Here is a 59,802-nt window from a genome sequence, read left to right as displayed (position 1 = left end):
CCTACAGAAAATCCGATTGAAATTTTAACATAATCACGTCAACATCATTTTCAAACTATCTAGATTTTTTGAGTGTGCATAGTTTACCACACACGTAGTAGTAGTAGTACTAAAATTGTCTTGTTTAAATTTGATAAAGTTGGTTTTTTTTGGTAATATCATGTTCTTCGTTATTCATTAGTACTAGCATTACAAATATTTACAACTCTATTACTAAGAGCATTAGCAATGGGGCGCCGTAAGGCGCGCCACGTCAGCAGTTTTATCCTCCTACCTCCCCACCTGCAGTGGGGCGCCCTATGGCGCGCCACATCATCATTTTATTGTTTTGTTTAATTAATTTAACTGTTTTCAAATAACAAGTAACGAGTAAATAAAAAACGGTCTAAATAACAAACGGCGAAGTTTTAGTAAAAAAAAGTTACATCATTGAACTAATAATAAAAAAAAACTAAGTCGGACCAATTCCCAACTTCCGACGCAGCTCATCGAGTAACGCCCCAAGATATTCGGCTTCGTCGGGGTCGGTACACATCTTGAGGGCCCTGTGCGTCTGCAACATCGTCCTTGCCATCGACGTTGTTGCTAACGACTCAAACGCAGTGGCCGTCTGGGTCGGGAGCTCTACCGGGACCGGAGCTTGGGTTGCAGCGGTTGACGATGAGGTCGCGGTCGCCTTCCCCTTGGCCTTCGCGGCCTTGACGCCGGGAGGACGCCGGAAGGACACCGGTGTGCCGGAACTCCCTTCATCCACGTACGTCCGGTTGAGGTCAACCGGGTGGTTGCCGCTGCCGCGGCTCGTGTAATCACCAGCTTCAGTGGTCTTCGTCCTCTTCGGCGCACCAGTGTGCAGAATTCCACCTTGGAACTTCTGCTTGTCCCTCAAGAGCGCCCAGATGGCCTCGTGCTTGAAGTCGCCGTACATCGACCGGTACGACAACAGCGCTTTAGCGCGCACGTCGCTCGCGCTCTCGCCGCTCCCCTGTGACCGCGTGAGTCTTCTCGAACTCTGCCGCGTACAAGTTCACTTGCTTCTTGACTTGATCCCAGTGCTTGCGGAGTTGCTCAAGCTTGCGCTTGTACGCGGTCGGCGGCTTCACCGAATTGTAGAGGTCCGCGATGCGTTCCCAGTACGCGATCTGTCACTGGTTGTTCGCGAATATCGGATCTTCCGATATATCTACCCAACACCGGGCCAAGGTGAGAGTTTCGTCGTCGTTGTAGTTCGTACGGCCGGGGGCGTACTCATCGCAATCACCGGGAGGCGGCAACTTCTGCGCCCGCTGCCGGTTCCGCTTCTTTCTGGCTGGGGCGGAAGCGGTCGCGGCGGGGTCGGGATCGACCGCTGCGGTTGGGCGGTGCGGAGACGGCTCCATGTCAGACAACCTATACGATTCCGTACTGAAATCGGGATCGTAATGGGCGTTGGTGTCGAACGAACGATAATCGTCGGGTTCTATACCCGGCCAATGCGCCCCTGCGCTAAACGTAGGACTATTGGAGCTTGAATCCATTTCGTAGTAATTATGTAATTGTAAGTTTCGAAAATGAAATCGAGTGAAATGAAATGTTACAAATGAACGGTATTTATAAAAAAACGAAACCGCGTGCCATCGTCCGCGGTTGATCGTCCGCGACCTCCACAATGGGGCGGACGATGGCGCGAACGATGGCCATCGTCCGCGACAACCGCAATGGGGCGGACGATGGCCATCGTCCGCGCTATCCTCCGCGACCGAAGTATAGGGCGCGACTATCGTCCGCGCCCTATGGCGCGCACCCGCAATGGGTGCGGACGATGCGCGCCATCGGGCGTGCCATCGTCCGCCCATTGTGGATGCCCTAACTCGTCAATTCACTCACATATTCACAACTCTGAGTGAGATTTCACAGAGGTACGTCAGCCAGTTGCTAGTTAACATTTCATGGAACGCATTGATGCATGATTTCAGCGTCGGGTTCTCAACAAAAGGAGGGGACAAAGTTAGCAGGAACCAGGTTCTTCTTGCAAGTTCATGGCAACACTAATGTACTGAAGCCCAGTATTCTTGCCATATTTAAGGTTATAGACTTATAGGAGTATATGTTTTAAAGTTTTTTTCGCGAGATTAACAAACCAAAGAAAGTAAGCAGACCAGTTCTAGTCTACCATCATCTAATTTTTACTTAAAATCAGTGCATCTTGACAAAATACAAGGATCCTGTATCAGTTGCTTATATGTACCAGGATGTTATAAGAGAGACATGACAAATGAGTTTGATGGGGAAGTCCATCTAGTTTATTAACTAAATAAAATGGAGCTTTCGTCAAGACGATCACAACAATATCAAGATGGAAAACGAAATGTCATGAGAGAGCTTAAACAAGAGCAGTGAGAGCAAACCAGATCAAACTCTAGCAGTTGAAGGTGCTTGACAAATAACCAATCAAGCACCAAATCAAACTACTTTGCTGGTGTTTCACCCGATGAAACTGCTGGGGTTTCCTCTTTAGAGCTTGGAAGAACATCCTTCAAAGATCCAGTGTCAATAGCTGCCAGCGTCTTGTAAAACTCCTCGGGAAGAGGGCCAGGTCGATGCAAGGGGACATGCTTCGGAACTGGAGCATCATTCTCTATGACTTCACATTCATAATCTTCAGGTACATCCCATGGGTTCCACTCTGCAGCCAATAAAAGAATTTGTTAACTTGAAAAGTTATTGAATCAGTCAACATAGAATGAATAAATTGTTTGTGCAAATACTGCTTGCTGATTGCAATTCAAATCTTCCAATCCTCGGTATTTCTTTGAGTGAAATTTAAGCACAGAGTATCACTTTAAACTCATTATTTAGACTTAATTTGACATAGTACCTGGTAAAAAGTTGTCTATCATACCCTCAAAAGTTCTATCCTCACTACACTTAAAATCAAACCAATTATTCGAAAAACCTTCATACATGCCATAACCTAAAACTCCTCCATTCAAACAAAATAGTGATTTCAAATTACAATGCAAGTAGTACTTGATAAAGCCAGATATGAGAACACACAAACAATAAACTGAAACAAATATTATTAAGTGTGAAGCAACTAAAGGTGATATATAGAGTGGAGGATTCATAGCAATTCAAGGTTCAAGTGTTGACTAAACAGGAGGTGAGTTGAAATATGTTTCATACACAAAAATTCCTTTATGAGGTCAGTGGACCGTGCAAACAACTAAACCAGTTGTCCAGTATCACTTGTGTGGACGTCACGTAAGATATACTAGGGATCATAGCAGCTTACATGAGCAGAAAATATTCTCTACATCATAATTAATATAACTACTCTAGTGTAGTTTTCCAAAATATTCTCAACATTTCTGTAAATTGTTTCTACACAACTTATTTATGTACATTCACATTTCCCTTAGAAATCCTTTGCTTGTAATCATTGATAATTCAGGAGACGAAATGGTGATATAAGGCGTGCATCTAACATCATTTTGAGAAGAAGATGACCATTGAAATTATGCCAATTTGCTCCAACAAAATACAATATTCCAACAAAAATCTTCTTCTATGCTTATTTAAAATAATAATTGCCATCTCTCTAAAAAGTCTTACAATTGATTGAAAATATGCCTATTATGCAACTTGGAACAAGAAACTATATGCTTATTAATCTGCAATTTCCAATCATCTCACCCTTTCTTCACCCCTAAATTTGTATCAGGGATTTCAGTGGAGAGAAATAAATGTTCATTTGTCGAAGTCTAAGACAATGCTCGGATGCAGCATAGTATGCACACAGATTGTTCCTGATACTTGACAAATCGACAAAAATGGTTCAGATCTAGACCGAATTCTAACCTGAACATAAATGTGAAGGAATTAGGTTTTGTTCTGATTTGCTATTTCTTTCCAATTACCGCGTGCAGGAAAGTTAGATTCAAAATGCAACAAACAATTTTCGTCAGTTCCAAACAATTAAAAATGCTATCACCCCAATCGAACTCTGTCAACGCCATATAAACATAAAGCAAGAAAAGAAAATTCTTCAAATTGATGCAAATGAATTTCCGAATCTCACCAATCATGCGACCAATGAGCGTGAGCTCGTCTTGAGCTTCTTCAATCAGCTCCTCCACCTGCCCACAGCCGAGCTTGTTCTCGATGGTTTCCCAATCCTCCTCCTCCTGACACACCTTGAGCCGGTGGCGCGTGAAGGTCTCGACGGCCTTGCGGTACGCCTCATCTTCCGGCACCGCCTTGATCTCCTCTAGGGTTTTGGAGTAGAGCCCGATCAGCACCTCACGCGCGTTCGGGACGACGTCGAGGCCGACTATCCCTGTCGTCTCCTTCACTTTCGCCATCATCATCAGCGGCCGGGCTATCCGCCGGAGAAACATTTTTGCGGCGTTTCCTTTTTTTTCCCCTGGCTTTGATTACTAGGTTAGATCGATCGACGCTCGCTGAGTCTCCAAGAAGAATGTATTCTCTAGTGATAGGAAATTGGGGTCCGAATGGGCTCACAGCATATGGGTTTCACGTAGAACAATTTTAATGGGCTGGGCTATAATACTTGTATGGAAAACCCAATTCTAATTTTACATCTAAATCTATGAAATAATCTAGGCTTCAATCAACAATTTATTATCCAATATTAACAATGTCACATTTTTTATTTTATCCCCAACAATTTATTATCCAATATTAGCATAATGTTCCTTTTTTTTTAATCTTAGCCCTTTATCTTTCTAACTCAATCTATGTTTTCCTGACCAAAGATTATAAAAAAAACCATAATGATGGTTAACACTTAAGCCTACCAATCAGAGAACTAATTATATAGAAATCGGTGGCCATACAAAACAAGTAATGATTTATTCCACAAAGTGATGGCGTTTATTTCACAGTACAGTATTACATTACATTCGATTCGAAGGTCACACGCCAAACATCAATGGCTGCTCTGCCTCAAATTAGCCATATAATTTTCATAAACCATCTGCGCGCTCAGCAAATCCACAACAGCAGACCCAACCGATTTAAACACAGTAATCTCATCCTCACTCATCCGTCCCACTTTGTCCCCCTTGATCAGCTCCACCAATCCCCCCACAATCTCATCCTTCATCATCACCAATTCCCCTGCCTCCACTGCCGCCATCTCATTATCCACGAACACTCTCCCCCTCCTCACCGCCTCCTCGTCGCACTCCCTCATCGACGGCTTGAACGACCCCACCAGATCCAGATGCGCCCCCGCCTTCATCTCCGCCCCCTTCACCAGCGCCACCTCCGAATTCGTCGCGCAGCTTATCACATCGCCCATCCCCACCGCCGCCGTTAAACTCTCATTCGCCTCAAAACACACCCCTTCAAAACCACTCTCTTCCTTCAATTGATCCACCAGATTTCTCGCCTTTTCAAGGGTTCGATTCCACACTATCACTCTTTTCAATTTGGATCGGACGGTTAAATGAGCCTTGATTAGGTGCGGAGCTAGGGTTCCGGCGCCGACCATGACGAGAATCTCGGCGTCCTCTCTCGATAGATATGAGGAGGCGAGGGCGGAGATGCAGGCGGTGCGGTAGAGGGTGAGGGCGGTGGCGTCCATGGAGGCGAGCGGCTGGCCGGTGAGGGAGTGGAAGATGACGAAAATTGCGTGGACTCCGGGCAAGTTTTGGGATGAGTTGTTGGGGTTGTGAGTGACGAGCTTGGTGCCGATGTAAGGGAGGAGCGGGGAGGTGGACCAGGAGGGCATGAGGAGGAAGGATGAATCGGGGGTGATTTGGTGGGCGTGGCGGAGGGGGGATTGGATGGCGGCCGAGAGCGGCGGGAGGGTGGATTTCAGGTGCCCGATTAGGGATTTGTGACTGATGAGGGAGTGGAGTGTGATGGTGGAGATGAACACTGGTGGTGCTGCGACGCTGATTTGATGTAGGTTCGTCGTCGCCGCCATCGGATGAAAGGGAAGCTTAAGCGGAAATAGTGGGTTGCGTTTAGAATCCAAAATTTGGCAAGACCATATAAGCACAAGGTCGTCTCTTTGCCATTTCTTTTTTATAGAATTGAATCCACATTAAATATGTTTTCTATTGCAGTTAAATGGAGTATCTTACATAGTACTATCACATTTACATTTTATTTTCCAAATATATCTTATTTTTATAAAAAAAGATTTAAATATGTTACAGTATTGCATTTTTAAAGAACATAATCACTTCTCCTAATAATTAGGAGTATCACTTTATAAAATAGTTAACACTTAACATCATTTTATTGCGACTCCAATCATTCTAAGAGCATTCACAACGGTGTTCATCATACCCTTACTATAGGACAAGCTGTCCCGCCAAGACAAGAATCAAGATGGTGAGGGACACCGTTGCAGCTATCCCCTCCTACCAAGCAGTCCTTGCAGGGGGCGGAGCCCCTACTAGCGAGACACGCACCCCACCCACGTGGCACCTTATAGTGCGGTGGTGACGCTCACTCGTCGGCCCACGAGTGAGTGTCCATTTTAATTTAAATTATTTTTAAAAAAATCAGCAAAAATTAAAAAAAATAATAATTTCTCCATCTCCTAGATATTACTACCATTTTTTTAAAAAAAAAAATCATTTTTAACGCCCTATTCATCCCAAAATTATCTGTAAAAACTTCATTGGTCATAGAATTTTTTACACCAAAAAAACTACTTGTTTCCTCACTAAAAATTTTCATTTGCATTCCCAGCAACACATACCAAACCAAGCAACCCTCCAAACTCCCACAGATATTTGAATGGGAATATTGTTCGTCAATATAAAGACCGACACTTCTCGTATGACGCAGTCGCAACAAGTGACATACTATGAAACAATTGAACGTCTCATGTCTCGTTTGGGCCTAAATCCCACGTGCTGCCGCTGATCGAGTAATTTTTTATAATTTTTTTAAAGTACTAACTTTAAATTTTTTAATTTTAATTATGTCATTTTTAAGTTTTAGGAATTTTTAATGTAATATTTAGATTTTTAATAATTTTTTTTAGTTAATTATATTTTAAAATTGAATAAATGAAATAATGTGACATATGAATAGTTAAAGTATGTGGTGTTCTGTTTAGAAGAATAATATTAAGATATTATATATGATTGAGTTGTGAGATTGTTTTAATTATATGGGGTAGTTATGACTAATTATCATATGATTATCTCTCTAGAATTGAGTTGTGAGAGTTAATCCTGTGGACCAAACACACTACAAATTTAATCCAAAATACAATGTTACAAACCGAACATCCCATAATTGATTAACGAATGAATGATCCTTGTTGCTGTCCCGAGGCCTATGAGATGGGATAAATAAAGGATATTGTTATGGGTGGGATAATGTTTGACCACTGAAATCGAGGCTACAATAGAAATTCTTTTACTCGGACTTCATAACTCACAAATTAGTTGAGAGTATTCACATCCATGCTCTTTGGCAAGACCATGGATGTGGGCCCGAACCCACTTTTATTTATTTTTTACTCATTGATCTTCCCCAAGAGCACAACATCACACATTCATGCTATTCCGCAAGGACATGCTCAATGATCATATACTAATTTTACAGGGTTGCCTTGGTGCTTTGGACGGGACCCATATTGATGTGTTGGTTAGTAATGAGGACAAGCCAAGGTATCGCACTCGAAAAGGGCACATTGCTACAAATACCCTAGCCTTATGCGATCGCCAAATGCAGTTCGTGTATTTATTGCCGGGATGGGAAGGTTCAGCAGGAGACTCACGCGTACTAAAAGACGCTGTAACTCAAGAGAATGGTTTCAAGGTCCCCCAAGGTCATAGCTCAGTTTATTATGTGCTATACTCATCTATGCAATTCCATTGTATACTTTATTTAACAATTGGTGTTGGTGTGGATGCATCGCAGGTCGTTACTACTTGTGTGATAATGGGCATGCAAATATCAATGGTTTTCTGACGCTGTATCGGGGTGTCCATTATCATATGAAAGAATAGGGATCGGGTAAAGATACGCGTCAGAATCCCAAGGAATTATTGAACATGCGACACACAAAGGCTCGTAATGTAATCGAACGTGCTTTTGCTGCGCTGAAAATGTGGTGGGGGATTCTTCGAAGTGCTTCATACTACCCAATCGAAACACAAATCCGGCTGATAATGGCATGTTTTTTGCTGCACAACTTCATTCGTCTGGAAATGACAACTGACCCAATTGAGCTCGAGCTCGACAGACAACCCACACCTCTATTGAGTGAAGAAGAACATGTTGCACGGGAGTACATTGACTATGTGGAGCCTTCGGCTGAATGGACTCAGATGAGGGAAGGCATAGCACTAAAGGTATATGTCGTTACATTCAAAATTACAACAAATCATCTTCTTATTTTGCACATATAACGTTGTCTTGTTCATCTGATAACAATTGAGGTTCCATATGCCATAAAAACGAGTTCGCTGGAGCTTACTACTACCACGATGAATGTACTCCTTGCTTGCGTGTTTATTCGGGATGGAGGAAGTCAAGGTAGAGGGAGAATTGGAGGTTATTGACATATCAGATAACACCGCCAAAATAATGTCGGAGGACACTATGCCTGTTGATCTTGAGGAGGACGACGAGGAAGTTAACTCCCCCGCAGTATTCTGGAGGCCAAACGTCAAGCGGAAACTCTTCGATGAGGATGAGATGTCGACACGACAGAGAGTCGTCAACTACTGAGAGATCATACATCATTGAAGTTGCTGTTGCAGCCTCGAGTCCAAATGAGCCGATCCCTACCCAAAACGACCACATTTGGGAGTGCAGATGTCGGCCCGTCGACAAAGTCCCCACATACTAGTTCGTGCGCCTCCAACTCTCCTATTGGGTGGTTGCCCCAAACTCGCAAATGAGTACGTCCGTAGGGTGATGAGGGACACGCAATACCAGCAAGACTAACCGTAGTATGTAATGGTTTTTTGTTCGTTCCATGTTTTTGCCATCATAGTCATTGCTCTGTTGGGTTGTTGTTGCTTCCTTCAACTAGTTAAGAACATCAATGCTAAGGATATATATTAGTAGCTAGGTACTGTCTAAGTATTTTGGGAACTAGATTATTATGGTATGGTATGTAATGCAACGTACGTTGGTGGTTCTTGGCTTTGAAATATGACCATCTTATTATTTATTAGTGCAAGGTTGAGCTTCTTTGTATTGGCATTAAAATATATCGGTAGTTCGCCGGAAGGTTCAATACAAATGACTGAATCTACACTTATGAGCATTGATGTAAATCAAATAATGCTAATTCTACTCCAAGATTTCTCCTATTTTTTATTAAAATCATCTATCAATTAATCATTGAAGTTTGATTATCATATATTAGTTGATAGATGTACATGTGGAGTGAATGCATATCCAAATCGGATCTGGGGTCAGATTCAAACTGTTTGTTGCCTATCAAGGCAATGTCTAAATTATTTTATCTTACTACTGTTATCTTCGTCTTTGAAATAGCTTCACGTGGGTACCTTGTACGCCTCAATCAGAGCTCGGATGAAGAAGTTATGGTCATTTGATGAAGGTTGCGCGAAGCAGTGGGAACCCGGCGAAAACGCCCGGGTCGGGCATTTTGGACTAATAAAACGCCCGACTCCAGTGGAAACGCCCGGGTCGGGCGTTTTTCTCTGAGACTGCTGAATTTTAGTTTCCAAGTTGGTTTCTGGAGCAGTTTCTTGGATGTTGAGATCTCCTCGGACGAAAAGAGAGAGGAGAAAAAGAGAGAAAGATATGAGGAAGAAGAGAAGGAAGAAATTCCGGCCAACATTCCGACGAACCATCTCCAAATCTCCATTCCACTCAACGAGAGCATGCTTCCTATGGTTTTCATTGTGATTTTTACTACAACTACATTTGTACTCTTGCAGAAAGGTTGTAATTTTAGAGTTAATTTATAGACTTGTGTGTTACTAAGTTTAACTATGTGAACTGAATTTGAGACTCGAAAATTACACATCAAGCATGTTGGAGAGTGAAGAGAAGAATAAGTCTTGCAGGACTCTTGGTGTAGATATGAAAGAGGAAAAATCTGCTGGCTAAAAAAACAATTACCCAGTTGCAACATGATTGGTTTTTGGGATGTTTTGAAGTCCCTTCCGGAATTGAGCGTGCAAAGAAATACTTTATTGTAATAGATAGCTCCAATGGCAGAGTCTTAAACTGCTAACTGTGACTCTGACTCTCATCTCATTATCTCATAGCACCCAAAGCCCTTAGCTTCTAGGTTCAATTACAGTGTCCAACACCTCAAGACTACGCAAATAATCTTGCATAACGAATAAATTATCAGAAGAGGAACAAACGTTTAGGACCACCATGGAGATACAAAACAATGGAACTAATTACTCATTGCTATAAGTAAGGCCGAAAATGCTTAATATTAATAGCAATAGCATAAGGTGCATTCATATTACAAAAAGTTCACACAACCATGGACATACAAACAATGGAACTAATTACGCTCATAGGGGGCTGCTTATTTCCAGCTTATTTATCCCTTTGATGCAACAAAACAGTAAATAAAAACTTAGTTCCAACCATATGTCCTAAATATGTAAATCAATAACTAGTTAGATATACCAAGTACCATAAGTAAGATCCATAGTGGCCGTTCAGCTCTTTTCTCTACTTGTCCTCAATGAGCTTTAGCAGATAACCAAGACGAGCTGTTGGTGGCATACCATTGAACACCTCAAGACGTTGTGGCTTGTCTCCTAATATGTTGCAAAGCTCGTACTTCTGAGCCAGATTGAGGCCGTCGATTGTGCACAACTTGTCGAACACGTCCTCCCTCGCTTTGCCACAGTCAAACTCATAACCAATCCTTTTGGAAATCATCTCCAGGCGTGCATTTATTTCCGCATGTAGGTTACCGAGGTACTCCATCAGAGGGGCATCACTCATATCTCGTTTGCGCTTACCGCCGTTGGTTTTGGTAAATGACATTTTCTTATCACTTTGCCTGGACGCGGTGTCATTAACCTCAGCCGTTTGCTCAATCGTTGGAGATGTGTCGAAAAAAATATCATCATCAAGTGAGGGGTGGTAATCGTTCTCGTTAACACTCCCTCCAGCCATCTGGGCGCGTGTACGCTCTGCTGCCTTATGAAGTGTTTTTGCCCCTAGCCTGGATGCTCTATCTTTGCCAAAGATACACTTCCATGTCTCCCAATACGGCCACGACTTGGTTCGCATAAATTTTGCATCTTTGCCAGCCTACAATGATACATTTAAAAATGTATTTAATCATCCAAAACCAAAGAAATCAATTATATCCATATGAACGAAAACTTGAGATATATCCAGCTACTCACCGCAACAATTTGCTCCCACTGTTCATCGGTGCAATCAATCTTATGATCAACATCAGCATTGAATCCAATTCTAGTACGCGAAATGATTGATCTTAGGAGTCCATAGCTCTTTTTCCATGCTGAAATCTTAGATTGTATGTGAAGGGTTCCCTTCAAGTCGGTGGTGGGGAACTCTTGACGACGACTATCCTCGATTTTGCTTAGATACCCCGATCGAAATCCATTGTCGGAATTCTATCCCGTAGCAACCAAGCCCAGTAAGCTTGTTGCCAAAATCTCCTCCTCACGTTCAAGCCACATTCTCCGAGTGCGGTCGCCCTTGCGAAACTTCTGTCGAGGTGTGTGTTGAAGGCCTAAATCAAGCAAAACCGAACAGCACAAATTTTGGAGTACATGACCATAAATAAAGGGATTTTATCCACTGGGTAGGCACAACAAATACCTTCGCTTCCAGTTACACTGTCATGAACCATGAAACTACTCTTCGACCCAGACATACCACCCTACATCCAAACAATAATATGACAAATCAGACATCAGTTGTATCAACAAAATAGGCGACAAATGCTTCGCCGACACAATGGAATGAAACCGAAACGTGCACATAACACTATCAAATGAGTTCAACAAAATGAAAGCAACATCTTTTTTTTAAATTAACTCCTGTATAAGGGAGGAAATTACAAATAACCTCATATACTATAGATAGGAGGAAATTACAACTGATGTCAAGAAGACTCGAACTCGGCACCTCATGCAACAATGTCTAAGCTTCTTGCCGCTAGGACAAAGGCTCTGGACAATGAAAGCAGCATCTTCATTACAAACTAAATTGTCGTTAGTCCCCGAACCCAACCAACCGCATACCCTATACCGTAACAGCAAATACTATGGCCACAACCAGTTCGATTTATAAAAAAAATAGTTCGATTCTTAAAACACATGAAACGCCTAACCTAATTAACCTGGGTATTCAGTAAGGAAAGACGTAAATGGCATACCTGCATTTCGACAAAACCCTAGATTGATTGCTCTCCGAAATTGAGTCTATCTACTGCACGCCTTCTGTCTGGTTTATTTGTAGACACCGAAAAATTTAAACACACCCACTCTGCCACGCTCATTTTGCTATAGCCGCGAAAATTCAAAATTTTAGGGGCACTTTCGTCTTTCAATAATTACCTTTAAAATAATGTCATTATTTTGATGGTAAATGCCAACCCATATCCAAAACACCGAACCGGAGAAACGGTGCTCCAATTTGGTGGGCCCTACAATATCAATTCTAAACAAGATTTATATAGGACAACCAATATAAAAAACACAGCCCTAAAAGTAATCAAATCTACCGTGAATAGAATTAGAGTTATATCCAGTAGTAAAATATTTGGGCTTCTATTGGGCTAAAGGCTCACAAACACATATAAAATCTTACTGATATCTAGGGTTTACGATCCTGTTGCAGTTTTTCATCATCTATCTTCACTATCAAAGTCGGACGTCTTTCTCCACCGGCCGGCAGCATGGTAATGTCACGTTTCTGTTCCTGTTTCTTCGTAGCGTTTAATGTATTGGATCTACAACTGTTAATTCTGAGTTTGATTTTGCTGCAGATCATCTCTGAGAAGAACAGGAGAGAGATCTCCAAGTACCTCTTCCAAGGTTTGGCTATTTATTTTTGGTTTGGACTATGTTTGTACGGATTAAGCGAGATTAAGAGATATTGATTTTGGTTGTTACTGAAATTTCGTTTACAGAGGGAGTTTGCTATGCGAAGAAGGACTATAACCTAGCGAAGCACCCCGAGATCGATGTCCCGAATCTGCAGGTGATTAAGCTTATGCAGAGCTTCAAGTCGAAAGAGTACGTGCGTGAGACCTTTGCCTGGATGCACTACTATTGGTATCTCACCAACGATGGAATTGAGTTCCTACGCACATACCTCAACCTTCCATCTGAGATCGTCCCTGCCACACTTAAGAAGTCGGCTAAGCCCCTCGGTCGGCCCATGGGTGGACCTCCTGGTGACCGCCCTCGGTAATATACACTTTCTCGTTATTACTGTCCGGAACTCATATTTTGTTTAATTCTGGTTATATGTCTTATGAAAATCTGTTTGGATTGTTACTTATTTGTGCTCGGAGATTATAGTGTATATGCTTATTTTTATCTTTGTAATTTGGTAGTTAGATCTGGATTTCTGGTGTCTTTTGTTCTGTACATGATGTTATGTTCATATCTTGTTATATTTCTATTGTAGTTGGTTGTAATTAATGATCTTGTTTCTCGCTCATGGTGATTTTTTTAATCCAATGAGAATTCTGATTGATCACTAACAGCAAATACGCCTCCTCCCCCCGATAGAAAATGAACTGCTTGTAGGCTATTGTGTCCTCTTGACTTTGGATCTGAGTGTGCTTTGTATGCTTTGTTTTTGTGTTATTTCTGGATAAAATTATTGTTCTGTACTGTTAATGGTTTGTTGATTCTCTTGATCTAATGATACAGTGGACCTCCAAGATTTGATGGTGACAGACCTCGTTTTGGTGATCGGGATGGTTACCGTGGTGGACCAAGAGGGCCAGCCGGTGAATTTGGTGGGGAGAAAGGTGGAGCTCCTGCTGACTTTCAACCTTCATTCAGGGTAAGTTTTGTTTCTGTTTTGTTAGATCATGAGTGTATGACTTCATGTATTTGTATTTTCATCAATTACCTAAACAATCTTTAGTAATTCGGCTTACTTCTCAATTGTTTAAGGAGCATGTCTTCTACTAAGATATGTTATACTATTTCTCTGAATTCTACTTGTAGTGCTATTCTTGTGTATGCGTTGCTGGAATGTTTGGTCTTTGAGATATAAGGGTTCACTTAAATATAACAAAATCATAATTTTATTTCTCCATCCTCAATGGCCAATGTTTTTCCCTCATAATCTCTGTACATATGATACAGACCTATGGGCTTTCTAATGCTATCTATATTTTTTATGTTTATATTTCTCCTTTTCTTCTACTTTAGTTTTCATTTCACATTTTATCATGCTGTGTTACCAAGTATGCGAAAAGTATGATAAAATTATTTCAGATTTGATATTATGAATATTTGGCTACACAATTTTATTTGTGCCTTGTTGCTTGTCTGAGTCTAGGTAATTTCCTTTGAGAAGCGTTTTATATTCTATTTTCATTGACACCATCTACTTATTGCAATGCAGGGTGGTGAAGGTGGTGGACGACCGGGTTTTGGCCGAGGTGCAGGTGGCTTTGGCGGAGCACCTTCAAGCTAAACTCCTCTGTCCGTTCTCTAATTCATTGTTTTTATATAGGATTTTGGGTGTTGGAATTATGTCAAACTAGAACCTCTATTTTGCTTGAGAATATATGCAATGTTATTTTTTTCGGATATTACTTTTTGTGTTACTAGCTTGTTTGTTCTTCTCCCTCATGCATAATCTTTACTTCAAATTAATTCGACAATAATGAATATCTCACTCAGTTCATATTTATCTCTTTCTTGATGATGTAGTACTCCCTCCGTGATATAACAGTATCTCTATAATGTTGCAGAAACCAAACTTAATCTAATGTAAAGCTAAAGAAACAAAACTTAACCTGAATGTAAAGCTAAGACGGTGATAAATACTGTATAAGACAGATATGAAAACATAGCAACAGAAAATAGTTTTGTTTTCAATCTTCGATACCAAATGCCATAAAAATATAGAAACAGGAGATAGTGTAATTATGGCATATTTGACCTAATCAAAATAACTCCATTCAAATTATCCTTCCAGCTCTCAATCCCAAATTCGCGGCACTATTCTTCTCTTTGTGCGCCTTCTCCACTGAATACCCCACAGCCGGTTGATGTTCAAGGCCTTCAAAGAGAATCCGGGAACCAAGCAACAACATAAATCCCAAGAACCAAGCATCAACTTATCACAAATACTAGAATTCCTCAGTATGGCTTTACATCATGTGCTGTCAGAAATTCCATTAAACAATCAGAGCAACTGTTGCAGTTCTTAAACAAACACTCAATTTAAGAAAAGGAAAATAATGTATTATGGATGTAACAGAGGAATTGCAATAAGAGTTACAGCTCGCTCAAACTTCAAAGAGAATCCGGGAATCTCGATGAACACATTTACAACATACAATATTCAGAATGAACTGTCTCTCTTCGCTCATACTTCTTATACCGCGCGCGGCAAAACCTTCTCCCCCTTGTTTGACAGCTTGTTCTCTACTTCTTATGCGAAATAAAATACCCATGATGATGCATGGTTTTTATTTTTGATGAGGTGCAACAGAAACCAAACAAAAATACGAAGCAAATTCACACAATCACCCAGTTTTTAGGTTAACGTGCCAAAGCGAATGCACGGACCAAATAAACACAATCACCAAAATGCGCTGACCCTAAAACCACTTATACCCGGCGGAGTAGGAGATCCGCATTGCCGGCAAAGGGTTGCACCTTTCACGTGAAGTCAAAAATCAAAATGGAATGCATTTTTTTGCACGCAAGCCAAAATTTTGGCAACCATTCGCCAATGGATTTGATTTCGTAAGGAAAACCAACAATACTTATGCTGCAACTCCACACGATGACGGTCTCCATCAGATGAGTGTGCTCCGAATTCTTCCGACGTGTCGGGGCTGGGAGGTAGAGACAATCAACAACTTCAAGCGGGATGGGATAACTTTCACCTCACAGCTTCTCTGAATTTTTGTGGAAAGAAGAGGTTAGCGTAATGAGAACTGAGAAAACTGAGGTATATAATTGGAAAATTGAGTTTGAGACCATAACATCGCACCCCACCTCTTCCGGTTCTGTATCGCGAAGTAAATAGAATTTCCGGCCAGGCCAAAAGTGGGCCGCTTATTTGCTTATCTAATACGAGCCGCTCATATAAAGTAACATGACTATTAAACACACGTGACTCCATATTGGTAATTACACGATTCATACTAAATGTTTGAAGTTTGCATAAATTATACAAAAATTCAAACTTTTTGTTATGATTTATGTAAATTTCAAACTTTTTATGCAAACATAACAGTTTGTATGAGTTATGTACCTATCCCGACCTCTGATGTCACTTCTCCCAAACCAAACCAAATTGATCCTTATAATAAACAGAGAGGGGATTGTATCCTAAACTTTGTCTATTTTCTCGAATCCACTTGGCTGAGTGCAGTAAAGAGTCGTCATCCAACTCGATACATTCAAGTGTAGGAATTTTTCCCATATCGTAGGGGACCATGTTTAGATGCCAACAGTGATGAAGCACTAGGGACTTGAGTCTTGGGAAGTGACTTGGTTCCATTATCCAATGCTCGAGATTGGATTCTTGAATCAGCAAATAGGTGAGCTTAACGAATCCTCCTTCACTTAGTTCCCATGTCTTGCCAATGCAAGCCAGCTTTCTTAGTTTAAGCACTTGAAGATTAGGCAAAGAAGCAACAATTTTCATATCCTCCCATGGAAGTTGCCGACCGCACAAATTCAAACTCCTCAGTTTTGGAGGAAAAACACAACTCATATTATGTTTTCTCAAGATATATAAGATTGTGGAGCTCATAATCTCTCAACTTGTTCGTATAGAAAAGAACCAGTTTTTTCAAGTTTGGGATCATTTTGAGGTGCTCGCTTGAACATGTAAAATCTACAACTCCAGAAAGCGTTTGCAGATCTTCAAGAGCTCCTAGTGAACTGGGTAACTCAAAACGAAACACACGAAGATGCCTTAGTTGTGGCATCCTCCAAATCCCCTCCGGCAAATTGGCAAAGATACAGTCACTTTCCCTTGGATGAATGATTAAGGTTTGAAGATTCTCAAGGTTTGAAATGGCTTCCGAAATACTGAACCCACTGTGGAAAGCAAGATATCTGAGATGAAATAGCTCAAAGACCTCCTCTGGCAAATCAAAGTAGTAAGCATTTGACAAATCATAGTTGTAATAATTTGACAAATCCAATATTCTCAGCAGACTAGCATTTTCTATCGAAATTTTCTAAACCCTCGTTGATGGTTCCACATGCCTAGGCGTAACACTAAAGTTCGGATAGTAGAGCTATACACACCTTCAAGGAAATCATAGCCCTCAGGGCGATCAAAATAATAAACGCGGCGGCACGACTTAAGTTCCATGGGCATGGCTTGCTTGTCGATACTGTTGATATGATGAATGAAACTATCTACATGGCCTTGGTTAAGGCACACATAAAACAAGCGAATATCTGAATCGATTCACTTGATTCTGCCATTAGACTTCCTCTCTGTCACCAAAACTAGATTTCTTCTTACAAGATCTTCCACATACTCTTCTCCTGTCTCTTCAAAACTTTTACCTTCACTTTCATTAACAAAACCCTCAGCAACCCATATTTTTACAAGTTTCGAGACATTTATATTGTGATAGATTCCCAGATATAAGAAGCACGGCCTCAAATGATGAGGCAAGTATGTATAAGCTAGGGAGAGTATACGAGATTGTCTGTTACCATAATCAGAAGCAGCAAATTTGATGTTTTCTGAAATATCTTCCCACGCAGCTTCAGTCTGATCAGCAGCAGCAAGTATTCCAGAAACCACCTCAATACAGTTTGGAACCCATCTACAGCTTCTGGCAATCATCTTTCCAGCAGACACCAGTTGAGAAGGACAAGGATCACCTTTGAATATGTTTTCCCTTATCACATTCCAAGCATTATCCTCACCCATAAAACCCACCTTATGAAAATGATCAACCATCTTCATGGATATATGAGATCTTGCGGTTAAGATTATTCGACTTCCATTATTTTCACTAGGAAACATATCAAGGTGTAGCCTCTGGAAATTGCTAAAACCATCAAGCACAATAAGATATCTCCTCCCCTTTAATTTTTCTAACAAAATACGAACCAGTCCTTTCTTTTTATCTGTATTTGATGAAAACTCGACTTTCATTGAACGCAGAAGGTTTCGAATCAATTGCGGTCGATCATACTCGCTGGATACTGTGGCCCAAGCACGGATGTCAAAATGCTCCATGATTAATGGATCATTGTAAGCATTTCTCGCCAGAGTAGTTTTGGCCACGCCTTCCTCTCCATAAATTGCGATAGTTCTTAGCGGAGCTTGGTGTCCTTGACGAAGTCGAGAAATTATTTCGATCAACTCGTCATCGGGACCATCCATGGATTTTGTGCCCTTCAATTCTCCAACGATCGACTCGATTTCCTTTGATACTCTTTTCAGCTCCTCAAAACCGTAAGGGAGCTGATATTTCCCCTGTTCAGGCTTAGATCTAGACGATCCAACAGTCGATTCCAGCAATGAATCGGACAACTGAAGCTCGATAATCCTTTCTGCCAATTATGTAGCCTCACTGATGATTTCTTCCCAGAGGTCGGTTTTGTCTGGAAATTCGTCGAAAAACGTTTGCAAGAAAACAGTGTGTTTACGAAGGAATGTGATTGCGTCTTTCAATTGAGGGGAAATGGAATGTGGATGACAGTTGAGGAAGATATTTATGGTGTGTGAAAGTGAAGCAACAGTAGCGTACGCCATTTCTTCTGAGAATTTGGAGAGAGATGATGTCAAAATGAAGAACAAAACAGGGTTGGGTGTTGTGATCGTAACCAAATTTGGTGAGCATTGAGCAATAATATGGGCAAAAGTCATGCTACAATTCAACACGGTTCATATCTGTCGGCTGTTGACCGCATACAGTTGGGACTAATTAAGTTCATCATACAATTCATATTCGAATTGGACAATGATGGTATATCAACAGGCATACCAAAAAAAAAGAAGAATGATCGGACGAACGGCCCGCGATTCCCAGGAATGGGGCAGAAAGCCGGGCGGCCGTCTGGGGAGACGAGCTACTATGGGCGGCCGCCTCAGGCACAACTGCAATGTGAGTGCTCTAAGGGAGCGTGCTTTGGAGGAAGCAAGTGACAAGTAGAAATAGCGAAAGAACAAAGTGGAGGAGAAAATGTTGGGGAAAAACATTTGAACTTCCTCCCATACATGATTTGTGCGAATGTTGCTCACATAAAAAATATACTCCATATATAGAAAAAATAAAATTATGATAGCAAAAAATGTAATTGTATAATTTATAACGATAATAATTTAAAATATACCCCAAATTCGCGGCATTATTCTTCCCTTTTTCTCCGCTGAATACCCCATATATTTACTAATTTCAGATTTCAGACTACATTTTAGAGCTTATTTCTCCTATTTATTTTTTTCTTCTGTGTTGGATATTATGATGTTTTCCAGAAGACTAATCCATCTTTATCTTGAAAGTTTCAAGTTCCTGCAAATGTATACAGTTAACATGGATCAAGAGTTTGGAAGAAGGTGTTGACAGCATTATGATGAGGCTGAAGTAGCTTGAAGCTGGCGCATGAGGGGACTTACTACTAAAAATAAATAAGTATTTCAAATAATTGATGATAGAATTAATACTCATATAGGAGTACATGTAATTTGAAATCTACTATGTGTTAATTAACTCTGATTTTTTGGGTTACAAATTAATCCGTTTTATATATTGTCGTCAAGATAAAGGATAAGTGAGGGTTAATGTACTATATTGTGGATAAACTGATAAATAAAATTTTGATTTAATTAATTTGATTATAATTGAATCGACCCTCTAATCAGATAATGTGGACCATCGCATACTATCGGTGAGTTAAGTAATTTGATGACAAGCATAGTTGTCAGCAAGTGGCAATTTGCATATTTTTGGAGAAGGCAGAAAAAGAGGTAATAATATTGAAATTCACCGAATTGTTGGTGCGTAAAAGAGAAGAAAAACAAACACATGGTCTACATCCATCCCTCCTCCACCCACTCATTGTCTCTCGCTCTCCCTTTTAAAAACTCAGCACCGCCACACCACGTACTACCCAAACCCTCCTCCAAAATCCACCTTCTATGGCGGCCGGGATTTCCTTCTCCACCACTCCACGACCCATCCTCCGCTCCAGGCACAGCCCCAGGCCCGCTCTACAGATTCCCCCACCTCTCCACAGAATTCACGGGATTTTGAGGAGGCCAAATCTCACGGTTTGTTTCGTACTCGAGGATGAGAAATTGAGGGAAATTCGAGAACTGGAAGATGAGAGCGGTGGAGTTGAGAGGGCGATTTTGCTGGCGGAGAGCGTGGCGGAGAAGGTGGCGGAGAAGCTGGCCAGGAAGAAGTCGGAGCGGTTTACATATTTGATGGCGGCTGTAATGTCGAGCTTCGGGATTACTTCCATGGCTATCGTAGCTGTTTATTACAGATTCGCTTGGCACATGGAGGTTGGTTGGTTAGTTAGTTTGTTACTGTGCATCTTTTTTTTTCTCACCTCAATTTGATGTAAATAATTGCGCAATTTGTGGCGCAGGGTGGGGAGATACCTTATACAGAAATGTTTGGTACATTTGCTCTCTCCGTTGGTGCTGCTGTAAGTTATTAATTGATTCACTCAAATTAAACTACTTGCATTTCCTTGCGTTTGAGTGATATTGATGCTGAATTTGTGTGCAGGTTGGAATGGAGTTCTGGGCTAGATGGGCACACAAAGCTCTTTGGCACGCTTCGTTATGGCATATGCACGAGGTTCGTTTTACTATACTGATTAGTCATCTATCCTACCAAACTGCTTTTTTTTTTGTATGTTGTCCCACGATGATTAATCGATGGAGATTTGATTCCGACAGTCGCATCATAAACCAAGAGAGGGACCGTTCGAGCTTAACGACGTATTTGCGATAGTTAACGCAGTTCCGGCGATCGCCCTCCTCTCCTACGGTTTCTTCCACACAGGCCTCATTCCCGGCCTGTGCTTTGGCGCAGTCAGTGTCCTATCCTCGCCTCCATTGTCCACTTAATTAGGAATAGTGAGTAGTTAGTAATTTTGAGTATATTTGATTGATGCAGGGCTTAGGAATCACGGTATTCGGCATCGCCTACATGTTCGTCCACGACGGCCTCGTGCACCGGAGATTCCCGGTGGGGCCCATCGCGGAGGTCCCCTATTTTAGAAAAGTGGCTTCGGCTCACCAGGTTAGTATAAAGGAAAAGGAACATTGATTGCACATTTTAATTGAATAGTGGATTGATTTTGCTGTCTCGAAATGCAGCTTCATCACACAGACAAGTTCAACGGCGTTCCATACGGGCTCTTCCTCGGACCCAAGGTTTTGAACTGATTATTTTTTTATGGTAGCTATTTTTAAGTTGTTGGATTCAGTTGTCTAATCGAGTTCGTTCCTGCAGGAACTTGAAGAAGTAGGAGGGCTACCAGAGTTGGAGGAAGAAATTAATAGAAGAATCAAACTGTCCAAGAAATCCAGATGAATGATTCTTTTTCTTCTTTTTTTTGTTTTTCTTCTTTGTAGAGAAGAAGAAGTCGGCATATTTTTGCTGCAAATGAAATGAATGATTTTTTTTTACTTCATATTGCGTTCGTGATAGTTTTCTAGGATTAATATTGTGAAATTGCACATTGATAGCAATATTTTTTGTGGGACGAAATAGCCTGTTCTTTCAAAAAAAAAAAAAAAAAATTGGAGGAAGAATCGACGTGTTTCGAAAGAGTAGCTGGCAATTTTGGCCTTGTGTTTTCTGGTAATGGTTCCAAACATATTACTTTTATATGGGATTGTCGTCTGCATGTGCCACTTGGTTTTTTTCTTGTGAACTTCATTAAGTCATCCCATGTATCACTTGTCCTCTTCTCAAAAAGTACTACTCCTACTACCTTTTCATTAAAATTTAGTTTTAGAGTTCAAATCCATTTTTTGAGTGCTTCCCTTCTCAGTTGACTCATATAAAGCATAAAAGAATGTGGTTTAGTGCAAATTAAATATCCTAACAATTTCTTACTCAAGTTTACACAGGGGCAAGAGTTAAAACTTTATAAAGTTGTACTATTATCTTTAATTGCATTTTGTAGTTTGCATTACTAATAAGGAGGGTATAATATCCATCCGTCTACCGTCTACATTTTTTTTAAAAAAGTGAATGCAATCTTCTTCGTTCATTTTTAAAATTTTAGCTTTGCTACATACTGTAGTATTTAATTTTATTATCAGCAATGTGGGATATGCGGCCAAGATCCTACACAATGAAAAAGACAAAAAAAAATAACACATTATATTATGTACATGTCGTAAATTTTAATGTGATATATATATTTTTTCGCGACTCAAATAATACCACGCAACTAAAATTGGGCCTTAAACTGACTAGTCAATTTCATTGGAAAGAAATGAGAATCTGCCAATACTGATAGATACATTCCGTAAATAAATTTACTTAGTTCTCTAAATCTAGTTTTTATCCAATTTGAGAAAATTAAATTACGTATGGAGATCAACTTACTTGGACGATAATTGTAGAAAATTAACATCTAAGTTTGGTATATGTATCCAAGATGATGAAACGTGTCCTAAATCATAATGTGTGGATGGCCACGGCTTCGTTCATACCTACTCGTAAGATTATTTTGTATATTCTGGCAGTATGGTTTGATTAATTAAATAAGATTGATTTTATAATATTATTGAGTTAGGTGAATAAAAATCAATATTAAATCTCAAATAATGCTATTAGAATTAGTCTTGCTTTATGTATATTTCTATTTTTTCATGTGGTGATACTAATTTTGAATAACCTTACACAATATTAGAATAAGTGAATCCCAAACAACTAAAATACCCAATGTATATAATAATCTAAAAAGTTCTTTACTTTAAGTGATAAGATAGATTAACAAAATATAAGATTAAGTAAATAAACTTAAAATTTTCAATCTAAATACTAGACGTTGGATTGTTTTTATCGATCCATCTTTACTCCTATTAGTCAAAAGTGAGCATTTGATTCTATAGTCTTAGCTTGCTAATGGAAAATATGCAAACTTCACTTGCCTAACCAGCCTATCAGTACAAGTTTATATCCAAACTTGTTAGGTTAGCTTGCTAATCAATTTTTAATTGGACGCAATAATAGGTTATTCATTTCCTACAAATGTCATGAATTTTGACCGGGAAGATTAAAAAAAAAGACACTTTCCTTTTTGTTGATTGATCCACAATTAAACACGCGTCAATCCTTTCACAAACGAAATAGTACTACTAGTTTATAAAATTAATCAAATCCGATTTAAAAAAAGTGGATAATCCACTATGATCTGTGCCACCATACACACAAAATATATTCTTTATGATCTAAAAATAAAAATGTACTCCGCTTTACCATGAACGAAAGACACGTTTCGCGTTGCCGTATCAAGATATGAATATTTTATGAAGCTATATTATGAAAGTGAGGCCACTTTTTATCATGCATTGCTGTATTCGTCCCTCATTTTTTTATTTAATTGAAGCTAACAAGCTCATAAGTCATAGTTTATCATTTATAAACAGAGATTTTATCGATTTGTAAGGGTCTAAAGATAGATTATCTATGGTGATTTTTTAGATGGTATGAATTGTGAAAATTCGTCAATGTAAAATTAAAAAAAATTATGTATTCATTTCCTCTTTATTTCAAAAATTAATTATCTTATTCTCTCAAGATCATCCGGACAATGGTATCATGATTTTTTCATATTATGACAATGATATCATGAATTTTCAACAACAGTGCCTATAAATGATTTTTAATTTATCGGATTACATTCGCGGTTTTCGTGTTAGCCGATTTATCGCAAACTGTGCAAATAACCACACCGACAAGTGTTCCTATTAATCAATTTTTTAATTAATGCATATACTCCCTATACATGGGGAGTTTTGATCACGAATTGATCGAAAAAGTTAGTAGAACGTGGATTCTACTTTTATATACTCCACTCTCTTTGTCCTATTTAAATTGTCCATCTTTTCATTTTTAGTTTGTCCTCTCCAAGATGTCCAAATTCTATATTTTCTCTCTTTTTTCTCTCCACTTTAAAATATTCAATCACATTTTCACTCTACTTTATCACACACATACTTCACCTAAAATCTTATACCATTCAAGAAGTATTTTTTTTATAATAAAATATGAGTGATATAAAGATAGTTGAATATGCACTCATTGATCATTATAAAAAATAACAAAAAAAATGAAAAATTTATTTGTGAATTGATGAAATTGGTAAAATGAGAAGTTTATAGATGGACGGAATAACTTTTTCACCATTCACAAAACCGAATGTCTATGGACTATGAAAGCACTCTTTTCCTAATTTCGTAGTACAGGAATAACATTTGAGGGTTAGAGTAATATCTGAATTTTATTTTATTATATTATTTAACACAGTAAACCCCTTTTCTTTTAAATTACATAGTACTAAAAAAATACCTCAAATAACAAGGTTGAAATATTATACTCCATTCGTCCCTCTGCAGTAGAGGCGTTTCATTTTCAGCACTCGTTTTAAAAAAATGATAATAAATAGTTAAAGTAGAGAAAAAGTAAACTAAGAGAAATAATAATATAGAGAAGACTTTTATCTAGATTATTTACTCTCTTACTTTACTCATTCTCCATTTTAACTATTTATTATCATATTTTTAAAAACGAGTGCTCAAAATGAAACACCTCTGCTACATAGGGCCGGAGGGAATACTATCTTTTCATATTCTACTTCTATCTCATTCATTCGCTGTGTTATATAATAATATCATCATTAGTAAAATATTACAGGATAATAATTTGACACGAAATATAAATATACCATCACATTTTAGTGTGGCCCACAAAGATCTATTGATCCAAGCCATGTGGTGATGTGGAAGGTAAGTTGCGACACCAGTAAAGATAAAGTTAGATATTCAATTTAATACAAGCTGACTCTATGAGGTACTCTTGTTACATGTTACAATTGTATTCAATAAATGAAACCATCCACAACAAGTTAACAAGCACGAACTTAATTAATGTGATATTTAGATGATACTCCACAATTAATATTGTCAGATATCCAAGATCGTCAAAACCGTCATTGGAGGCTTCATTTACTTAAAAAAAAAAGATAATCATAAATCTCTTTTACTCATTATAATGATAAATAAAATATCAATGCATTATAATATTATTAGCCATAATAAAAATATGGTTCTGCAATGGGAAATATAGACCAGTATTTAGTCCATGCGAATTTTCTTACGGAGTTAGGCCCAAATATTCATTTCGTCCGCATTTAACTGGGTTTCGGTTGTGGACCTTATTATTTTTGGGACCCGGCCCAATACTTACATCGGCCCGTATTACCCGACCCGATAATTTTGACATCAAGAACTATAATCTGACACGCGTCATTAAAAACAAATTTCTTTTTAATGTTCGAAGACATTTTTTAAGATACTAAATTACTAATAAACTAAACCGAAATTAACATTTAATTCGAGGCTACTTACAACGAAGACGTTATCAAGTGGCCATTGGAAAAATCTATAAATGATCAATCCTGTCAGTATTTTTTTAAAATGAAACTTTATTTGAAATAATTTTTTTTTAACTAACGTTTTAAAATTTGAAGATCGAACATGGATATTATAGGGTTGAGTTATAAAATACTAATATGGAGATTGCAATTTGGATAGGAATGCACAATGAAAGGAAGAAAATTTTGATCAAAACTTTTCAAGAGTGCGAATTTCATGATGAACTTCTCTCCTATTTGGTAATCCAAAGGGTGATTGAGTAATTTCAGCTCCCTCTACGAATTTTACCAACAACCCTAAACAACACCATAACACTATATAGCGATAATAATAATAATAATAATTTAAATTGCAGTAGTAGTCAAATTCTGGTGTTCAATTAATTTGATGCTACTACTAATTAGAACATTAAATTGTCAAGCTTCAGTGTTTCAATATTTTTTCAAACGTCCCTATATAAATTGATGATTTTCTGATAATGTTAAAAATGACAATATTTCAATAAGAAAAGAAATTATTTATTTTAATGGGTAATTTTTTAACATAATTAAAAGAAGAAATTTTGTACGTAACTGAAACTTGATGATTTGGAACAGAGCAGATTTAACCAAACATCCATTATTAAAACGGCTTGTGTCTTAATTAAAAGGGTCTTCTACATTCGAATCCCCGAAATTCATCTCCGTCTCCTTTTCCTCTCTCACCTGTGATCGAGTATTTTAATCCCTGTCCACAACCACACCCCCCCCCCTTCAAACCTTCACGCAGCAGTTACAGATCCACAGGTGCGCTTTACATTGTTACTTTTATATGTTTGATTGGATTTTTTGGAGGAAATTCGGTGATATATTTGCGGATTTTGTATCTGAAGTCAGATTCTTTGTCAAATGGATTAATTTGTGTCGTAATTGAGATTTTGGCACACCTAGGATAAATCTCCCAACTGCTAGAGGTTTTTGTTATCTCGCATATTGTTATTGGGTATTTGCCGGGTTTTTTTTTATTGGGTTGAGGCATTATTCTTTCTATTCCACCAGTTGGATCTGGATTTGGTGACGGATATCTATGAAGCGATGGTTTGGTTTTAAAATCCAACTACATAAAGTATTGATAGAATCTAATTAGGGTTGTATGTAAGTCTTCTCTTTTAGTTGTGTTTTTGAATATTCGTTTTTGAAGTGTGTCTGAATTTTCCTTGCAGCGTTTATATGTATCTTATCTTTGATTTGATCAGTTTTGAGTGGTGAATGATTGGATGCTCTCATATATTTTTGTGTAGGAATTGTGTTGGTGGATGTGTTATATTGTGGAGGTGATGTGTTTTTTTTTGGTTTCTCAAGACATTACATGTTATGGTAGTTAGAGCTATCTGAATTTCTTGGTTGTTGTATGATTGGAAATCATGTTGAGTTTTTCCTTATTATCGGGAGATGTATACTGAGTTGTGTATCATTGTTGCAGGAGTGTTGCTAATCTGAAAGAAATACTACTTGTTCTACAATCAGTTTGTCTATCTTTAATCTAGTGAGCCTTAAATGAGTGGTAGGGCATGTGGGATATTGAGAGGAATGACGTGGACCAGACACAAAAGTTCTTACCAGTGTACTCCTCTTTTAGTGCCGGATGTTTCTGTCTGGGGATGTAGTGTGCCTAGATTGAGGAGTTCATTCAGACCTGAGGCTGTGTAGTAGATTTGGTGCAATTTTATTTTTTGAGTTTTTATTTAAGTTTGTTAAAGTACTTAGGAACTAGTTACACGAAATATATAGCTAACAAGACAATGTATAGTTCTATAGAGGTGTTTGCTTGGGAAAATTGAAAGGGAATCGTAGGAGAGTGTAGCATTACAAGCTATTGTAACAGAATAGTATAATGGAATGTGGTAAAGCAGCTTCTGGTGTTAAGAAAGGCAAGAAGAAACAGGTGAAGGATGATCTAGACCGCATGAAACAGGCTGAAAAGAAAAAAAGGCGTTTGGAAAAAGCTCTGGCTACTTCTGCTGCCATTCGGTCCGAGTTGGAGAAGAAGAAGCTGAAGAAGAAAGAAGAACAGGACAGGCTGGATGAAGAAAGCGCCGCTATAGCTGAGGCTGTGGCACTGCAAGTCCTACTTGGTGAAGACTCTGATGATTCAAGTAAGGGGTTGCTGAAGAAGCACGAAGAACTGCCATTCTGGCATCATACCAATGATCTCAGCATCTTTATGGGGGCAGAAGGACTTCCGTTTGTTCATTGTCAAGATTTATCCAGTTATTCAAACGAGAATGTTGCTAGCACTTATGACGCTCATCAGTGTGGGCACATGTGGAGTCTCGGGAGAAATTCTCATTTCTTGGATTCATCTGATCTCGGGAGCAGCTTCTATCCTCGATACTGGGGAGAAGAATATCTTGCTGCACAGGCTGTTACTTCTCTTAGCATAGTTGATGAGGATGATGTAGGCTGTCTTGCTTTCAACCGTATGTAAGTATCTCGAAAGGGTAAATTCGAAAAGTATGAGTTACTTTCATTATATAAATCAGGGTGAGTTCACCTGCCTGTATTCTCCATAACATGATATTGAATCTTATTTTGATTCTGATCGTTGAGCCTTTTATTACTCCATTATGTTTTGGTAAAGATTTCTTAGCTTGCTCAGGATCAATCAAACTTTCATAGGTAATTGCAGAAGAAAAGTCATATTTATATGTATCAATTTTGTTAAATTGTTCTGTCTAATAAAAATATTTTATGTTCTTGTATCCAGTATCGTTTATATAAACTGATTAGATATGATTATTCCACCCCTTACCCCAATCTGGGCCAGGAAAATAATGGAGTTAAATTGAAAGATGTGAAGAGAGATTAATATTAAAAATTGTTGTATATGTTTGTGCAAGGAAATTTCAACTAACCAAAATCCCTATTTTAATTTCTTTTCTATAATTTTTAATCATCTACAAGATGCATGGTTGGCCGTTAATAATGATAGCGTTTGGATTCATGAATACAAGTGGGGTTGGAGAGTGGACAAGTATGATATAATTTAATTGTTTGAATCTGATTTGTAATACAGTATGATATAATTTAATTGAATATTTAATTTAATGAAAACAAAAATAAAGTGATTTGATTTCTATGACCAAGATGCCATATTTGTATATCCGTGTAAAAAGCGATAGTAACTATAGTAATAGGATTATGTAGTGAAACATCTTAAAATAGAAATTTAGACAATTATAAAATACTCCATCCATCACCTAAAAATATAAATTTATTCCTTTTATCCCCTAAAAATAGAAGCTTTAAGATCTATCTCTTTTAATGTTACCATCTTATTTATTAAAACTCTTGGCGTTTTAGAAGTTCTTATTTTCTAGGAACAGATGGAGTATAAAATGATCCGTTATTGAATGATACAAAATTTTAGATATAATTGTTGAGTGGGATAAAATAGAAAAAAATGTAGTTAAAATAAGAGATAAGAATATTTTTTTATTCCTTTTCATATTTGGAATTAAAACCTAGTGGCTGAATAATTTATGCGAAACTTGAATACAGTGGAATGCTGATTAGGTTTTAGGTGTATTTTGTTGGTAGAGAAACTTCCTTTAACGGAAACATCACTAAAAAAATGCAAATTGAATAATAACGAAGACCTGAGCATGGAAGGTGTATTCTGACCAAAATTGAATTTGAAAATATGCAAATTGAATAGTAATAACGAAGGCAGTTAACGGTGCAATATAGTGTTGAAACTGAGGAAATTCTCAATTGAATTTACAACAGATAACAAAGCGGGTGGGACAGTGTCAGTTGAAGGTGAGGCCGGCTTGCTTGACCACCACTTCATCCTGTTTTTCCATTTCTGAACTCGCGGATGGCTTTGCACCAGTTGAGATAAGGCTCTTGAACCACGTACCTTGGAATCTAGGATTTCCTCTACCAGAGTTTCCAGGAGACTCAGGACCGACAACCGAATTGCTCGATGCAACTCCAGCCAGATAACGGTAGGCTACTTTGCTGGCATTTACAATCTCGGTTTTTGCTTGCCTAAACTGCAACAGCAGCAATGCACATCAGAGGGTATTAGATATTAGTAGTAAAGACCCAAGCAGAAACCATATCTACAGCTAAGGCACACAAACACATGAAGTTGCCTTATGTTTGATTGAACAATGAGAGCAAAGGAGCAGACCAGTTTGTGGCAAAACAAGGTTCAGATGGAAAAATCTAAATTAAGGAGTACTTAATTAAGTTTGACAAAATTCAAATCTTACTTGATAGGCCGTGTTTCCAGCTATTTCAACAGCAGCGTCTCCAGCATGAGCAAGCCTGTTTACCCATCCTGTTAGAGAGCCAGTGAATGAAGAACAACATCATCACATGGTGGTAACCAAAATAAAATACAGATTACAGCAATGAGTATATTTACTCCAAGATATAATTTCATCAATTGACTCAATTCACAAACAAAGTTGGGTGTCTTTGGCAGTCCATAATCAGAATCCAGAGGATGTGTGGAATCTCTTTTCATTTGAGAAGGTAGTAAACTACAAGTATGTCCCTACAAAAATGAGTATTGCCCATGCAAGCATTGAGAAACCAAAAGAACAGATACACTAACATGATGTTAAAATTAATTTAGCCAAGCCTCACTTCAAATACAGTTCATCAAACAGACACAATTTCACTTTATCTTACTATGATTTGTTGTACTAGGGTAGGGGACATACTGAAAGTACAAATTGTCAAATATTCAAAATTATCCAAAACTGAACCAAATTCTAAGACAAATCATTTTATATTCTTCATTAGCTTTAGCACTTCAAGTGAAATTATTTTCTAAGAAAACATGAGCACCAATTTGCTTCAGATGATAGAACAGTAAAATGTGGGACAAATAAACACATTCTTAAACCCAACCCAACCCAACCAAAGGCGAACCTTCATACTTGCCAGTAGTCTAGTGATACATCAGGAGAGCAGAAAGCAATTATTATGAACATGTGAGAGCATACTTCAATGTTGAATCCGAAAAAAATAGACAGAATGGCCAGAGCAACCATACAAAATTTCCAAGGGAAAGAGAACAAGTGCGAATACCAGGAACTTACCAGGAAGCTTTTGTACGCCAAGTCTTTCACAAAACTCATCGCAGAAGTGATTGCAGTTTTTTGATAGCAAATCATATGACTGTCCAGGCCACTCTCTACTGAGTTCTCTAAGGATCTGATTGACCTTGTAGATAGACAAGGATGTTTTTCCAAGTTTAATAGTTTCGCGGTATTTATACATTGAATTCTTTGTTGCAGGACAGCTAAACACGCCAGTACCATGTTCACAGAACCCAAAGGACCATTCATCTTCTCCATAAACCTGTTGAGCAACCCACATATTAACAAAGGGAACAACAAATGAGTCAAATCTATTAAGTAAGAGCTATAAAACCATAGCCACGCGATACACATAGCACATGAGTGCTCAACAAGGTAAAAAACAAGCAGGTAAACCAATAAAAAAACAATGAGACGGGTACATAACAATATAAGTATAAAATGAAATACCATGACCAAAGGCACTTGAGCTTTTATAGCATACAATATTTTATGGGTGTATAGTTGGTTCCATTGACAAGCATTGTTTCACATCAGAATACTAACGATGAGATATACTAGTAGTAGCACTTATTATAATAGATGTCTAAATTACTTCTAAGTCTAACAGTTGAGTGAATGCGAAATTGAGGGTGCCACACAAAGAAAGTAAGGTGGTCTGGTGAAAGAGAATGCCAAAACATAATAAACTTCACCATATTTAGGAAACAAAACCGAGAGTAGGATTAGAACATGAGTCCGCAATTCCTCATAAGAGTACTTTGATTAAAATAATACTCACAAATTAAAGTATTGTTGGGACCTTCAAAAGAAAAAGAGCCACACTGAGATAAATTGCCATCATGAATAGGTAAATTATGTTTCAATACAACAACCTAAAGTTCAATCATACTGCCTAATATTATGTCCCCAACACACAATTTTGTTAACGTTGAACTGAAAAAAATGGCCAGCGCATGCTCAATGTAGAGAAATTCAACTTTGAAAAAACAAAATTCGGGTCATATTCTATATTAATTTTTTTTTCCAATCGTTGACGCCGCCCAAAACAAACCAAAGAAGAGGCGCTCCACTAACCATCCTAATACCGACATAGTAAAACAAATGCTTGCTTCAAATCAACTACACAGAGTAAAACCCTAGATCTACTCCACAAACTAACCGGTGAAAAAACCATATGAAAAGGAACTGAAAGTGACGCATTCAGAAAAAAAAAGTAAAAATAAAATGCAAACAACAATGTAGGATTAGGAAAACGGAGAAGGAGATTGATGAAACCTGAACGGCGCTGTGGAAGATGCCGCCGAGACCAATTCCGTCTTTGAAGATCTTGTTGATCTGCAAAATAGTGTTGTTTGTTTTGTCGTTGCCACTGTTGGTCACGTCGTACACATGGAGGATCACCTCTGTCATCCTAAATTCAATTCAAATTCCACAACAACACTTTACTATTTCAGCGTCTCTCTCACGCTATACCTATATATGCTATGTGTGATTGTGAACGGAAATTCAATGAATCACGCCTTAATTTGAAAGAATAAGAAGAGAGGGTTGAAGAACCCAACGATTGTGAGCAATGGAGATTGGGGTTTTGCTTCGATGTGCGAGAAATTCAACAGAGAGGGAAAAAAGGTAATATTTGTACCGCCCGAGAGCGGGGGTTTTGTGTTTTTGTTTTTGTTTTCCTTTTCCCTTTCTTTTCGATTCTTACTTTTTCAAATCAACATTATGAATATATAGGTTCTGAAAATATTCAAATCCTTCTTCTGTTCTATTTAGAACAAACAACTATTCCACAGTATTTCCAATTTTATTTTATTTTAATAATTTCTTTACCAAATTTATTGTATAAATGAAGAGACTCAAGTTGGAAAATAAATTCAAACAAATCGATACACTATATTTTATCCATGTAATGCGCCATACGACATTATCTATGTAAGTTGATAATCTCAACCACTCAAGTCAACTTTAAGATAAGATTAAATTACACTTATTTAAACATATTTTATCTATGTAATGTGCCATACGACTCTTAAAGTTTAAATTACACTTATTTAAACATATTTTATCTATGTAATGTGCCATACGACATTATCCCGCAACAATAGTCGACATATTATTCCAACAATTCTCAAATTAATGGACTTAAGACCTATACTTTATTTGGGTGGAACTGATAATGAACAAACAAATTTGCTCCATATATCATTAGATAGTGGAGAAGGTATAACTATCAAATTATGTAACAATGTTCAGTACTTAGGTACTTGTATAATATTGTGATATAGATATAGTAGGTTGTGATTAGAGTAGAGCAATATATTCCATGGTAATATTCTTCTTCTTCTTCTTCTAAATAGTGATAGAATTTGTGCGATAAAAATGCATTTATAGTTTGTTTATGTACTTTTATATACTACTATTATCGTGTTTTTTTTACTGGCTATTCCTATTTATTTGTATAGAAGTATTGACATTTATTATTTCATACTCACAATATTACTGTTTGCATGTAAGAAAAAATATTGATGGTACAAAAGCTGGTAATTTATTATTCATATAAATATAATTAGTACACTGAATAAGGAAGAGTTTAGGAAGGCGTGCTGGAACGCCATAGCCATAGCCATACAGCAATTATAAAGGGAATAAAATGATGTGATATGATACGTATGGTTAGGCATTCTTTTTTAAAATTTAGTAAATTAATAGCTATAGAAGGACATGAGAAATGCATGTGACATCGGAAGATTAATGCCTGATTTTCTTATATCAACAACCAACACGGGATTTGTGTTTTTATTTATTAAAAAAATAATCAAAAGCTCTCTATTTCTCCAAATCTGTATGTTTCTTGTTTTGTTTTGATTCCAGAGATGATTCTTCGTCAGCATTTACAAATTACAGAATATGTCGTTTCTTTTATTTTTAAAGCTATTTTGGCTTTTGCTATTTGCTAAATTGCATATTATTAGAAAAACGGTCATTCTACTTTGACCCAATTTAAATTAGGAATAATATTCTATACATGAACCATACTCACTCGCAAACACAAACATATGAATCATTGTAATTATTGTATTTTGGTCGAATTTTGTAATTACTATTAATAGTTCATTGCACCATATAAAAATTGATGATTTTGTTGTCATTTTCACTATATAAAATTGATTTTATAAATTCAAAATACGATATACTATCATTTTTAAAATTCCATTTTCTCATATCAATATTGATATCGATACATTTTATCATAACTAAATATTATTAATAAAATAAGAAAATTTGAGCTTCACCATATTTTTCTTTTGAAATTCTTTATTATTTCTTCTCCATACGGATCCTTTTATCATTTTTGTGAATTTCATCAAAAAAATACTCCTATGATAGTAAGATTTAAATATATTTTCTACTTGCACGATTCTGAAATATTTGAGGTAACAAAAAAATGGTTGGGTGAAGGCCCAATGAGAATACGACCCACCCTTCTTCCCAATTTATTTTATAGTACTACTACTAGTAAATAAATATCGAAGCCTGAATTTAAATCAGCACATCCTCCTCAGCAATTCAGGTTAATCAAATTTTCCGGCTTAATTTAATCGGACTGCAGAATCGCCGAATAACGGGTAAATATTCACCTTTTTAAGATGATCTCCTTTAATTTCATGTGTTTTGGCCTCCCCTTGCGCTAGTTTTTGATTCTAGGGTTTTGAATATATGCTGGTGGTCGTTGAGTATCCCTATTTTCTGCTGTTCAGTAACCCTATGTGAAAATAGCAATTTCGTTGTGCGGAACATCATAGAAAGCAGACCGCAAATTTCGATGTTATTTTCCCATCTTTCGTAATCGCTGAGAAATAATATTTCGTTTTATATACGATCAGAAACTAGAAGGCGGTTTGTATGTATAAAAAGGTAGACTCCTAAATAGTATGCCGTGAGAAAAAAAATATAAAATAAGATTGTTGTTCCGGTTGGGTGTTTAATACACTGGAAAAGGCAGCTCTGACGTATTGATACCTACCAATTCTTATGCTGCTTATTGTTTTATCACTTTAATTGGTGTAGTACTGTTAGTTTTCATTTGTTATCTGCTAGTTTCTGACATAATTATAACTGCTAGATGGATTTCGATCCTTTCACAAATTTAAACAAGTGCTTAACTCTGAGTTTCGGCAGATTTAGCAAGTACTCTGAGTTGGATGTTTGCTTCACAAATTGTATCTGCTTCAGGAGGAGTTTGTATTTCATGACTCAGAAATTTTACCCTCATTACTAGGATTTTTCCTATCTTAGCCTTTGAATCAGATATGAATCAAACAAAATCATTTAATGATGGAAATTCTGATGGGTGTTAGAATATCCTAAAGTTCCAATCTATCTTAGTAAACAACGGATTAGCCTTATACTACTTTTATCTATCTAGGTTAACCCTCACAAGTAGCCTCCAACCCTATCCAGCACACCTTCCAGTCAACCGCCTCATTATTGCCTATACTGCAGTCACTAATCCTGTCTTTTGGGTTTATAGTGGATTAGTGGGTTTTGATGAATATTGATGTGCAAAGTCGTCTCTAATAGTAAATTTGTTTAATGCTTGCAGGTTGATTTATATCTTCACCAGCCTTCGATAACATGGTATTGCTTTGTCCTACAACGCGTATCTATTCTTGCCTGTACCTGGTCTTATCTTATGTTGATCTTGCTTATATTTTAGAGTCAGGCCAGATGTGATTATCCATACTCTTTATGTTTATGAATGTTTTGTGTTCTTCTATACGTGCGCTCATTAGTACTTTTCTGTCTCATTTGTCTTTTTGTATGGTTTGAGAGGTTACATACACGAAATTTTGTACATGCGATTGGCTGCATTTTCTATTTATCAGTGCATTGAATCAGTTTTTTACGACAAGTGCAGGACCATTTCAACTTTCATGATGAGAAGGCAGAGAGCAGATTGTATGTTGGTAACCTTGATCTCAGGATAACAGAGTACGTGAATGCCTTATTGCCAAGTTCTTTTAAGATGTCTAATTTCTGATGGAGTATATGACATGGTTGAATCTCTGCAGGGCAGCTCTAATCAAGATGTTTTCTCCATTTGGAAAAATTGTATCCGAAGACTACCTATGGCATACTTGTGGCCCTAAGCGCGGAGAGCCACGGGGTTATGCTTTCATCCAGTTCAGCTCTAAAGAGGTAAGTTTCTGTTTCGTGTTTTATTCCTTCACATAGCAATAACTGATTCCTGCTTTTAAAGTGAGCATGCAGGAAGCTATTCGGGCCAAGGAGGAGATGCACGGAAGAATGGCTTGTGGACGCCCATTAGTTGTTCGTCTTGCCAGTGAGAAATACCCAGACGGTGCAGTTAATCATTCCAAGACCAGTGAAGGGAGCAGGTCCCTTCTCTCTGGCGGTAGTGGCAGACAAACTAGCCGGAGTGCTAAGATAGCCGCGATCAAGAACAAACTGAAGGCGATTGATGAAGAAGGCCATAGAACCTCAAAAAAGCAGAAGCAAAGCGATGAGCATTGCATCAGTGTCGGGAAGCCTCATCAAAGATGAAGCCTTTTTGTGTTGTACTATCGTCGGGAGCAAGATGCAGCGGTTTCTGTATTGTCTCTACTGTAATTTTATTGGAACTTGCAATGAAGACACCGATTTTATTATCTGATACTATTACTATACAAGCATTTTTTTCAAGCATTGCGTGAGATAAATGGTAACAATTCCTTGAAGTAATAAACAAAATTTGTCTGTTATCTGAAGAAAAGAGCGATCACAATTCACTAGTGTCCGATTTGAAGCTCAGCTTTTGTGTAAAGAGGCAACAATTGTCTGAAGTAGCAACAAACATATCCGAGCAATCAAATCCAATATACATTTAACTTCAAAATCAAGACAGCCTACTCACAAACAGGGAGGGAGAGAAGAAAAACACAAAAAAGGGAAAAAAGAGGGCTTATGCGTACCAAAAAAAACATAACAGAGAAATACCTGGCCACGATTCCTATCACAATAGCCTCCAGTTGTTTAAATCAAACTATCAACACTATGACTGCATAACTTTATTCTGTTTAACACAAGCGGGTGCTTTGAAGGACTGGCACTTCCACATTGATGATGTCCTCTCCACCGGAGGCATCAAACTGTTACTCGAAGGCCCCATTGAGAACAAGGGCTGATTGTCTACACCACTTATGACAGCATTACCCTGAGGTTTCAGCTCCTCTTTTGGACTAGTTTGATCCTTGAAGCTACAAATGCTCAGGGGCAATTTCTTCTGCTTAATTCTTCCCCTCTTTCTACTAATGCTATCCAAGACTTCACCGTCATCCAACTTCAGTCGTTCAGTTTTACTGAGGCGTGATCCATCTCCATTGTCCAACTTTAGCTGATCGCAGCTGTCATGCTTGGAAGTGTTCAAATCTACCATAATCATGCCTATCTTCCTTACAGGACTTTCAGTGTCTAATTCTACTACACCATTACCAGTGCTTCTTGCTGCAGACTGTCTATCTCTATCCCCTTCCCCAACTGGAGCTTCATTAGTAATGCTAGTTCTCCCAGAAGCAGCAGAACTTTTTAGCTTTTTATGCTTGTGACTCTTCGATTCAGAACCTGGTGAGTTCTTCAAAATTCTTGGAGAGCTGTTGATGACCCGATGCAAATTGCGAGCCAATTCTTCATCTGTTCCTGGACTGCTTTTATTTTTATTGTACAATGCTTCAACAGTGACATGCTTCTTCATCTTGTTCTTTTTCAGAAGTTTTTCTTTGTTACCTGTCTCATCTGAAAGAATGGCAACCAGATCCAAGGCACTTTTAGCAGCAGCCACTGCCTTTGCTGCTTTTGCAGCCTTCTCTTCAGCATTGGCTCTTGCAACCTCTGCAACCTTCGCAGCTTTCATAGCAGCGATTCTAGAGATTTCAACAATCTCCTCATTCGAGAGACTTGGATCATGCAAATGGGACCTCAATGCATTATTGGAACGGACATCATGTTCGCTCCCACCACTACTAGGAGTTGATGGTGTGGCTGTGGGGGAATTAACGTCAGAATTCTGCCTCTTCAATCCAGCTAGAAGCCGCTTTCGAGGTGGAAGATGTGCATCCACATCCAAGTGATTAACATTGCATGTGTTAGTTTCCATATTCTTATGCATTCACATGCAAATAAATTCGTCGGAGACCGTCACACAATTCAAGTAAGAAGGAACGTTTTAACCTTAAGCGTACAGTTCCCAGCAGCTACAAGCACCCTGTCTTCATATAAATCCAAGATTGTCAAAACCCACATCAGACTTGACTCCACTAGAAACCAAACATAAAATTAACCGTCAAACAAATCTAACACCATAATTACAATTGAAGAAAATAAATCACCCTATAAAGATTAGGCAGAGGATTGAGGAAAAATCAAACCGACTCAACTGATGACTTCCCAATTAGAGCTATAAATCAGCATTCACCCAAAAGTCGTGCAAAATCAGATTGAGCTGAATTCTACAATCAAACACTCTTGCTACTTTAGTTTGAAGCATAAACCGTGATCAGAGTCGGAAGATTATCTTAGAGCAGCTGAAACTAGGTTTTTTTTAGAGGATGCGCATGTTTGGTAGAATAACAGCAAGGAAATGAGTACACGAAGAAACCCTAATATTCTTCTGAAACAACAGATCTGCATAATATAATTAGCGCCGAGTCATAAATATGTCCTATGATGATGATGAAGATGGTGGCGATGATGATGACGGTAGCAAAGGCAATCAATAAACTAACTATGTTAAATTATCAAAAATTTAAACAACACGAATCGATTCCTTTTACCTGCATATGAAATAAATCAAAAATCTCCCGACAAGAATTTCAACTCCAGATTATTATCCATTCTCATCTGATGCTTTAACTCTCGCAAAAATCTCGCTACGAAATCCTCGCAAAAAAAATCAGTTTGATCCTTGTATTCATTCAAACCTCCTCAACTCCACTTCGCATCGATCTCAGCCAAAAATCACGACGCATGTACAAACCGCAGGAATGCAACGCCGCGCTCCCCCGTGGCGTGATTGGATCAATGAACAGAGAATTACCGGACAAGGATCACGGAGCTGAGAAAATCCACGCGATGATTTCTACGATTAGAATTTCGGATTTGATGAATTTCAATATATATTCTCTTTGTTTTCTGTGAAGGATTTGTTAAGAATTTCTCGAGTTTATTTGTGAGAAAAAAAAAGGATGGGGCTTTGCAGGAGTGATTTCACCACGTATTTGTGATGGACTATCGGACGAATTTACCCTCGTCGATTTGTGAAAAGACGGAGTTGCCCCTGCCTTTATCGCTACTATTTCTGCAGCACCAATAAATAAATATGAATATTAGTACAATACAAATTGTAATAAGACTTTATTATGCGAAATAATGTGGACCATGTAAATGCGACGTATCCTTTATGTACTAATTGACCTAATTCCACTTTGAAAACCAAATATCTTAGCTTAGGGCATGTTTAACATTACCTTCTAAATTTTAAATATTATTGTACTGAATAATTAAATTAAATTTTGATCTATTTCCAACCACGTTGTTCGAGTGTAATAACAACATTTGGACATGGAAACGAACTCGACACTAATAATAATCGGTTTTACCGCAAGCCTCATTAGGTGGAGTTTTCATTTAATTTCTCACTTCTCATCATTAATTATTATCTATAATTCACCTAACAAATGAGTTGAATATGCAAAAGGTATTAGATCAAATCCTTGAAGTGAAGCATACTTCACCAAATATGATGTTAATGCTTGTTTTGTGCTTCTTGTCCTCGAGTTACATTTTAACAATCTGATTAATTATGTTTCTTAAACTTAATTAGTCCATGACTGGGATGCTATCATGAGATTAGGGTTCAATTTTTATTCTACTTACCAACCAAAATCTGCAAGAAGAATCAAATATCTTACTATAATCACAAACAAACACTAATAAATTAACAAACTTGATACCAATTTGACTTATAAAACGGTCTGACATGATTTTGTGGAAAATGAGATGACATTTGTATACAACGGCATCCATTGTTCACACAATGACACAAAAAAAGTAATCTAGCTGTATCCAAAACTATGTTGAATATGTATGAAATTCAAAATTGACTAAATGGGAATGAGGGAGATTCTTGAAAATAGTATCTAGAGAAACTAGATGAACAGAAGCTTCAAAAAAGTATTCCCTATAGGGTGTGTAAATGTGAAGAAAGATGGAACATTCCACAAAAGTATCATTACTGGGAACAAGTAAGCGCTTTCGAATCATAGACAAGAATGAATGATTTTGACATTGAGCTTAGTAAGATTTTGCAAAAATAGCCACTTCGTCTGCGGGATTGCCCGTCATCAAGCATTTCTTTGCCCCCTCCGGCTGTTCAAAAGGAAAACATCGAATGGTTGCCCCTGTTTCTTCTTTCACCTTCATCTCCTCATTGTCACTGTATAAATTAATAGTGTGTAACTTGCCTTTAGTGCCATCAGGTTTAAACAAACGAAAAGACATCTTTATATTTGAGAATCGGATAAGTACCTGGCTGACCAAGGGCCTCTTGCCCATTTGCCCTGAGCAATTGCCTCTTTAAGCTCACTGTAGGAGGTCACATCAACAATGTTGCTACAAAAAACATCGTGTCAGAATTTTTCTAGCACCAGAAACTAAGCAATGAAATCAATATTACAGAAAATGGGGAATTCAATATCCTCAAATACACACACCAAAATTTCAATTTTTGCGAAAGAAGCTAATTGATATCACTCAAAATTGAACAATCAAGGGGAAAGAAAGAAGCCACTGTTGCACCATCAGGAACCAACTACACATTTTACTTTTAGCATGTGAGATTGTCAAGGTAGAGTAGAACTATATCATTTCTTTAATAATAGTTGATGATCCAGGTACCTAACTGCCATTCCCAGACAGAAATGTGCGGAGGACAATCTACTTTGTGGCCAACAAAATAAAAAATATACTCCCTCTCCCTCTGTCCCAAGTTAGTTGGGGCATTTCTTTTGGGCACGTGATTTAAGAAATTGAAGTGTTAAGTAATGAGAGTAAAGTAAGAGATGTAATAAGTAAGAGAGATGAAGAGAGAGTAAAAAGTATGCGAGAGGATAAAGTGTTTGCCAAAAATGGAAAAGACTCAACTACCTTGTGACGGAGGGAGTATAAATGTAAGAGACAAATGCAAACTCAAGCACGCACATGCAACACATATCATTTTATTCATATCTACCAGCTTTATGGCGGAACATACCCATCACGGAATGATTTTGCGCTTTCAAGAAGAGATGACTGAACCTCATCCAACTTGCCCTTGACATAAGCCACCAAAGTTGACGATTCCATTGATATACCAAAAACTTTTCCTTGTTTCCCAGGAATATCTCTTCTACAAACAACCACACTTCTATTTGAAACATCTCGAGGCCCAATTTCGATCCTCAATGGGACACCCTAGTTAAGAGTAAGAGATGTTAAAACAAAGGGTTATTTGCCTATAAATACGTGAACTTTCAATATTTTTTGAAATTTCCCCCAAACTATATTTTTTGAATATAAATGCATGAACTTTGAACTTTTCTGATTTTTCCCCAAATGATAAAATTGAAGCTGATGTGGCAACTAAAACTTGGGCAATGCACGTAGTTTTGATTTAATTAATTTTAAAATTTTAAAAATAAAAATCCACTTCATACGTTTTCCACTAAAAATCATCCACATCACATCTTTCTCCTTTATTTTCTTCTTCCCCGGAACCGCCGAAGTAGGAGTAAAATCTGTATTTGGTACAATTCCATGTTCTCCCTTGCTACCTACCTGATTAATTACGATTTGAAACAGGAAGCAATCCTCTAACACTGAAGGCTGAAGTGGGAATTTTATAGTTGGTGGCAATAAGCAGTAGAAGAGACCAGGTGGATATAATAAGTGGAGAGACAAATAAGTAAAAAAAACGTCCAAATTGTGATATGATAAGGAAAAGAGTGAAGGGAGTGAGAAAGATGAGCGAGGAAGAAGAAATATATATCAGAAGTCGCACTGGAAATCTCCTTCTTGGGCGAGTTTGGGAGTAAATCAAAATTCTTCTCCCACTTCGGCAGCAAATCAGATTCAAATTTCTTGGTGATGAAGAAAATAAATAAGAAATATTTTTATGGGAGATGAAGAAATCTCCTTTATTTTCTTTGAGACGAATTTGGGAAATCAAATACAGAAAAATAAAGAGGATTTAAGGAGATTTCTTCTTATTCGGCAGTTCTAGTTCTGGGGAGGAAGAAAATAAAGGAGAAAGACGTGAGGTGTATGATTTTTAGTGGAAAACTTATGAAATGGATTTTTATTTTTCAATTTTTAAAATTAATTAAATCAAAACTACGTCGTTTTAGTGCATTGCCCAAGTTTTAGTTGCCACATCAGCTTCAATTTTATCATTTGGGGAAAAATCAGAAAAGTTCAACGTTCATGCATTTATATTCAAAAATTAAAGTTTGGGGAAAATTTCAAAAAATGTTGAAAGTTCATGTATTTATAGGCAAATAACCCTAAAACAAACCCTGTCCGCCATATAAAAGTGTCGTCAAGAATACCAATATGGTCCAATCCCATATTAATTTCAAACCCTAAAAATGTGCAAAATTTTAACAATCGAACAGGTAATACTTGCAATCCTATTCAAACGTTAAATGCTACCTCAGCCAGAAAAATTCGTAGAGAAATTTGCCAAATTATGAGTCTTTGATGACAGCCATGATACAAACTGGTGACAAGTATTTACCTTCATTTCCCAGAAGTTGAATTTCCAACCAGGTGTTCTCTGCTCTGCATCATCACATTTAACCCTGATTCCAGCAGCTTGAAGAGTTTCCTTCACAGATGAGGCAGCATCCAGAACTCCAGCCTTATCATCTGCCTTCTTCCATATTGGAACTACTATGACCTGACAAAGTCCACTGGTTAAAAAATATGATTTGCTCTAATTATAAGCATGTGAAAAGATACAAGGTCATCAGCCTTATTAATCTTACAGTAACCTCATAAGAATATAGTCGATACAGAGTAACCTTAATAAAAAAGATAGTACACCTGTTATATTACCAGGATGAGAGGGAAGAATCACTTTAGCCATGTAGTATAGTGATTGGTTTTCTTTAATCGAGTAATTTTTAGTTAATTTTTTGAACATATTGTTTCATAATTAACTCAAGCACCCAAAGCGTAAAGAGGAAAACTAATTCAAACAACGAGAATCATCACAGAAGCTAGCAATGTCCTATTGGAAGTACCTGTATTGGGGCTAGGTTTGGGGGAAGCATCAATCCTGCGTCATCTCCATGTGTCATGATAATACCACCAATAAACCTGGTGCTAATTGCCCATGATGTTTGCCACGCATGCTGCCTTTCTCCATTTTCATCCATGAACTGAGAAGGCACTCATTCTATCAGACAGTAAAAATTCCAACATATTGCATGTGCAGGGAAGAAAATGCTTTCAATTTTGATGATCAGCTGTATTAGCTAAAGTCCTCATGCACGCAGCAATTTTGTCAAAACTTTTATGATTTGAAAAGAAGCAAAATTATGTATGGAGGTTATAAAACATGCTGGAATGTTAAAAGTAAGTACTATAAAACATGCAAAACATTCACGGTTGCCGAGAAGTACAAGTGGCAAGACCCCATCACTGACATATGTGTGCCTCTAGACCAAAGTAATGAAAACATTAAAAGAGCATTGAGAGGAGCTTCGCGGAAAGGGTTTATAAGAAGCTAACAACCTGTGTTCCAAATGCGCGTGAAAAATTCTGCCCAAGGTTGTGGCTAGTTCCAGCTTGCAAAGCTTTTCGATCACCCATCATTGCTTCAATGGTATAAGTCTTTGAAGCACCGGCAAAGGTCTCCACCTTCGATTTACGGCCCACAACAACAGGTATTGCAGCTTGCTCATAGGCAAAATTTTTGTACACATCAATCATCTGTAATGCCTGCAGTTCCAGAGCATAAGTTTCATTAGCTAAAAAAAATAAGACCATCTATCCAATTATATTTAACAAAGAGGAAATTAACCTCCTTTTCTGCCTCCTCTGGACTGGCATGAGCTGTGTGACCTTCCTGCCAGAGAAATTCCAGAGTTCTCACAAATGGTTTGGTGCGCATTTCCCATCTTGTCACATTTGCCCACTGAAACAAACTAAGCAGTTAAATAAGAGTACAATATGCTCCTCCAACCTGTAAAGGAAACAAGTGCAGAATTACCTGATTGATCATTAATGGAAGATCGCGGTAACTATGAATCCACTGAGTGAACATGTGGTTGACAATTGTTTCACTTGTGGGTCGAACCTGCCAGAACCTCAAGAAGTACAAAAATCAATACGAACACAGGTGATGCCCTTAAAATAAATCAGCGGTCATATGGATCAGTTTTCAGTAAAATAATAGCTGAGGAACATGATGGTTCCTTAGAAAGAACTTTAATAAGAATATTCGAAATGTGATAGCCACTAATATCTACCACAAGCTTTTCTTCAAGCTCCTTTCCTCCTCCAACTGTCACAAGAGCTAATTCTGGACTAAAACCTTCAACATGGCTAGCTTCTTTCTCAATGAATGAATATGGGATAAACTGCAATCATAATGACCTGCAAGTTAAGTCGGATTTTCATGCCAGGGAAAAACATGCACCATAGTCCTAATTCGAAATGTTAAGCTTCTGACCCCCCTTTCTAGTTACAGTGACCTAGCAATGGACGTGGCAGAATTTACAATGTGCCCACTGAATTGAGACAGTCACACACAAGTACTTAACTCTTCGCCACAATTTCTCAATGCATTCAAACACAAATTAAAAAGCGTTCCCCAATCATTGGGACAACTCACAAGTTTATCAATACAGGAAAGTAAATTGATTTCATTCCAACACACCACCACTGCAGCCGCCATAACCGGTAAGTTGAAATAGAACTAATCATATGAATATTGACTACCCCGATGCGATTGATGGAAGAATCTCACCTGGGGGAAATACATATTACTATGGCCGGTCTCCTTAAACTTGACATTCAAATAATCCTGCATCAATTAAGATTCAAATTAGCATAAAACTTTGAAACCTAACTGAATAGGGATCCGAAGCAACGGAATAAACCTGAATTGCTTCCCAAATGGCGTAGCCGTAGGGACGAATAACCATGGTGCCGCGAACAGGGCCGTAGTCAGCTAACTCGGCGTTCGCAATTATGTCCAAGTACCAGGCATTGAAGTCCTGCGATCGAGGAGTGATAACTCGATCCTTTTTTGGCTGGAGTCTGGGTTTCTGCGAGGTAGGTTCGAGCTCCTTCTCGAAGGTGCTACTTTGTACAGAAAATTTTGCGGCTGAGACGGAGCGGAATGGGAGACAAAGCTGGCGGTAGAAGTAATAGCGTGGAGCTGCCGCCGCTGCGGCGGAGGAGAGAGAAGTGAGGGAGGGGAGTCTGAGTGCCCCCATTCCGTGGTGGTGTGGTGTTCCAGACTGAAGAGAGTGAGTGAGAGCATTTGAGATGAGATTTATAATCGCTACAGCGTTTTTCCTTATTGTGGTTCTGGTTATTGCAGAAAGCATAGAATTGGAAGTTTTGGAGCTGCACATTGCATTGTCTGGTTTTTAAAAATAATAATAATACTATTATTATTTTCTCCAAATTTTGGTGCATTTGAGTTTGTGACTGAACTTGATTGATATATGTATTTGTTTGTGTTAAAAATCCACAAAGTCGCTTATCCAATTGACCATATTTCTTGCAAAATGCTAGCTGATAAGCTAGCTGAACATATGTACTAACAACTACACCAAGAAGCAGCAAAACAAAGGCATACAAAGGTAAGCCCTTCAGCAGCAGTCAATCTACAAGTAAGCTTCAGCATGATAAAACAGATTATCAGAAACCGCTATACTTGAGCTTAGGCGTCTCGATCATCATCAGATCAGTAAAATAGTCATCCTCCCTGTACATCGTATATGGCCCCTTCAGTGACTGAGGAGATCGACAAGCAGGCGATAAGCAGCTAGGGAGCTCAAGCAGCTCTTCCATTGTAGGATGCTTCACATAACCCTCCAGCTGAAAATATTAGTAGATGTTTTCGTGTCAAAAAATCTGTTTTCTAAGTTCCAAAGAAAAAAGCTACCTTCTTTGATGACAATGGAAGCGCCTTCCTAGCTGATGGCAGTGCAGCAATATCTGCAACCAAATTGCAGAAACTAATTCAGAACCACAAACAATAATAGGATCAAGTTGATCAATCATTCATCTTCAATACTAAATTTCTGCAAGTACCATTAGCCAGTCCTACTGTCTTCAAGAAGTAGTCCTTGTCAACACTCATCGTCTGAGCTTTGATGCATCCCTGATGATTGTGTAGAAAACCATCTTTCGCTTCTTCTGCAACAGCATTCAATTTCCTCCCCAAACTTGGGATCTGCTTTGGACGTGGCTTAACGGAGTTTGTGAGGTCACTGAGTGCTTTCCTACCACCAACTCTACCTTTCTCAGCTGCCTTGGATGACTCTCCTTTCACAGTTGAAGGATGTTTGTCAATAGAGATGACATTTATGGAGCTATCTTTCTTCTTGGAGTGAAACGAAGAAGGGTTTCTTGAGTTGGATATGTCATTAAGTGCTCTCCTTCCACCAAGACCTCCTCTCTTATCTGCTTTGGTTACATCAGTCTTTCCCCCAGGAGTAGTGCCTGAGCAGAATCCATCGCATTAGCAAACATCTATCACAGATCGATTAAAAGAAATCTTCTAAGAAATAGTGGTGTTTATGAAAGAGTTCCCACTGTAGAGAAAGTTTAGGTTCTGATCTTGGATCAGGCGATGAGCTGGGGTTGCCATGAGTTCTTGTTTGCAGTTAAGAATGCTGATCTCAAGCTGTTATCAAAGTCAGAATCTGATAAACAAAAACAAAGAACTAGAATCATTTCACTATGTGGTCTGGCCATATGGTTATATGACTGCTCAATAGAAGAGGAATCAGCCAAAACATAAAGGACACGAGAATGAGCAGCAGCATGGCTATTATCTTGATTCTGAACAGATTTAAGAGAGAAATTTGACTTTGGATGATTTCTCTGCAGTTGGATGGCATATCTATCTGTACATCAACACTTCACATAACTTTCTAGAAACACGTAGCTGATCAAAAACCAAATAATCTACAGAGCAATGAGTTACAAACCTTCATTAATCCCTACAACTTTCTTGGCATTGATACTTCTTTCTGCACATTCAACTTACTCAGTTCCGTCACGACATATATTCTCACTTCTCTTCTTGCCTTTATCAGGGTCAAAACTTTGTAATTCATATTGCCCTAAGACTATACATCTGCAATTGCATCTTAAATTCCAATTTCTCAATCCACCTTCAATATTTTCACATAATCAACTGTCGAACTACCACTAATCAAATGTTAGACAAGGTATTCTTCACCAAGTATAGAAAGAAAGATAGAGGGGGGGACCGGATGTGATTGCATAAAAAAGGAAGATCGACGGTTACATCGATATTCCGAGCACAGTTTCGGCACCTTCTGTGTACTCGATCAAAACAAAGCCATAGACATTCAAATATCAAGAGAATCAATTCCGATACGTTAAAAGCTTTAAAACACAATAATTTACATACGAATAAAAACACACCTATACAAGACTTGGCAGACAGTCAAATTAAATCATCCATAACATTTCATAATCACAGCGAAAACAGGGTCTAAGAAAGATTACTCACGGTAACTTGTTTTGTATTACTCTTGGATGGAATCTGGAAATAGATTTCTGTTGCGTTCGTTTTACTTTCTTTGATTTCTCAACGGCAAGAAAAAACCTGGTCTCTTTGATTTGGGGGTTCTCTATTCAGGTATATAAAAAGGCGGTACAGTTGCAACGGTCAAATTTCGAGCTTCCACTAATAATTAAATCTGGGCTTGTTCGGAAATAAGTCAAGTGGGCCTGAAGCCTTTTTAGGGAGGTCTGGCCTAATTTTGTTATGATTGGAGGCCCGATTGGTAGGCGAATTTGAATTTTTCATTATCATCCTACTTTTCGTAACGATAAATGCCATAGGATTTTTTCTTGATACTCCGTCCCACAAAAGTATGCACTTTTAATTGGGTACGAATTTTAATGCACAATTCGTAAAGTAAGAGAAGATAGTATAAAAAATAATTAAAGTATTAGTAGTGGAGAATGAGTATCACCTCAATAGAGAGAAAAAAGTTTTTAAAATCAGAAAGTGCATACCCTTGTAGGAGGGACTAAAAGGAGAAAAAATGTACTCTTGTTTGCGGAGGGAGTAGTATAGATTTAGAAAATCTCAACATTTTAGTTTGTACTAAAAATAGAAACTTTACATTTTAGGAAGCTTTTATCTCTCTATGAGATGGAACTATATTTCACTAACACACATTTTCTTTCAATATCTTATTTACTTTACCAATTTCGGGTCTTTTTAAAAAAATTTATTTTTATGAAAGGTATAGAGTATGATTTTGAAGCCTTACACCAAACCTTTATTTTATTTTATTATTTTTATAAGATCGACAAGTTGTGTGGGCTACCTCAAATTTCCACCACAAAATAGTAAATTGAATCAATTTAATTGATTCAGCCACATCTTAAATTCCAAGTTCATTTTCAGTTACGAAAATTAATATTGAGAGTTGGTTGGCCAAACCTCATTCAACTATACAAGTTATAAATTTGCTACGCATGAGGACGAATGCATTCACCAAATTTCGGTTACTCTATTTGTTTTTACGTCCATTTCAGAAATCAATAATATATTTACCCGTATTAGATATACGTACCAATTATCAATAAATGATACATACGTCATGCATATTTACTATTACATGTCGACCAGACCAAATCTAGATGCATCGATTTATTTTTCTTTTAATTTCGACCTAACACATTCTTCAACTTTCTATGCATTTAATTTTAAGAAGTGAAAATTTCATTTTAGATATAAGCTGATGAATTAGGTATCATCATTTTCATAGGTAGTGTCGATAAATAAACTTAATTAGAAAATTATTGTTGCTCTATACATTTGGGATTTCGACTATCACTGTGAATAATTTTGTTAGCGTTGTTGAGTTTGAATCTCGTAGGAATTTTTTAATTGTGGGAAAAACCAAAAGCATTTATAAGAGAGTGGAGAATTAAGTTAATCGGAGAAGAAAAAAGAGAGAATTTTCAAGTCATGATATGATGATGATGATGATCCTTTTGTTGCATACGCGGTTCCAATATCCGCAATAAATCAAATAAGGTGTAACATATAAAAAAACTAAAATATCTTTTGAACCAAAATTTCAATGAAATGGGGTCGTGTTTAGACGGACCCGGCCCGAATTAAATCAAATCCGACATGAAAACAATTGGCATGGTTTTTAAAGTAATACTTATAAATTAATAATTCACTTGTTCAATTTTAATGAAAATGAATTTGAAATTTTTAGAACCAAAATTTAGACGGATCAAAGATGTTTCGACTATTTATTTTGGAAATGAACCGGAACCAAATAATAAGATTCAAGTGAAAATAAAAGAATCATTAGGAAAAAAAATTAAATTTTACAATTAAAAAAATGGGGCACTTGGCAATAAGTAGTACTCCTATAAGACACCAAAATATTAAGTAAATGTAAATAAATGAGGGAGGCGGTTATTGCGTGTGCACTTAGATTTGAGTGTTGACACATGCATTTAATATTTCAATAAATGGAGTACCATTTAAATACTCCTCCAATGAACCCACCGTCTTAAATATTTTCCGGCATTTTTATAATGTAAATTTAGTTATTATTTTACTTCTTCTTCTCTCTAAAAATAGAACTTTTAAAACGATACAATTTTTAATGTAAATTAGTAAAATAAGAGAAATAAAGATTCATGTATTAATAAAAATAGAACCCACCTCATTAAAGAGACAGAATTTTTCTTAAATAGAAGTTTCTATTTTAAGAATGGATCAAGAAGGAAAGAATTTCTAATTTTTAAGGATCGGAGAAATATTAATTCTTATTTCGCAATAGCCACTTTCATATTTCACCATCCCCGTATTTTATCGCCATCATTGTTTGTGCGATCAATATTATTTAATATGTGCATTTAATATGTGTATATGAATTTATAAATACGTAGGAACTTGTACGGATCATCTCATTGATTTTTTGATGCAGATACGTCAACTCATATTGATGGAGTTAGGTCTATTTTCATTACAATGTATTGTTTCATATCAAGGGTCTTAATTTATATGTGTTTATTATTTATATGTTAGAAGATAAGATATGTGGTTCATATCTGTTCAACTCTAGCTAATTTTTCTCTTCAGAAGAGATAAAGTTCGTGATTCGTTCTTCATATACTAAAAATAAAATGAAAATTGCAATCCGTAACTCATAAGGACAGGAACTAAGTGAACATATTTTAATCGGGTGCAGGGTGGCTTATACATTTTGAACAATCCCTTTTAATATATAATCAATTCTTAATTCAATCATAAAATGTTAATAAAAATAAATACAGAGAAATCATTAAAAATTAATAGATATGTGTCTTCTTTTAATCATATAAATGATTGTATAACGCGATATAATAGAATAATCAAAATAGACAAAAATATTTCTTCTTATAAAAAAAATAAGATTGATATACATATACAAGCACTTCAAAATATGTTTCCCTGGGTGAAGTTTCCAATTTGCACGTGTGTGATGCACCGATGCTCTTAGGATGGCTCGACTTGATGCACAAGATGTGTATTATGCCAACATAGCACACGATCCATGTGGTTTGTTTTGTCTTAAAATTTGCCTTTTGCCCAAGCTGTGTTGTTTGGACTCCACACGCACAATTCGTTATTCATGTGCTTACATCAACAGTTTTGCTTTCTACCGAATAATGTCCTTCTCAATTTTTACTCGATTTCGACCTACCAAAGTAAAATTTCATAAAATACTTTAAAATGCATCAAATCTAAGGGGGAAAAATACTACTCCACTACTACAATTTGACTCATATCATCCATTTGAACTTGTTTTGTTGTAACACATCCCAATTAGTATGCACTAATTTGGAAATATAACTGATAAAGTTTATGTGTCATTTCATTACTTCATGAGAAATAGTATAATCTATTTAGAATAAAAAAACAAACATGGAGGTGTTTCCCTTTTGAAAAAGACCCATCATCACAAACATTGCATTGAGAATTTGCGATTTAAAATTAACGAATAAATATTTGAAAATTGCAAACGATTACAGACTCATATAAGTTGGGCTCACTGCTCATCTACTGTAAAAATCATGGATTAAATATGCCCGGTCAATGGTTTTGACCAAAGAATAAATGTGACGAGACATTTAATTTTGTGAAATTAAATGATATAGCGTCGATCTACATTTTACGTAGATAAATGTAGTATATTCACTTTCTCAAATCCGATTTCCGGTGAGTGAGAAATAGTGGATTAAAGTTGGGCATAATTAGCTTTTAATTAAAGCTTGGAGCATGTGCTTAGGGAATAATTAACTAGTGTTAATTATCCCACATTGGAAGATTAATACATCTTTAATGTGTTTAAATTAAGTGACTTTATGTTACTTAATAATTATAGTGGATCAAGATGGGTGAAAAAGCCCACACGCGCGTGGCCCGGGCCGCGGGCCTCGGGCCCGAGCCCGATCCCGATCTTGATCTTGGACTTGGACTTGGACTTGGACTTGGACAAGCATTCTCTGCATAAGCTCTCTCCCTCTCTCTACATTGTCTTTCTGTCGAAGCTCTGCTCTCTCCTCCATCCAGTTCGCCGGAGCTCTAGTGATTGCGGTGCTGCATCAATAGAGACGTAGCCGTTTTACCTTTGGGGACGACACGCCAAACCGAAGAGCACTACCGGGGCGTATCTCGTCTTGCGGGAAGAGGCCTCCTCGACTCGGCTAAACTTAGTTCACGGTTCTTTGTTTCGAATTCTTACATTGTAATTTCATTTAGTTCAGTTTCTCCTTTTCTTTCTTTTGGGTTGTATTACGCCCGGTTTTGTTATCTCTTGTAATCCAGAAACCAACATCTACATCATTTGGATTATATTTATATGTCTGTATGTAATCATTTGCATCTTGTATGCCCCCCCCCCCCCTCATCTCGTGGGGGCTGACCTACTTATAAATACACACACATGATTCTTTGATTTCACTTTTATGTTTTTTTTGTAATTATCTTAAAACGTGGCACAACAACACTCTAACGGGTCAAACTTAAAAAATCAGAATAATAGTACTTCAATATGTTTTCAAATAAATATAGGGTCAATGGAAAAAGACATTAACTAAAATAAACACAAAACTTTAATTCCCTTCTGCCACCTCCCCCTGCTGACCTGTTGCCGCGCTGGAAATGGTTCCCCTCCCTTTTTGTTGATTATTTTAATTTGCATGAGTTTACTAAAATAAGTACTCCCTCCATCCCGCACTACTCGCACATTTCCTTTTGGGCACAGAGATTAAGGAATGAGTGATAGACAAAGTCAACAATTACGGTTGTAGGTATAAATTGTTACTAAAAATGGAAAGAGTGCAAATAACTTGGGACGCCCAGAAAGGAAATAAGTGCAAGTAGTGCGGGACGGAAGGAGTATTAAATACGAGTATGTTGACAAGCGTGACTCGATTTTATATGCTGTAAATCGATGGTAATGTATTTTGATTTTTTAGCTACATGAAAAATCAATAGATAAAAAAACTTGGTAGCATAAAATCCGCAACTCGTTTAAGCGATACAACTAGTGCTTTAAAATAATTCGTAAAAAAAATTTAAAAAAAATGGATTGTACCAAGATAAGCCAGGTAATCTCATTAGCATGGATTGAAAAATATGATTAAATAATAATATGAATCCATGAATAATTTCATGACATGTGTCCTATATGGCCAAATGCCCATGTCATTAAAAGTAGATGGCTATATCACTGAAAATTCCCAAATTATTTTGAAAGGCAACTTGACAAAAATACGTTTGTCCTTCAAAAATACAGTAGTAAATACTCCTACACTATATTTTTCTTATTTTACTATATTTCACAAATTAGTTCATTTTACTTAATTTTTTATTAATAATGCAAATCTCACTTTACTAATTTTGCTCTAAAATACGTGTAATTCCCTATACTTAATTTTAGATGACGAAAAGAGTAAACACCAATTTTTTTTGTAGATTTAAGTTGGAAATGAAAATACGAGGTAAATAGGTTAGACAGGTGTACATAATTTGGTACCAATGTCAAAACCGAAACTAAAAAGTTTGTCCTACGCGCACGTGAGACAGTCATTATTGTTTGTTTGTTACTCTCTCGTTTATTCATCCTCTATTTATAACTTCAATAAATTTGACAACACAAAACCTTCAAGAGAAACTAATTTATACAAAGAAACTCATTATGATAATACACGTGTCCCACCAACTAGAACTACCTAAACTAGACCCAACCATAACCCAAAAGATAACAAATCCAAGTAGGTTACTTCTCATCGTATCCAACAATCTTAATTAAAAGCAATCCATAAAATTCCTTAATTTTCATATAGACAAGTCGGTGTATATAAATATTTTTACAAAGTCCTACTATATTGTAAACTGATATTTACTACGAACTAAATTTCGTTCATTTCAAATCTAAATTTAATATCAACAAATAATAAATAATGTAAGAGTATTATTAACCTCAGTCCGGATCCAGACTCTAAGTCCACTCCACGTCATTATTCTCCTAATTTTCTGGGTCATGCCACGACTCTCATAACCCTGCAAATTGTATTATTCATAACAGCTATAAGCTATTTTAATAATAAAATAGAAAACGGTGAACAATTAAAAAACGAAAAATACATTGTTTAGTCAAAAATTTAAAAATTACAAAGCTATAAAATATAAATTACAAAAAAATACATTAAGACCATCCACAATAGGAATAGCCCAGCCATAGCCTAGCCACTGCCACATCATCAGCACTAAAAATCCTCCTGCCACATCATCAAAACAAGCAAATAGCCCAGCAATAGCTCAGCCATAGCCTAGCCACATACTATCCACATCACTATTAACAAATATATACAAAATGAAATAATTAACAATCACACAATATACAGAATTAAATTTACGACACAAAAACAAGAAAATTCACTAATATTAATAAAATTTAAAAAGTACATTAATTAAAAAAAATTACATAATTAAAAAAAACTAACGGCGGTCAATCCTCCGCGCCCATAACTCTTCAATTAAATCCTTTTGGAGTCGAATATGAGCCGTCGTTTGGCGCATGTCGGCATGTGCTTGTAGGAGGCCGGCTTCATCGTGAGGTACCCCACTCCGTACGTTGGGGGCGGCCACGCCGTGGCTTGGACCGGCTTCATTATCGTCGTTGACCCAATTGGTCAGATCGCCACCTTCATCTTCGACAATCATGTTGTGCATGATAATACAGGCGTACATTATATCAGCAATGCATTGGACATTCCACAAACGCGTTGGACCCTTAATTGCCGCCCATCGAGACTGGAGCACACCAAATGCGCGCTCCACGTCCTTGCGCGCCGACTCCTGTCGTGCCGCAAAGTAGGCCTTCTTCTCATCTCCTGGGCATCGGATCGTCTTCACAAAGACGGGCCACCTAGGGTATATCCCATCCGCCAAGTAGTAGCCCATATCATGTTGGTTGCCGTTGGTGACAAAACTGATGGCCGGACCGACGCCCTGGCACTGCTCGTTGAAAAGTGACTACGAGTTGAGGACGTTGAGGTCGTTGTTCAAACCAGCTATCCCAAAATACGTGTGCCAAATCCAAAGCCGGTAATCAGCTACGGCCTCCAGGATCATCGTGGGATTCTTTCCCTTGTAGCCGGACGTGTAGAACCCCTTCTAGGCTGCGGGACAGTTCTTCCACTCCCATGCATCCGCAACAGATCTTGGCAGTCTTCGGGGGTAGGCGTTCGGAGATACTGATCACCGAATACTTCTATCACTCCCAGACATAAATTCTTCAGACATTGCAGGGCAGTCGTCTCACCGATGTGGAGATACTCGTCCCACATGTCTGCCGCGCCTCCGTAGGCCAACTGCCGGATTGCCGCAGTGCACTTTTGAATAGGTGTGTGGCCGGGTCTGCCAGCCGCATCGTGCCTGAAGCGGATATACAGATATCGAGACTCCAATGCGTTGACAATACGCATAAACAGGTCCCTGCTCATCCTAAAACGACGCCTGAAAAGGTTGGCATTGAACCGAGGCTCCTGTGCGAAGTAGTCTTCGTATAGGCGCTGATGTGCACCTACGTGATCTCGATCAATCACACTGCGGTGGTGGACCACGGGGGGAGGTCGAGGTATCGCCGGCTGCAAGGCCCTTTCCATCCATTGGTCTATCGCGTTGGTCGTATAGGCGTCCAACGCTTCGGCCATTCGACGTTCGTACTCCTCAGCATCCCCTCCGCTACCACCACTACCACCACCAGCGTTACTCATTTTGCGTTGTTGCTCTTGTACAGAAATTAAGATAGAGAGAGTACTCGTTAAAACAAGTGGTGCGAATGAAAATGACGACCAAAGCGCGTATATATAGTGTTTCGGAAAAAAAAAATTAATTTTCGCGCTAGGCGGTGCGCTGGGCGATCCGGGCGGTGCAATAGCGCCGAGCGGATCGCCCAGCGCACAGCCCAGCGCCACGCGACCGCCCAACGTTACGCGGTTTCTCTCTCCAATCGCCCTCTGGGCGACTGCAATAGACCGCCCAGCGCCGGCGGTCGGCTGGGCGGCATTGTGGATGATCTAAAAAAGCAAGCCCATTAAAACTGAACAAATAGTTAAATACATAAAATTGAATACAGCTCAGCCCATTTATACCTTAAATTGTAACCTTTCTCTTTTTCCCCTCATTTCTTCCCCCTCTCTTTTTCATTTTCTTTCTCTACTTCAATTTCCGTCAAACTACTCATCTCCTCAACTCGAAAATACAACAAATATGAAGAGAGGAATACACTAACTTGAAAATATTTTTGATTTTTTTTTAAAAAAATAAGTGAATTGCAGCCTGTCCTAGAGCGTGTAACGCAGGGGGGCAGGACCACAACCAGGCCCGGTCTTAGGCTGCTCACACGGCTCCGAGCGCGGCCCAGCCTCGTCCCCTCCCACCTCCAACGTACAGGCCGCGGGCCCAGGGGCGAAGCCAGAAAACTGTACGAGAGGGGGCAAAAATATAAATATATACAAATAAATAAACATAAATAAATAAAGATAATAAAATATACTTCCTTCTTTTCAACTAAGTTGAATCACTTCTTTTCTACAATCATTTTAAAAAATCGTAATAAATCGCAACAGCCATTTCCACCTAATTCATTTTTCTTTTGTACTCCATAACTTTTCTTCTCATTTTCCTTTACAAGTTCCAAAGCACATACACACAAACATACACAGTCACACACACATTCACATACACACACAGTTAAACACATAGACACACTTAAACTCACACTCACAGACACATAATTACACACATAGACACATACCATCACAAACATTACACATACTGCACACTAATGTTGTATGCATAATTTCTATAAATTCTATTTTCTATCTTTTTTACCTAGCAAAGGATTTGAAAATGAATTATAATTCAATTCCTTTAAATTCATTGAATTTCGATTCAATTCAATTCAATTCCAATTTCTTGTACCGAATGGATCCTAAATGTGTCGAATTCGATAATGCCTAGTTTTTCTTTTCTTTTTTTGGAACAGTAGTGCTAAATGCACAATTTCGTAATGATCAAAAGCATTTATTCTCATTAAAACATAATAAATAGGCGGTTTTATTGTTTTAACCTTCTTCACAATTTGGCTCGAATATTTGATGAACACTACTCCATACAATAGGGGAATGCATGAAAATGCCATTGTACGTACTGTATTACCTAATTATGCATACTTATTTGTAATATTTTTTTTGACACCTTATTTGTAATGTTTTTAGTTGTATGGATATATACATTTTTCGATAAATCAATAGCGATAAAGTTAAAATTCGTCACACAATATGATTAGTCTCAACAATTTAAAAGAAGTGACACTAAACGGTCTCATGTATCTCTTGAACTAATACTCCATGTATATATATTGTGTTTTCAATTTTAAAGAGCTGTGTTTTATAGTTAAAGGTTAAAAACAATATTTTTTTAATTTGTTTCTTATGCATTTGAATCAAATCTTAGTATTGCAGGTATAAAGGTTATATTTGACCGCATTATTGTTGTAATCCTTTTAGTATAGCCCTATATATATCTAAAGATGTTCAACAAAAAATAGCTTTCTACAGTTCACATGCAATAAAATCCAACTAAATCGTCAGGTCATGTTAACAGTAAGGAAAATGATAAATAAAATGCTCTAAATGAAATATATGTAAAATTGACTAAGAGCATCAGCAGTGGCGGACGTCACCGCAGAATTCCCACAGGCGTGCGGGAATTCCGTGGCGGACGTCCGCCATTGCGTTGACTCCCACGGACGTCCGCGCGGAATTCTCGTTTATTGAATTAAATGTTTTTTTTTAAATTTCAATAAATACATCTCGTTGAACTTCATTTCATTCGCACCACTTGTATTAACAAGTTTCTTTCTATCTAAACTTCTTTTATATATCACTAATGGCCGATAGAGGTAGTGGTAGTGGTGGTGATAGGCATTATGAACATATGATGCGACTGATTCACGCACGTGTGCAGGAGGCCGCGGAGAGGGAGGAACAAGCGGCCTCGGCGCCAGCGGTGCCTCGACCCATCCATCGTCGCACTATAGTACCCCAAGACCACCTCGCTGTCCACATAGGTTGTACGCGGATCACTTTGCACCGGAGCCACGGTTTGGGGAGAACCTATTCCGGCGACGGTTTAGGATGCATCGTCCGCTCTTTCTGCGTATCGTGGGCGCTTTGGAGCGTTGATACGGGTATTTCATGGTGCGGGAGGATGCGGCTGGTAAACCCGGCCACACGCCGATTCAGAAGTGCACTGCCGCAATCAGGCAGCTGGCATACGGAGACGCGACCGATATGTTCGACGAGTACCTCCACATCGGCGAGACGACTGCCCGAGAGTGCCTGAAGTATTTTTGTCAGGGCGTTAGGGAGATATTCGGGGATAGGTATCTTCGGAAGCCTACCCCCGAAGATTGTCAGGCTTTGCTGGATATGCACAGGAATCAACACGGGTTTCCGGGGATGTTAGGCAACATAGATTGTATGCAATGGGAATGGAAGAACTGCCCCGTTGCCTGGAAAGGGATGTACACTACTGGTTTCAAGGCCAAGAATCCCATAATGATCCTTGAGGCGGTAGCTGACTACCGGTTGTGGATTTGGCATGCCTATTTTGGAGTAGCAGGGTCGAACAACGACATCAACGTCCTCCAGTCGTCGCCCCTTTTCAACGACCAGTGCATGGGCGTCGGTCCGGCCGTCAACTTCGTCGCCAACGGCAACCAGCACAACATGGGCTATTATTTGGCGGATGGGACATACCCTATGTGGCCCGTCTTTAGGAAGACGATCAGATGCCCAGCAGATGAAAAGAAGATATATTTTGCGGGCCGCCAGGAGGCAGCGCGTAAGGATGTTGAGCGGGCATTTGGTGTGCTCCAGGCTCGATGGGCGGCAGTGAAGGGTCCAACACGGCTGTGGTACGTTGACAGCATCGCTGACATCATGTACGCATGTATTACCATGTACAACATGATTGTCGAAGATGAAGGTCCAGCACTGACTGATTGGGCCAATGATGATGTTGATGCTGCGGGTCCAAGCCACGGCGTGACCGCTAGCAATGTACGCATGGGGATACCCCATGACGAAGTCGATCGAGTCTGTGCATTTGCCGACATGCGCCAAAAACAAGCTCATGTTCGACTCCAGAACGATATTATTGAAGAAGTATGGCGGCGAAGGGGTCGTCGTTGATGTAGTTTTAAATTATTAAAATGTATTTTTTAATTTAGTGAAATGTACTTTTCTTTTTTTAATGGAATTTTTTCCCTATTTGTGTCAAAATTTTAATTTCGTTAATTGTTTAATTCCGAAAATTGTTTAATTTGTGAATTTGTGAATTTTTTTTATTGTGGGAAGTCCGTCGGGAATTCCTCCACTGTGCAGTGGGAAGTCCGTATGTCGTGGCAGTGCAGTGGGAAGTCCGTATAACATGGCAGGAGGTGTTTTTGGGAATTCTGCGGAGAATTCCGCTGGGAGCTTCGCGCCATTGCTGATGCTCTAATACAGTAGTACTAGGAGTATATTTTAAATTTATTATGAATCATCTTTTACCAATTTATTGGAGAAACTTACCCAAAAATGTCTCCAAACAAACGTTTGGTACTTAAAGCTTAATAGAATATTCGCCACCATCTCATTGTTAGATATTTTATCTACAGGAATGTGATCAAATACAAATTCTAAATAGTATAGAAATTCTAAACTATCATCTGGACCATTAAAAAATGTCAACAAAATAATAAAATAGTAGCAACACAAATGTCAACACAGTGTCAACAGTTGATACTGTATTGATATTGTGTTGACATTTTCTATTGCTACTATTTTAACATCTGTTAATATTTTTTAACAATCCAAATCATAATTTAGAGTTTGTACTATATATGAGTTTGCATTTTATCACTGTCCTTATCTACTCTTTTATAGTTTTATAATACTACTAGGAGTATTAATTACTCCATGAAATTAGCGTGTAACAATTAATTCAAGAAAGATCAAATTCACCGAAATAGTAA

General features: G+C 37.9%; 12 protein-coding genes across 21 annotated transcripts in view; 4 read left to right on the top strand and 8 right to left on the bottom strand.

Moving 5' to 3' along the window:
• Positions 1-2,108: 2,108 nt before the first annotated feature.
• On the bottom strand, positions 2,109-4,473 carry LOC121801489 (probable NADH dehydrogenase [ubiquinone] 1 alpha subcomplex subunit 5, mitochondrial). Its single transcript, XM_042200989.1, has 2 exons — positions 4,058-4,473; positions 2,109-2,662 (listed from the first exon to the last, which is right to left on the bottom strand). Exons 1-2 carry the CDS (start codon positions 4,374-4,376, stop codon positions 2,445-2,447), a joined length of 537 nt encoding a protein of 178 aa, XP_042056923.1. The 5' UTR covers positions 4,377-4,473; the 3' UTR covers positions 2,109-2,444.
• A 353-nt stretch (positions 4,474-4,826) lies between these two features.
• LOC121797623 (protein SAR DEFICIENT 4-like) lies at positions 4,827-6,040 on the bottom strand. Its single transcript, XM_042196261.1, has one exon. The coding sequence runs from the start codon at positions 5,930-5,932 to the stop codon at positions 4,928-4,930; it is 1,005 nt and encodes a 334-aa protein (XP_042052195.1). The 5' UTR covers positions 5,933-6,040; the 3' UTR covers positions 4,827-4,927.
• Positions 6,041-12,714: 6,674 nt separating this feature from the next.
• Positions 12,715-14,743, top strand: LOC121797739 (40S ribosomal protein S10-1-like). Its single transcript, XM_042196430.1, has 5 exons — positions 12,715-12,865; positions 12,953-13,001; positions 13,097-13,376; positions 13,848-13,983; positions 14,554-14,743. The coding sequence occupies exons 1-5, from the start codon at positions 12,863-12,865 to the stop codon at positions 14,623-14,625; spliced, it is 540 nt and encodes a 179-aa protein (XP_042052364.1). The 5' UTR covers positions 12,715-12,862; the 3' UTR covers positions 14,626-14,743.
• A 220-nt stretch (positions 14,744-14,963) lies between these two features.
• Positions 14,964-19,277, bottom strand: LOC121799073 (putative late blight resistance protein homolog R1B-12). 2 transcript variants are annotated; one of them, XM_042198400.1, is made up of 2 exons: positions 16,164-19,277; positions 14,964-16,063 (listed from the first exon to the last, which is right to left on the bottom strand). In XM_042198400.1, exon 1 carries the CDS (start codon positions 18,526-18,528, stop codon positions 17,596-17,598), a length of 933 nt encoding a protein of 310 aa, XP_042054334.1. In that variant the 5' UTR covers positions 18,529-19,277; the 3' UTR covers positions 14,964-16,063; positions 16,164-17,595. The 2 variants fall into 2 exon arrangements, with proteins under 2 accessions (XP_042054334.1, XP_042054335.1); XM_042198401.1 differs by having other exon boundaries at positions 16,423-19,277.
• An 895-nt stretch (positions 19,278-20,172) lies between these two features.
• On the top strand, positions 20,173-21,797 carry LOC121797620 (beta-carotene hydroxylase 2, chloroplastic-like). The gene is made up of 7 exons (XM_042196257.1): positions 20,173-20,655; positions 20,742-20,801; positions 20,885-20,956; positions 21,058-21,192; positions 21,278-21,403; positions 21,481-21,537; positions 21,617-21,797. The coding sequence occupies exons 1-7, from the start codon at positions 20,287-20,289 to the stop codon at positions 21,695-21,697; spliced, it is 900 nt and encodes a 299-aa protein (XP_042052191.1). The 5' UTR covers positions 20,173-20,286; the 3' UTR covers positions 21,698-21,797.
• Positions 21,798-26,417: 4,620 nt separating this feature from the next.
• Positions 26,418-28,354, top strand: LOC121801435. 3 transcript variants are annotated; one of them, XM_042200919.1, is made up of 3 exons: positions 26,437-26,561; positions 27,056-27,088; positions 27,238-28,354. In XM_042200919.1, the coding sequence occupies exon 3, from the start codon at positions 27,649-27,651 to the stop codon at positions 28,240-28,242; it is 594 nt and encodes a 197-aa protein (XP_042056853.1). In that variant the 5' UTR covers positions 26,437-26,561; positions 27,056-27,088; positions 27,238-27,648; the 3' UTR covers positions 28,243-28,354. The 3 variants fall into 3 exon arrangements, with proteins under 3 accessions (XP_042056851.1, XP_042056853.1, XP_042056852.1); XM_042200917.1 differs by lacking the exon at positions 27,056-27,088 and having other exon boundaries at positions 26,418-26,561; XM_042200918.1 differs by lacking the exon at positions 26,437-26,561 and having other exon boundaries at positions 26,582-27,088.
• Positions 28,355-29,443: 1,089 nt separating this feature from the next.
• LOC121798299 (deubiquitinase DESI2-like) lies at positions 29,444-32,565 on the bottom strand. The gene is made up of 4 exons (XM_042197228.1): positions 32,150-32,565; positions 30,872-31,133; positions 30,035-30,102; positions 29,444-29,812 (listed from the first exon to the last, which is right to left on the bottom strand). The coding sequence occupies exons 1-4, from the start codon at positions 32,282-32,284 to the stop codon at positions 29,567-29,569; spliced, it is 711 nt and encodes a 236-aa protein (XP_042053162.1). The 5' UTR covers positions 32,285-32,565; the 3' UTR covers positions 29,444-29,566.
• Positions 32,566-34,391: 1,826 nt separating this feature from the next.
• Positions 34,392-36,548, top strand: LOC121798300 (probable RNA-binding protein 18). Its single transcript, XM_042197229.1, has 5 exons — positions 34,392-34,503; positions 35,481-35,515; positions 35,796-35,869; positions 35,950-36,076; positions 36,149-36,548. Exons 2-5 carry the CDS (start codon positions 35,513-35,515, stop codon positions 36,440-36,442), a joined length of 498 nt encoding a protein of 165 aa, XP_042053163.1. The 5' UTR covers positions 34,392-34,503; positions 35,481-35,512; the 3' UTR covers positions 36,443-36,548.
• Positions 36,549-36,733: 185 nt separating this feature from the next.
• LOC121798298 lies at positions 36,734-39,118 on the bottom strand. Of its 5 annotated transcripts, none has more exons than XM_042197222.1 (2): positions 38,707-39,118; positions 36,734-38,557 (listed from the first exon to the last, which is right to left on the bottom strand). In XM_042197222.1, exon 2 carries the CDS (start codon positions 38,040-38,042, stop codon positions 36,930-36,932), a length of 1,113 nt encoding a protein of 370 aa, XP_042053156.1. In that variant the 5' UTR covers positions 38,043-38,557; positions 38,707-39,118; the 3' UTR covers positions 36,734-36,929. The 5 variants fall into 5 exon arrangements, with proteins under 5 accessions (XP_042053156.1, XP_042053159.1, XP_042053161.1 ...); XM_042197225.1 differs by having other exon boundaries at positions 36,734-38,382; XM_042197227.1 differs by having other exon boundaries at positions 36,734-38,190.
• A 751-nt stretch (positions 39,119-39,869) lies between these two features.
• LOC121798295 (proline--tRNA ligase, chloroplastic/mitochondrial-like) lies at positions 39,870-45,691 on the bottom strand. The gene is made up of 11 exons (XM_042197218.1): positions 45,076-45,691; positions 44,943-44,999; positions 44,443-44,553; positions 44,184-44,270; positions 43,995-44,108; positions 43,706-43,912; positions 43,213-43,350; positions 42,705-42,866; positions 41,184-41,383; positions 40,460-40,543; positions 39,870-40,367 (listed from the first exon to the last, which is right to left on the bottom strand). The coding sequence occupies exons 1-11, from the start codon at positions 45,553-45,555 to the stop codon at positions 40,226-40,228; spliced, it is 1,782 nt and encodes a 593-aa protein (XP_042053152.1). The 5' UTR covers positions 45,556-45,691; the 3' UTR covers positions 39,870-40,225.
• Positions 45,684-47,808, bottom strand: LOC121798297 (protein PATRONUS 2-like). 3 transcript variants are annotated; one of them, XM_042197219.1, is made up of 5 exons: positions 47,694-47,808; positions 46,745-46,854; positions 46,241-46,651; positions 46,092-46,144; positions 45,684-46,024 (listed from the first exon to the last, which is right to left on the bottom strand). In XM_042197219.1, exons 2-5 carry the CDS (start codon positions 46,797-46,799, stop codon positions 45,845-45,847), a joined length of 699 nt encoding a protein of 232 aa, XP_042053153.1. In that variant the 5' UTR covers positions 46,800-46,854; positions 47,694-47,808; the 3' UTR covers positions 45,684-45,844. The 3 variants fall into 3 exon arrangements, with proteins under 3 accessions (XP_042053153.1, XP_042053154.1, XP_042053155.1); XM_042197220.1 differs by having other exon boundaries at positions 45,684-46,018; positions 47,694-47,783; XM_042197221.1 differs by having other exon boundaries at positions 45,684-46,006; positions 47,694-47,783.
• An 11,952-nt stretch (positions 47,809-59,760) lies between these two features.
• The window catches only part of LOC121801240 (scarecrow-like protein 8), a 2,017-nt gene continuing 1,975 nt past the window's right edge, over positions 59,761-59,802 (bottom strand). The window contains exon 1 of the mRNA XM_042200690.1: positions 59,761-59,802. This exon is cut by the window's right edge and continues 1,975 nt beyond it. The gene's annotated coding sequence lies outside the window, so the exon portion shown is untranslated.

The sequence above is a fragment of the Salvia splendens genome, chromosome 4 (genome assembly GCF_004379255.2).
Source record: "Salvia splendens isolate huo1 chromosome 4, SspV2, whole genome shotgun sequence".
NCBI lineage: Eukaryota > Viridiplantae > Streptophyta > Magnoliopsida > Lamiales > Lamiaceae > Salvia > Salvia splendens.
The sequence above is the reverse complement of the archived record's forward strand: the minus strand, read 5'-3'. Positions and strand labels throughout refer to the sequence as shown.

Bases quoted from the DNA above. Each gene is read 5' to 3' on its own strand.
- LOC121797623 (XM_042196261.1), bottom strand. From the start codon at position 5,932: ATGGCGGCGACGACGAACCTACATCAAATCAGCGTCGCAGCACCACCA.
- LOC121799073 (XM_042198400.1), bottom strand. From the start codon at position 18,528: ATGGATGGTCCCGATGACGAGTTGATCGAAATAATTTCTCGACTTCGT.
- LOC121798298 (XM_042197222.1), bottom strand. From the start codon at position 38,042: ATGCATAAGAATATGGAAACTAACACATGCAATGTTAATCACTTGGAT.
- LOC121798300 (XM_042197229.1), top strand. The intron at 35,870-35,949 runs GTACGTGAATGC...GAATCTCTGCAG, and splicing joins CTTGATCTCAGGATAACAGA to GGCAGCTCTAATCAAGATGT. The intron at 36,077-36,148 runs GTAAGTTTCTGT...GTGAGCATGCAG, and splicing joins TCCAGTTCAGCTCTAAAGAG to GAAGCTATTCGGGCCAAGGA.
- LOC121801435 (XM_042200917.1), top strand. From the start codon at position 27,649: ATGGAATGTGGTAAAGCAGCTTCTGGTGTTAAGAAAGGCAAGAAGAAA.
- LOC121801489 (XM_042200989.1), bottom strand. From the start codon at position 4,376: ATGTTTCTCCGGCGGATAGCCCGGCCGCTGATGATGATGGCGAAAGTG. The intron at 2,663-4,057 runs GTGAGATTCGGA...TATTGGCTGCAG, and splicing joins GCTCATTGGTCGCATGATTG to AGTGGAACCCATGGGATGTA.
- LOC121798297 (XM_042197219.1), bottom strand. From the start codon at position 46,799: ATGGCAACCCCAGCTCATCGCCTGATCCAAGATCAGAACCTAAACTTT. The intron at 46,145-46,240 runs GTACTTGCAGAA...ATTTGGTTGCAG, and splicing joins GACAGTAGGACTGGCTAATG to ATATTGCTGCACTGCCATCA. The intron at 46,025-46,091 runs GTAGCTTTTTTC...TAATATTTTCAG, and splicing joins TTCCATTGTCATCAAAGAAG to CTGGAGGGTTATGTGAAGCA.
- LOC121797739 (XM_042196430.1), top strand. The intron at 13,377-13,847 runs GTAATATACACT...CTAATGATACAG, and splicing joins CCTCCTGGTGACCGCCCTCG to TGGACCTCCAAGATTTGATG. The intron at 13,984-14,553 runs GTAAGTTTTGTT...ATTGCAATGCAG, and splicing joins ACTTTCAACCTTCATTCAGG to GGTGGTGAAGGTGGTGGACG.
- LOC121797620 (XM_042196257.1), top strand. From the start codon at position 20,287: ATGGCGGCCGGGATTTCCTTCTCCACCACTCCACGACCCATCCTCCGC. The intron at 20,802-20,884 runs GTAAGTTATTAA...ATTTGTGTGCAG, and splicing joins CTCTCTCCGTTGGTGCTGCT to GTTGGAATGGAGTTCTGGGC. The intron at 21,538-21,616 runs GTTTTGAACTGA...TCGTTCCTGCAG, and splicing joins GGCTCTTCCTCGGACCCAAG to GAACTTGAAGAAGTAGGAGG.
- LOC121798299 (XM_042197228.1), bottom strand. From the start codon at position 32,284: ATGACAGAGGTGATCCTCCATGTGTACGACGTGACCAACAGTGGCAAC. The intron at 30,103-30,871 runs GTAAGTTCCTGG...GCTCTCTAACAG, and splicing joins TGGCGTACAAAAGCTTCCTG to GATGGGTAAACAGGCTTGCT. The intron at 29,813-30,034 runs GTAAGATTTGAA...CTGCTGTTGCAG, and splicing joins CTGGAAACACGGCCTATCAA to TTTAGGCAAGCAAAAACCGA.
- LOC121798295 (XM_042197218.1), bottom strand. From the start codon at position 45,555: ATGTGCAGCTCCAAAACTTCCAATTCTATGCTTTCTGCAATAACCAGA. The intron at 44,109-44,183 runs GTAATTCTGCAC...AGTTTGTTTCAG, and splicing joins TTCCATTAATGATCAATCAG to TGGGCAAATGTGACAAGATG. The intron at 40,368-40,459 runs GTACTTATCCGA...TAATTTATACAG, and splicing joins AGAGGCCCTTGGTCAGCCAG to TGACAATGAGGAGATGAAGG.